General features: G+C 25.6%; 1 long non-coding RNA gene across 1 annotated transcript; it reads left to right on the top strand.

Moving 5' to 3' along the window:
- Window positions 1-26,789: 26,789 nt before the first annotated feature.
- On the top strand, window positions 26,790-33,429 carry LOC129958170 (uncharacterized). The gene is made up of 3 exons (XR_008783171.1): window positions 26,790-26,860; window positions 30,093-30,173; window positions 33,401-33,429. It is a non-coding gene; the product is annotated as an uncharacterized LOC129958170 (long non-coding RNA).
- Window positions 33,430-72,089: the final 38,660 nt, after the last annotated feature.

Below are 72,089 nucleotides of genomic sequence, written 5' to 3' on the forward strand. Positions count from 1 at the left end.
CCCAGGAACGATATTTGATTCCATTAACTAGAATATTAAATTGGACATTATGCCATTGATAGCTTAAAGAAATCTGATTGATTTTGCTCATTTGTCAACAAATTAATCTAATATTTTAAAAATCTTTTTAAATTTTGATTTATTAAGAATTTGAAATGTTTATATTCTTGCATGACAAACTTTATTTGTTACATTTTGCTTGACATTACACATAAAATAACTATTATAATTTATATATCACAAATCCACACATAACCTTTAATGTTATGATAGCATGATGTCTCTGATTTTATTGATTGGAGGCAAAGCTTTCTCTTAATATTGCAAAAGTCCATTGTTTTCCTAAATATTTAGAACCTTATCTTCCCTTATATTACATATTTCGCTATTTCTTTTGTTTTATATAATACCATGGAACATAAATTATTTACAAGAAAATTACATTGGACATTATGTTAAAAAGTTTAATTGGTCAATAAATCAGTGAATAATTCAATCTGTTTGCTCATTTGCAAACAGATTGACCTAATATTTAAGAAATTACTTTATTTTAGACATACTTATTAGTTTAAATATTTATATACATACACAATAAGTTTGATTCCTTCTTACATTTTGCTTTACATTCCATACCAATAGTGATTCACAGAATTCTTATGCCACAAATCCTACATAACCTTTCCTTTATTGTTCATTTGGTGTGAATTGATGTTTGAGTTTTAATTTCTGACAAATTCAGCTTTATTTCTTTGCAATATCAAGTGTTCTCTGTAGGTAGATTACATATTGATTTGAAATCGAGATAGAAAGTAATGTTCAACACAGAATATCATTTTCTAATTATTGTTTGAAATTGCGTACTGCCATTTTACTGACACAATTCAATCTTAATTGGATAAAAATTTAAGGAATTATTTCAAGTTATAATTATTTCATTTTATTTATAGTATGATGTGTCAGATTTTATTGATTAGAGCGCAAGCTTTCTCTTAATATTGCAAAAGTCATTTCTTTTCCTAAATATTTAGAATTTTATCTTCCCTTGTATTACATATTTCATTACTTTTTGTTTTATATAATACCATGGATTATAAATGATTTACAAGAATTTTTCATTCGACATTATCTCATAGATAGCATAAAAAGTTTGATTGTTAAATAAATTGGTAAATAATTCAATCTGTTTGCTCTTTTGCAAACAGAGTTAGCTAATATTTTAGAAATTAGTTTATTTTAGACATATTAATTAGTTTAAATATTTACTTACAAGCACAATAAAATTAATTCCTTCTTAAATTTTGCTTTACATTTCATACCAATAGTAATTTACATAATTCTTATGCCACAAATCCTACATAACCTTTCATTTATTCTTCATTTGTTCTCAAGTCATGTTTGAGTTTTAATTCCTCACACTTTCAGGTTTATTTCATTGCAAAATAGAGTGTTCACTATATGTAGATAACATATTCATTTGAAATTTATATACAAAGTGATGTAAAACACATTTTCATTACTAATTATTGATTCAAATTGTATACTGCCATTCTATTGACGCAATTGCTTCATAATTTTATGAGTGTTTAAGAAATTGTTTGAAATTTTGATTATTTTATTATACTTTTAGCATGATGTGTCTGATTTTATTCCTTGCAGGGACAGTGTTCTCTTAATTTTGGAAAAGTCCTTTTAATTTGCTAAATATTTAGAAAGTTATGTTTTCTTCTATAATGTATTTTACTATTTGTTATGTTTTTTGTGATAGCATGGGCCATAAATTATTGAGAAGAATATTACATTAGATATTATCTCATACATAGCTTAATGTTTGATTAGTTTTGCTCATTTGCTAGCAGATTGACCTAATATTTTAGAAATTATTTTACTTTTGACTTACTAATTAGTTGAAAAAATTATTTTCTTGCACAATAACTTTGATTTTATTTTCTTACATTTTTCTTTATATTCTATATCAATAGTGATTTTCATACATCTTTTATCATAAATACTGACAAAACCTTTCATCTATTGTTCATTTGCTGTCAGGTCTGGTTTGCATTTTAATTACTGCCAAATTCAGCTTCATTTCATTGCAATATAAAATGTTCTCTATGTATAGATTACATATTCATTTGAAACTGGGATACAAAGTGATGTCCACACAGTTTCATTTTCTAATTATTGATTCAAATTGCACACTGTCATTTTATCGACACAATTCCTTCATAATTGTATGAATATTTAAGGAATTATATCAAATTATGATGATTTCATTTTACTTATAGCATGATGTTCTGATTTTATTGTTTGGAGGCAAAGCTTTCCTCTAATATTGCAAAAGTCTTTTTGTATTGCTAAATATTTAGAAAATTATATTCCCTTCTATAATGTATTTTTCTATTTCTTATGTTTTATATGATACCGTAGATCATAAATGATTTACAAGAATATTATATTGGATATTATCTCTTTAATAGCTTAAACAATTTGATTGATTATGCTGATTTGCAAACAGATTGACCTAATATTTTAGCAATTAGTTTATTTTAGACATACTAATTAGTTTAAATAATTATTTACATGCACAATAAGTTTGATTCTATCTTATATTTTGCTTTACATTCCATACCAATAGTGATTTACATAATTCTTATGCGACAAATCCTACATAACCTTTCATTTATTCTTCATTTGTTGTCAAGTCATGTTTGAGTTTTTATTCCTCACACTCTCAGGTTTATTTCATTGAAAAATAAAGTGTTCTCTATATTTAGATTACATATTCATTTGAAACTGGGATACAAAGTGGTGTCCACACATTCTCATTTCCTAATTATTGATTCAAACTGCATACTGATGCTTTATTGACACAATTGCTTCATAATTGTATGAATATTTAAGGAAGTATTTCAAATTTTGATTATTTGTTTTTTCTTATAGCATGATGAGTCTGATGTTATGCCTTGGAGAAAGAGTGTTCTCTTAATATTATAAAAGTCCTTTTGTTTTGCTAAATATTTAGTAAGTTATCTTTTCTCATATAATGTATTTCACATTTTGTTATGTTTTTTATGATACCATGGACCATTAATGAATTACAAGAATATTACATTGGATACTATCTCATAGATATCTTTAAAAATTTCATTGGTTTTGTTCATTTGCAAACAGATTGTAATAATAATTTAGAAATTAGTTTATTTTTGAAATACTAATTACTTCAAAAATTTATTTTCTTGCACAATAACCTTGATTATTTCTTACATTTTTCTTTACAATACATATCACTAATGATTTGAATAACTCTTATACTACAAATCCTATATATCCTTTTATTTACTGTTCATATGATGTCAAGTGATGTTAGAGTTTTCATTTCTGACAAATTCAGCTTAATTTCATTGCATTATAAAGTGTTCTCTATATGTAGATTACATATTAATTTAAATTGGAATACAAAGTGATGTCCACACAGTTTCATTTTCTAATTATTGATTCAAATTGCATACTGCTATTTTATTCACAGACTCGCTTCACAATTCTATGAATATTTAAGGAATTATTTCAAATTATGATTATTTCATTTTACTTATAGCACAAAGTGGCTGATGTATTGCTTGGAGGCAATGCTTTCTCTTAATATTCCAAAAGTCTTTTTGTATTGCTAAATATTTAGAAAGTTATATTCCCTTCTATAATGTGTTTTATTATTTGTTTTGTTTTTTATGATACAATGGATCATAAATGATTTACAAGAATATTGTATTGGATATTATGTGTTTAATAGCTTAAACAATTTGATTGATTATGCCGATTTGCAAACGGATTAATCTAATATTTTAGCAATTACTTTATTTTAGACATACTAATTAGTTTAAATATTTATTTACATGCACAATAACTATGATTTTTTCTTACATTTTTCTTTATATTTTGTATCAGTAGTTATTTACATAAATCTTTTATCATAAATCCTTACATAACCTTTCATTTATTGTTCATTTGCTGTCAGGCCTTGTTTGAATTTTAATTCCTGTCAAATTCAGCTTCATTTCATTGCACTATAAAATGTTCTCTATATATAGATTACGTATTCATTTGAAACTGGGATACAAAGTGATGTCCACACAGTTTCATTTTCTAATCATTGATTCAAATTGCATACTGCTATTTTATTCACAGACTCGCTTCACAATTCTATGAATATTTAAGGAATTATTTCAAATTATGATTATTTCATAGCACAAAGTGGCTGATGTATTGCTTGGAGGCAATGCTTTCTCTTAATATTCCAAAAGTCTTTTTGTATTGCTAAATATTTAGAAAGTTATATTCCCTTCGATAATGCGTTTTATTATTGGTTTTGTTTTTTATGATACAATGGATCATAAATGATTTATAAGTATATTACATTGGACATTATCTTATAGATAGCTTTAATAGTTTGCTTGGTTTTCTTCATTTGAAAATAGATTGACCTAATAATTTAAAAATTAGTTTATTTTTGTACTACTAATTTGTTTAAAATTTTATTTTCTTGCACAATAACCATGATTCTTTGTTACATTTTTCTTTACATTTCATATCAATAGTGATTTACATAATTCTTATATTACAAATCCTACATAACCTTTCATTTTTTGTTCATTTGGTGTGAAGTGCTGTTTGAGTTTTAATTTCTGACAAATTCAGCTTTATATCTTTGCAATATCAAGTGTTCTCTATAGGTGGATTACATATTCATTTGAAATTGTGATAGAAAGTAATGTTCAACACACAATATCATTTTCTAATTATTGATACAAATTGCTTACTTCCATTTTACTGATACAATTCAATCTTAATTGCATAAAAATTTAAGGAATTATTTCAAGTTATAATTATTTCATTTTATTTATAGTATGATGTGTCAGATTTTATTGATTAGAGGCAAAGCTTTCTCTTAATATTGCAAAAGTCGTTTTCTTTTCCTTAATATTTAGAACTTTATCTTCCCTTGTATTACATATTTCATTACTTTTTATGTTTTATATAATACCATGGATTATAAATGATTTACAAGAATTTTTCATTCAACATTATCTCATAGATAGCATAAGAAGTTTGATTGGTAAATAAATTGATATATAATTCAATCTGTTTGCTCTTTTGCAAACAGAGTTACCTAATATTTTAGAAATTAGTTTATTTTAGACATATTAATTAGTTTAAATATTTACTTATAAGCACAATAAAATTAATTCCTTCTTAAATTTTGCTTTACATTTCATACCAATAGTAATATACATAATTCTTATGCCACAAATCCTACATAACCTTTCATTTATTCTTCATTTGTTCTAAAGTCATATTTGAGTTTTAATTCCTCACATTTTCAGGTTTATTTCATTGAAAATAAAGTGTTCCCTATATGTAGATAACATATTCATTTGAAATTTATATAAAAATTGATGTAAAACACACATTTTCAATTACTAATTATTGATTCAAATCGTATACTGCCATTCTATTGATGCAATTGCTTTTAAATTTTATGAGTATTTTAGAAATTGTTTGAAATTTTGATTATTTTATTATACTTTTAGCATGATGTGTCTGATTTTATTCCTTGCAGGGACAGTGTTCTCTTAATTTTGGAAAAGTCCTTTTAATTTGCTAAATATTTAGAAAGTTATGTTTTCTTCTATAATGTATTTTACTATTTGTTATGTTTTTTGTGATAGCATGGGCCATAAATTATGGAGAAGAATATTACATTAGATATTATCTCATACATAGCTTAATAAGTTTGATTAGTTTTGCTCATTTGCTAGCAGATTGACTTAATATTTTAGAAATTATTTTACTTTTGACTTACTAATTAGTAGAAAAAATTATTTTCTTGCACAATAACTTTGATTTTATTTTCTTACATTTTTCTTTATATTCTATATCAGTAGTGATTTTCATACATCTTTTATCATAAATACTGACAAAACCTTTCATCTATTGTTCATTTGCTGTCAGGTCTGGTTTGCATTTTAATTACGGCCAAATTCAGCTTCATTTCATTGCAATATAAAATGTTCTCTATATATAGATTACATATTCATTTGAAACTGGGATACAAAGTGATGTCCACACAGTTTCATTTTCTAATTATTGATTCAAATTGCACTCTGTCATTTTATCGACACAATTCCTTCATAATTGTATGAATATTTAAGGAATTATATCAAATTATGATGATTTCATTTTACTTATAGCACGATGTTCTGATTTTATTGTTTGGAGGCAAAGCTTTCCTCTAATATTGCAAAAGTCTTTTTGTATTGCTAAATATTTAGAAAATTATATTCCCTTCTATAATGTATTTTTCTATTTCTTATGTTTTATATGATACCGTAGATCATAAATGATTTACAAGAATATTATATTGGATATTATCTCTTTAATAGCTTAAACAATTTGATTGATTATGCTGATTTGCAAACAGATTGACCTAATATTTTAGCAATTAGTTTATTTTAGACATACTAATTAGTTTAAATAATTATTTACATGCACAATAAGTTTGATTCTATCTTATATTTTGCTTTACATTCCATACCAATAGTGATTTACATAATTCTTATGCGACAAATCCTACATAACCTTTCATTTATTCTTCATTTGTTGTCAAGTCATGTTTGAGTTTTTATTCCTCACACTTTCAGGTTTATTTCATTGAAAAATAAAGTGTTCTCTATATTTAGATTATATATTCATTTGAAACTGGGATACAAAGTGGTGTCCACACATTTTCATTTCCTAATTATTGATTGAAACTGCATACTGATGCTTTATTGACACAATTGCTTCATAATTGTATGAATATTTAAGGAAGTATTTCAAATTTTGATTATTTGTTTTTTCTTATAGCATGATGAGTCTGATGTTATGCCTTGGAGGAAGAGTGTTCTCTTAATATTATAAAAGTCCTTTTGTTTTGCTAAATATTTAGTAAGTTATCTTTTCTCATATAATGTATTTCACATTTTGTTATGTTTTTTATGATACCATGGACCATTAATGAATTACAAGAATATTACATTGGATACTATCTCATAGATATCTTTAAAAGTTTCATTGGTTTTGTTCATTTGCAAACAGATTGTCCTAATAATTTAGAAATTAGTTTATTTTTGAAATACTAATTACTTCAAAAATTTATTTTCTTGCACAATAACCTTGATTATTTCTTACATTTTTCTTTACAATACATATCACTAATGATTTGAATAACTCTTATACTACAAATCCTATATATCCTTTTATTTACTGTTCATATGATGTCAAGTGATGTTAGAGTTTTCATTTCTGACAAATTCAGCTTAATTTCATTGCATTATAAAGTGTTCTCTATATGTAGATTACATATTAATTTAAATTGGAATACAAAGTGATGTCCACACAGTTTCATTTTCTAATTATTGATTCAAATTGCATACTGCTATTTTATTCACAGACTCGCTTCACAATTCTATGAATATTTAAGGAATTATTTCAAATTATGATTATTTCATTTTACTTATAGCACAAAGTGGCTGATGTATTGCTTGGAGGCAATGCTTTCTCTTAATATTCCAAAAGTCTTTTTGTATTGCTAAATATTTAGAAAGTTATATTCCCTTCTATAATGTGTTTTATTATTTGTTTTGTTTTTTATGATACAATGGATCATAAATGATTTACAAGAATATTGTATTGGATATTATGTCTTTAATAGCTTAAACAATTTGATTGATTATGCCGATTTGCAAACGGATTAATCTAATATTTTAGCAATTACTTTATTTTAGACATACTAATTAGTTTAAATATTTATTTACATGCACAATAAGTTTGATTCCTTGTTACATTTTTCTTTACATTCCATATCAATAGTGATTTACATAATTCTTATACTACAAATCCTACATAACCTTTCATTTTTTGTTCATTTGGTGTGAAGTGCTGTTTGAGTTTTAATTTCTGACAAATTCAGCTTTATATCTTTGCAATATCAAGTGTTTTCTATAGGTGGATTACATATTCATTTGAAATTGTGATAGAAAGTAATGTTCAACACACAATATCATTTTCTAATTATTGATACAAATTGCTTACTTCCATTTTACTGATACAATTCAATCTTAATTGCATAAAAATTTAAGGAATTATTTCAAGTTATAATTATTTCATTTTATTTATAGTATGATGTGTCAGATTTTATTGATTAGAGGCAAAGCTTTCTCTAAATATTGCAAAAGTCGTTTTCTTTTATTTAATATTTAGAACTTTATCTTCCCTTGTATTACACATTTCATTACTTTTTATGTTTTATATAATACCATGGATTGTAAATGATTTACAAGAATTTTTCATTCGACATTATCTCATAGATAGCATAAGAAGTTTGATTGGTAAATAAATTGATATATAATTCAATCTGTTTGCTCTTTTGCAAACCGAGTTACCTAATATTTTAGAAATTAGTTTATTTTAGACATATTAATTAGTTTAAATATTTATTTACCTGCACAATAATATTGATTCCTTCTTGCATTTTGCTTTACATTTCATACCAATAGTAATATACATAATTCTTATGCCACAAATCCTACATAACCTTTCATTTATTCTTCATTTGTTCTAAAGTCATGTTTGAGTTTTAATTCCTCAAATTTTCAGGTTTATTTCATTGCAAAATAAAGTGTTCCCTATATGTAGATAACATATTCATTTGAAATTTATATAAAAATTGATGTAAAACACACATTTTCAATTACTAATTATTGATTCAAATCGTATACTGCCATTCTATTGATGCAATTGCTTTTAAATTTTATGAGTATTTTAGAAATTGTTTGAAATTTTGATTATTTTATTATACTTTTAGCATGATGTGTCTGATTTTATTCCTTGCAGGGACAGTGTTCTCTTAATTTTGGAAAAGTCCTTTTAATTTGCTAAATATTTAGAAAGTTATGTTTTCTTCTATAATGTATTTTACTATTTGTTATGTTTTTTGTGATAGCATGGGCCATAAATTATTGAGAAGAATATTACATTAGATATTATCTCATACATAGCTTAATAAGTTTGATTAGTTTTGCTCATTTGCAAGCAGATTGATCTAATATTTTAGAAATTATTTTACTTTTGACTCACTAATTAGTTGAAAAAATTATTTTCTTGCACAATAACTTTGATTTTATTTTCTTACATTTTTCTTTATATTCTATATCAGTAGTGATTTTCATACATCTTTTATCATAAATACTGACAAAACCTTTCATCTATTGTTCATTTGCTGTCAGGTCTGGTTTGCATTTTAATTACTGCCAAATTCAGCTTCATTTCATTGCAATATAAAATGTTCTCTATATATAGATTGCATATTCATTTGAAACTGGGATACAAAGTGATGTCCACACAGTTTCATTTTCTAATTATTGATTCAAATTGCACTCTGTCATTTTATCGACACAATTCCTTCATAATTGTATGAATATATAAGGAATTATATCAAATTATGATGATTTCATTTTACTTATAGCACGATGTTCTGATTTTATTGTTTGGAGGCAAAGCTTTCCTCTAATATTGCAAAAGTCTTTTTGTATTGCTAAATATTTAGAAAATTATATTCCCTTCTATAATGTATTTTTCTATTTCTTATGTTTTATATGATACCGTAGATCATAAATGATTTACAAGAATATTATATTGGATATTATCTCTTTAATAGCTTAAACAATTTGATTGATTATGCTGATTTGCAAACAGATTGACCTAATATTTTAGCAATTAGTTTATTTTAGACATACTAATTAGTTTAAATAATTATTTACATGCACAATAAGTTTGATTCTATCTTATATTTTGCTTTACATTCCATACCAATAGTGATTTACATAATTCTTATGCGACAAATCCTACATAACCTTTCATTTATTCTTCATTTGTTGTCAAGTCATGTTTGAGTTTTTATTCCTCACACTTTCAGGTTTATTTCATTGAAAAATAAAGTGTTCTCTATATTTAGATTACATATTCATTTGAAACTGGGATACAAAGTGGTGTCCACACATTTTCATTTCCTAATTATTGATTCAAACTGCATACTGATGCTTTATTGACACAATTGCTTCATAATTGTATGAATATTTAAGGAAGTATTTCAAATTTTGATTATTTGTTTTTTCTTATAGCATGATGAGTCTGATGTTATGCCTTGGAGGAAGAGTGTTCTCTTAATATTATAAAAGTCCTTTTGTTTTGCTAAATATTTAGTAAGTTATCTTTTCTCATATAATGTATTTCACATTTTGTTATGTTTTTTATGATACCATGGACCATTAATGAATTACAAGAATATTACATTGGATACTATCTCATAGATATCTTTAAAAGTTTCATTGGTTTTGTTCATTTGCAAACAGATTGTCCTAATAATTTAGAAATTAGTTTATTTTTGAAATACTAATTACTTCAAAAATTTATTTTCTTGCACAATAACCTTGATTATTTCTTACATTTTTCTTTACAATACATATCACTAATGATTTGAATAACTCTTATACTACAAATCCTATATATCCTTTTATTTACTGTTCATATGATGTCAAGTGATGTTAGAGTTTTCATTTCTGACAAATTCAGCTTAATTTCATTGCATTATAAAGTGTTCTCTATATGTAGATTACATATTAATTTAAATTGGAATACAAAGTGATGTCCACACAGTTTCATTTTCTAATTATTGATTCAAATTGCATACTGCTATTTTATTCACAGACTCGCTTCACAATTCTATGAATATTTAAGGAATTATTTCAAATTATGATTATTTCATTTTACTTATAGCACAAAGTGGCTGATGTATTGCTTGGAGGCAATGCTTTCTCTTAATATTCCAAAAGTCTTTTTGTATTGCTAAATATTTAGAAAGTTATATTCCCTTCTATAATGTGTTTTATTATTTGTTTTGTTTTTTATGATACAATGGATCATAAATGATTTACAAGAATATTGTATTGGATATTATGTCTTTAATAGCTTAAACAATTTGATTGATTATGCCGATTTGCAAACGGATTAATCTAATATTTTAGCAATTACTTTATTTTAGACATACTAATTAGTTTAAATATTTATTTACATGCACAATAAGTTTGATTCCTTGTTACGTTTTTCTTTACATTCCATATCAATAGTGATTTACATAATTCTTATACTACAAATCCTACATAACCTTTCATTTTTTGTTCATTTGGTGTGAAGTGCTGTTTGAGTTTTAATTTCTGACAAATTCAGCTTTATATCTTTGCAATATCAAGTGTTCTCTATAGGTGGATTACATATTCATTTGAAATTGTGATAGAAAGTAATGTTCAACACACAATATCATTTTCTAATTATTGATACAAATTGCTTACTTCCATTTTACTGATACAATTCAATCTTAATTGCATAAAAATTTAAGGAATTATTTCAAGTTATAATTATTTCATTTTATTTATAGTATGATGTGTCAGATTTTATTGATTAGAGGCAAAGCTTTCTCTTAATATTGCAAAAGTCGTTTTCTTTTCCTTAATATTTAGAACTTTATCTTCCCTTGTATTACATATTTCATTACTTTTTATGTTTTATATAATACCATGGATTATAAATGATTTACAAGAATTTTTCATTCAACATTATCTCATAGATAGCATAAGAAGTTTGATTGGTAAATAAATTGATATATAATTCAATCTGTTTGCTCTTTTGCAAACAGAGTTACCTAATATTTTAGAAATTAGTTTATTTTAGACATATTAATTAGTTTAAATATTTACTTATAAGCACAAAAAAATTAATTCCTTCTTACATTTTTACTTTACATTTCATACCAATAGTAATATACATAATTCTTATGCCACAAATCCTACATAACCTTTCATTTATTCTTCATTTGTTCTAAAGTCATATTTGAGTTTTAATTCCTCACATTTTCAGGTTTATTTCATTGAAAATAAAGTGTTCCCTATATGTAGATAACATATTCATTTGAAATTTATATAAAAATTGATGTAAAACACACATTTTCAATTACTAATTATTGATTCAAATCGTATACTGCCATTCTATTGATGCAATTGCTTTTAAATTTTATGAGTATTTTAGAAATTGTTTGAAATTTTGATTATTTTATTATACTTTTAGCATGATGTGTCTGATTTTATTCCTTGCAGGGACAGTGTTCTCTTAATTTTGGAAAAGTCCTTTTAATTTGCTAAATATTTAGAAAGTTATGTTTTCTTCTATAATGTATTTTACTATTTGTTATGTTTTTTGTGATAGCATGGGCCATAAATTATGGAGAAGAATATTACATTAGATATTATCTCATACATAGCTTAATAAGTTTGATTAGTTTTGCTCATTTGCTAGCAGATTGACTTAATATTTTAGAAATTATTTTACTTTTGACTTACTAATTAGTAGAAAAAATTATTTTCTTGCACAATAACTTTGATTTTATTTTCTTACATTTTTCTTTATATTCTATATCAGTAGTGATTTTCATACATCTTTTATCATAAATACTGACAAAACCTTTCATCTATTGTTCATTTGCTGTCAGGTCTGGTTTGCATTTTAATTACGGCCAAATTCAGCTTCATTTCATTGCAATATAAAATGTTCTCTATATATAGATTACATATTCATTTGAAACTGGGATACAAAGTGATGTCCACACAGTTTCATTTTCTAATTATTGATTCAAATTGCACTCTGTCATTTTATCGACACAATTCCTTCATAATTGTATGAATATTTAAGGAATTATATCAAATTATGATGATTTCATTTTACTTATAGCACGATGTTCTGATTTTATTGTTTGGAGGCAAAGCTTTCCTCTAATATTGCAAAAGTCTTTTTGTATTGCTAAATATTTAGAAAATTATATTCCCTTCTATAATGTATTTTTCTATTTCTTATGTTTTATATGATACCGTAGATCATAAATGATTTACAAGAATATTATATTGGATATTATCTCTTTAATAGCTTAAACAATTTGATTGATTATGCTGATTTGCAAACAGATTGACCTAATATTTTAGCAATTAGTTTATTTTAGACATACTAATTAGTTTAAATAATTATTTACATGCACAATAAGTTTGATTCTATCTTATATTTTGCTTTACATTCCATACCAATAGTGATTTACATAATTCTTATGCGACAAATCCTACATAACCTTTCATTTATTCTTCATTTGTTGTCAAGTCATGTTTGAGTTTTTATTCCTCACACTTTCAGGTTTATTTCATTGAAAAATAAAGTGTTCTCTATATTTAGATTATATATTCATTTGAAACTGGGATACAAAGTGGTGTCCACACATTTTCATTTCCTAATTATTGATTCAAACTGCATACTGATGCTTTATTGACACAATTGCTTCATAATTGTATGAATATTTAAGGAAGTATTTCAAATTTTGATTATTTGTTTTTTCTTATAGCATGATGAGTCTGATGTTATGCCTTGGAGGAAGAGTGTTCTCTTAATATTATAAAAGTCCTTTTGTTTTGCTAAATATTTAGTAAGTTATCTTTTCTCATATAATGTATTTCACATTTTGTTATGTTTTTTATGATACCATGGACCATTAATGAATTACAAGAATATTACATTGGATACTATCTCATAGATATCTTTAAAAGTTTCATTGGTTTTGTTCATTTGCAAACAGATTGTCCTAATAATTTAGAAATTAGTTTATTTTTGAAATACTAATTACTTCAAAAATTTATTTTCTTGCACAATAACCTTGATTATTTCTTACATTTTTCTTTACAATACATATCACTAATGATTTGAATAACTCTTATACTACAAATCCTATATATCCTTTTATTTACTGTTCATATGATGTCAAGTGATGTTAGAGTTTTCATTTCTGACAAATTCAGCTTAATTTCATTGCATTATAAAGTGTTCTCTATATGTAGATTACATATTAATTTAAATTGGAATACAAAGTGATGTCCACACAGTTTCATTTTCTAATTATTGATTCAAATTGCATACTGCTATTTTATTCACAGACTCGCTTCACAATTCTATGAATATTTAAGGAATTATTTCAAATTATGATTATTTCATTTTACTTATAGCACAAAGTGGCTGATGTATTGCTTGGAGGCAATGCTTTCTCTTAATATTCCAAAAGTCTTTTTGTATTGCTAAATATTTAGAAAGTTATATTCCCTTCTATAATGTGTTTTATTATTTGTTTTGTTTTTTATGATACAATGGATCATAAATGATTTACAAGAATATTGTATTGGATATTATGTCTTTAATAGCTTAAACAATTTGATTGATTATGCCGATTTGCAAACGGATTAATCTAATATTTTAGCAATTACTTTATTTTAGACATACTAATTAGTTTAAATATTTATTTACATGCACAATAAGTTTGATTCCTTGTTACATTTTTCTTTACATTCCATATCAATAGTGATTTACATAATTCTTATACTACAAATCCTACATAACCTTTCATTTTTTGTTCATTTGGTGTGAAGTGCTGTTTGAGTTTTAATTTCTGACAAATTCAGCTTTATATCTTTGCAATATCAAGTGTTTTCTATAGGTGGATTACATATTCATTTGAAATTGTGATAGAAAGTAATGTTCAACACACAATATCATTTTCTAATTATTGATACAAATTGCTTACTTCCATTTTACTGATACAATTCAATCTTAATTGCATAAAAATTTAAGGAATTATTTCAAGTTATAATTATTTCATTTTATTTATAGTATGATGTGTCAGATTTTATTGATTAGAGGCAAAGCTTTCTCTAAATATTGCAAAAGTCGTTTTCTTTTATTTAATATTTAGAACTTTATCTTCCCTTGTATTACACATTTCATTACTTTTTATGTTTTATATAATACCATGGATTGTAAATGATTTACAAGAATTTTTCATTCGACATTATCTCATAGATAGCATAAGAAGTTTGATTGGTAAATAAATTGATATATAATTCAATCTGTTTGCTCTTTTGCAAACCGAGTTACCTAATATTTTAGAAATTAGTTTATTTTAGACATATTAATTAGTTTAAATATTTATTTACCTGCACAATAATATTGATTCCTTCTTACATTTTGCTTTACATTTCATACCAATAGTAATATACATAATTCTTATGCCACAAATCCTACATAACCTTTCATTTATTCTTCATTTGTTCTAAAGTCATGTTTGAGTTTTAATTCCTCAAATTTTCAGGTTTATTTCATTGCAAAATAAAGTGTTCCCTATATGTAGATAACATATTCATTTGAAATTTATATAAAAATTGATGTAAAACACACATTTTCAATTACTAATTATTGATTCAAATCGTATACTGCCATTCTATTGATGCAATTGCTTTTAAATTTTATGAGTATTTTAGAAATTGTTTGAAATTTTGATTATTTTATTATACTTTTAGCATGATGTGTCTGATTTTATTCCTTGCAGGGACAGTGTTCTCTTAATTTTGGAAAAGTCCTTTTAATTTGCTAAATATTTAGAAAGTTATGTTTTCTTCTATAATGTATTTTACTATTTGTTATGTTTTTTGTGATAGCATGGGCCATAAATTATTGAGAAGAATATTACATTAGATATTATCTCATACATAGCTTAATAAGTTTGATTAGTTTTGCTCATTTGCAAGCAGATTGATCTAATATTTTAGAAATTATTTTACTTTTGACTCACTAATTAGTTGAAAAAATTATTTTCTTGCACAATAACTTTGATTTTATTTTCTTACATTTTTCTTTATATTCTATATCAGTAGTGATTTTCATACATCTTTTATCATAAATACTGACAAAACCTTTCATCTATTGTTCATTTGCTGTCAGGTCTGGTTTGCATTTTAATTACTGCCAAATTCAGCTTCATTTCATTGCAATATAAAATGTTCTCTATATATAGATTACATATTCATTTGAAACTGGGATACAAAGTGATGTCCACACAGTTTCATTTTCTAATTATTGATTCAAATTGCACTCTGTCATTTTATCGACACAATTCCTTCATAATTGTATGAATATATAAGGAATTATATCAAATTATGATGATTTCATTTTACTTATAGCACGATGTTCTGATTTTATTGTTTGGAGGCAAAGCTTTCCTCTAATATTGCAAAAGTCTTTTTGTATTGCTAAATATTTAGAAAATTATATTCCCTTCTATAATGTATTTTTCTATTTCTTATGTTTTATATGATACCGTAGATCATAAATGATTTACAAGAATATTATATTGGATATTATCTCTTTAATAGCTTAAACAATTTGATTGATTATGCTGATTTGCAAACAGATTGACCTAATATTTTAGCAATTAGTTTATTTTAGACATACTAATTAGTTTAAATAATTATTTACATGCACAATAAGTTTGATTCTATCTTATATTTTGCTTTACATTCCATACCAATAGTGATTTACATAATTCTTATGCGACAAATCCTACATAACCTTTCATTTATTCTTCATTTGTTGTCAAGTCATGTTTGAGTTTTTATTCCTCACACTTTCAGGTTTATTTCATTGAAAAATAAAGTGTTCTCTATATTTAGATTACATATTCATTTGAAACTGGGATACAAAGTGGTGTCCACACATTTTCATTTCCTAATTATTGATTCAAACTGCATACTGATGCTTTATTGACACAATTGCTTCATAATTGTATGAATATTTAAGGAAGTATTTCAAATTTTGATTATTTGTTTTTTCTTATAGCATGATGAGTCTGATGTTATGCCTTGGAGGAAGAGTGTTCTCTTAATATTATAAAAGTCCTTTTGTTTTGCTAAATATTTAGTAAGTTATCTTTTCTCATATAATGTATTTCACATTTTGTTATGTTTTTTATGATACCATGGACCATTAATGAATTACAAGAATATTACATTGGATACTATCTCATAGATATCTTTAAAAGTTTCATTGGTTTTGTTCATTTGCAAACAGATTGTCCTAATAATTTAGAAATTAGTTTATTTTTGAAATACTAATTACTTCAAAAATTTATTTTCTTGCACAATAACCTTGATTATTTCTTACATTTTTCTTTACAATACATATCACTAATGATTTGAATAACTCTTATACTACAAATCCTATATATCCTTTTATTTACTGTTCATATGATGTCAAGTGATGTTAGAGTTTTCATTTCTGACAAATTCAGCTTAATTTCATTGCATTATAAAGTGTTCTCTATATGTAGATTACATATTAATTTAAATTGGAATACAAAGTGATGTCCACACAGTTTCATTTTCTAATTATTGATTCAAATTGCATACTGCTATTTTATTCACAGACTCGCTTCACAATTCTATGAATATTTAAGGAATTATTTCAAATTATGATTATTTCATTTTACTTATAGCACAAAGTGGCTGATGTATTGCTTGGAGGCAATGCTTTCTCTTAATATTCCAAAAGTCTTTTTGTATTGCTAAATATTTAGAAAGTTATATTCCCTTCTATAATGTGTTTTATTATTTGTTTTGTTTTTTATGATACAATGGATCATAAATGATTTACAAGAATATTGTATTGGATATTATGTCTTTAATAGCTTAAACAATTTGATTGATTATGCCGATTTGCAAACGGATTAATCTAATATTTTAGCAATTACTTTATTTTAGACATACTAATTAGTTTAAATATTTATTTACATGCACAATAAGTTTGATTCCTTGTTACGTTTTTCTTTACATTCCATATCAATAGTGATTTACATAATTCTTATACTACAAATCCTACATAACCTTTCATTTTTTGTTCATTTGGTGTGAAGTGCTGTTTGAGTTTTAATTTCTGACAAATTCAGCTTTATATCTTTGCAATATCAAGTGTTCTCTATAGGTGGATTACATATTCATTTGAAATTGTGATAGAAAGTAATGTTCAACACACAATATCATTTTCTAATTATTGATACAAATTGCTTACTTCCATTTTACTGATACAATTCAATCTTAATTGCATAAAAATTTAAGGAATTATTTCAAGTTATAATTATTTCATTTTATTTATAGTATGATGTGTCAGATTTTATTGATTAGAGGCAAAGCTTTCTCTTAATATTGCAAAGTCGTTTTCTTTTCCTTAATATTTAGAACTTTATCTTCCCTTGTATTACATATTTCATTACTTTTTATGTTTTATATAATACCATGGATTATAAATGATTTACAAGAATTTTTCATTCAACATTATCTCATAGATAGCATAAGAAGTCTGATTGGTAAATAAATTGATATATAATTCAATCTGTTTGCTCTTTTGCAAACAGAGTTACCTAATATTTTAGAAATTAGTTTATTTTAGACATATTAATTAGTTTAAATATTTACTTATAAGCACAAAAAAATTAATTCCTTCTTACATTTTGCTTTACATTTCATACCAATAGTAATATACATAATTCTTATGCCACAAATCCTACATAACCTTTCATTTATTCTTCATTTGTTCTAAAGTCATGTTTGAGTTTTAATTCCTCACATTTTCAGGTTTATTTCATTGCAAAATAAAGTGTTCCCTATATGTAGATAACATATTCATTTGAAATTTATATAAAAAGTGATGTAAAACACACATTTTCAATTACTAATTATTGATTCAAATCGTATACTGCCATTCTATTGATGCAATTGCTTTTAAATTTTATGAGTATTTTAGAAATTGTTTGACATTTTGATTATTTTATTATACTTTTAGCATGATGTGTCTGATTTTATTCCTTGCAGGGACAGTGTTCTCTTAATTTTGGAAAAGTCCTTTTAATTTGCTAAATATTTAGAAAGTTATGTTTTCTTCTATAATGTATTTTACTATTTGTTATGTTTTTTGTGATAGCATGGGCCATAAATTATGGAGAAGAATATTACATTAGATATTATCTCATACATAGCTTAATAAGTTTGATTAGTTTTGCTCATTTGCTAGCAGATTGACTTAATATTTTAGAAATTATTTTACTTTTGACTTACTAATTAGTAGAAAAAATTATTTTCTTGCACAATAACTTTGATTTTATTTTCTTACATTTTTCTTTATATTCTATATCAGTAGTGATTTTCATACATCTTTTATCATAAATACTGACAAAACCTTTCATCTATTGTTCATTTGCTGTCAGGTCTGGTTTGCATTTTAATTACTGCCAAATTCAGCTTCATTTCATTGCAATATAAAATGTTCTCTATATATAGATTACATATTCATTTGAAACTGGGATACAAAGTGATGTCCACACAGTTTCATTTTCTAATTATTGATTCAAATTGCACTCTGTCATTTTATCGACACAATTCCTTCATAATTGTATGAATATTTAAGGAATTATATCAAATTATGATGATTTAATTTACTTATAGCACGATGTTCTGATTTTATTGTTTGGAGGCAAAGCTTTCCTCTAATATTGCAAAAGTCTTTTTGTATTGCTAAATATTTAGAAAATTATATTCCCTTCTATAATGTATTTTTCTATTTCTTATGTTTTATATGATACCGTAGATCATAAATGATTTACAAGAATATTATATCGGATATTATCTCTTTAATAGCTTAAACAATTTGATTGATTATGCTGATTTGCAAACAGATTGACCTAATATTTTAGCAATTAGTTTATTTTAGACATACTAATTAGTTTAAATAATTATTTACATGCACAATAAGTTTGATTCTATCTTATATTTTGCTTTACATTCCATACCAATAGTGATTTACATAATTCTTATGCGACAAATCCTACATAACCTTTCATTTATTCTTCATTTGTTGTCAAGTCATGTTTGAGTTTTTATTCCTCACACTTTCAGGTTTATTTCATTGAAAAATAAAGTGTTCTCTATATTTAGATTACATATTCATTTGAAACTGGGATACAAAGTGGTGTCCACACATTTTCATTTCCTAATTATTGATTCAAACTGCATACTGATGCTTTATTGACACAATTGCTTCATAATTGTATGAATATTTAAGGAAGTATTTCAAATTTTGATTATTTGTTTTTTCTTATAGCATGATGAGTCTGATGTTATGCCTTGGAGGAAGAGTGTTCTCTTAATATTATAAAAGTCCTTTTGTTTTGCTAAATATTTAGTAAGTTATCTTTTCTCATATAATGTATTTCACATTTTGTTATGTTTTTTTATGATACCATGGACCATTAATGAATTACAAGAATATTACATTCGATACTATCTCATAGATATCTTTAAAAGTTTCATTGGTTTTGTTCATTTGCAAACAGATTGTCCTAATAATTTAGAAATTAGTTTATTTTTGAAATACTAATTACTTCAAAAATTTATTTTCTTGCACAATAACCTTGATTATTTCTTACATTTTTCTTTACAATACATATCACTAATGATTTGAATAACTCTTATACTACAAATCCTATATATCCTTTTATTTACTGTTCATATGATGTCAAGTGATGTTAGAGTTTTCATTTCTGACAAATTCAGCTTAATTTCATTGCATTATAAAGTGTTCTCTATATGTAGATTACATATTAATTTAAATTGGAATACAAAGTGATGTCCACACAGTTTCATTTTCTAATTATTGATTCAAATTGCATACTGCTATTTTATTCACAGACTCGCTTCACAATTCTATGAATATTTAAGGAATTATTTCAAATTATGATTATTTCATTTTACTTATAGCACAAAGTGGCTGATGTATTGCTTGGAGGCAATGCTTTCTCTTAATATTCCAAAAGTCTTTTTGTATTGCTAAATATTTAGAAAGTTATATTCCCTTCTATAATGTGTTTTATTATTTGTTTTGTTTTTTATGATACAATGGATCATAAATGATTTACAAGAATATTGTATTGGATATTATGTCTTTAATAGCTTAAACAATTTGATTGATTATGCCGATTTGCAAACGGATTAATCTAATATTTTAGCAATTACTTTATTTAGACATACTAATTAGTTTAAATATTTATTTACATGCACAATAAGTTTGATTCCTTGTTACATTTTTCTTTACATTCCATATCAATAGTGATTTACATAATTCTTATACTACAAATCCTACATAACCTTTCATTTTTTGTTCATTTGGTGTGAAGTGCTGTTTGAGTTTTAATTTCTGACAAATTCAGCTTTATATCTTTGCAATATCAAGTGTTCTCTATAGGTGGATTACATATTCATTTGAAATTGTGATAGAAAGTAATGTTCAACACACAATATCATTTTCTAATTATTGATACAAATTGCTTACTTCCATTTTACTGATACAATTCAATCTTAATTGCATAAAAATTTAAGGAATTATTTCAAGTTATAATTATTTCATTTTATTTATAGTATGATGTGTCAGATTTTATTGATTAGAGGCAAAGCTTTCTCTTAATATTGCAAAAGTCGTTTTCTTTTCCTTAATATTTAGAACTTTATCTTCCCTTGTATTACATATTTCATTACTTTTTATGTTTTATATAATACCATGGATTATAAATGATTTACAAGAATTTTTCATTCAACATTATCTCATAGATAGCATAAGAAGTTTGATTGGTAAATAAATTGATATATAATTCAATCTGTTTGCTCTTTTGCAAACAGAGTTACCTAATATTTTAGAAATTAGTTTATTTTAGACATATTAATTAGTTTAAATATTTATTTACCTGCACAATAATATTGATTCCTTCTTACATTTTGCTTTACATTTCATACCAATAGTAATATACATAATTCTTATGCCACAAATCCTACATAACCTTTCATTTATTCTTCATTTGTTCTAAAGTCATGTTTGAGTTTTAATTCCTCACATTTTCAGGTTTATTTCATTGCAAAATAAAGTGTTCCCTATATGTAGATAACATATTCATTTGAAATTTATATAAAAAGTGATGTAAAACACACATTTTCAATTACTAATTATTGATTCAAATCGTATACTGCCATTCTATTGATGCAATTGCTTTTAAATTTTATGAGTATTTTAGAAATTGTTTGAAATTTTGATTATTTTATTATACTTTTAGCATGATGTGTCTGATTTTATTCCTTGCAGGGACAGTGTTCTCTTAATTTTGGAAAAGTCCTTTTAATTTGCTAAATATTTAGAAAGTTATGTTTTCTTCTATAATGTATTTTACTATTTGTTATGTTTTTTGTGATAGCATGGGCCATAAATTATTGAGAAGAATATTACATTAGATATTATCTCATACATAGCTTAATAAGTTTGATTAGTTTTGCTCATTTGCTAGCAGATTGACTTAATATTTTAGAAATTATTTTACTTTTGACTTACTAATTAGTAGAAAAAATTATTTTCTTGCACAATAACTTTGATTTTATTTTCTTACATTTTTCTTTATATTCTATATCAGTAGTGATTTTCATACATCTTTTATCATAAATACTGACAAAACCTTTCATCTATTGTTCATTTGCTGTCAGGTCTGGTTTGCATTTTAATTACTGCCAAATTCAGCTTCATTTCATTGCAATATAAAATGTTCTCTATATATAGATTACATATTCATTTGAAACTGGGATACAAAGTGATGTCCACACAGTTTCATTTTCTAATTATTGATTCAAATTGCACTCTGTCATTTTATCGACACAATTCCTTCATAATTGTATGAATATTTAAGGATTTATATCAAATTATGATGATTTAATTTACTTATAGCACGATGTTCTGATTTTATTGTTTGGAGGCAAAGCTTTCCTCTAATATTGCAAAAGTCTTTTTGTATTGCTAAATATTTAGAAAATTATATTCCCTTCTATAATGTATTTTTCTATTTCTTATGTTTTATATGATACCGTAGATCATAAATGATTTACAAGAATATTATATCGGATATTATCTCTTTAATAGCTTTAACAATTTGATTGATTATGCTGATTTGCAAACAGATTGACCTAATATTTTAGCAATTAGTTTATTTTAGACATACTAATTAGTTTAAATAATTATTTACATGCACAATAAGTTTGATTCTATCTTATATTTTGCTTTACATTCCATACCAATAGTGATTTACATAATTCTTATGCGACAAATCCTACATAACCTTTCATTTATTCTTCATTTGTTGTCAAGTCATGTTTGAGTTTTTATTCCTCACACTTTCAGGTTTATTTCATTGAAAAATAAAGTGTTCTCTATATTTAGATTACATATTCATTTGAAACTGGGATACAAAGTGTTGTCCACACATTTTCATTTCCTAATTATTGATTCAAACTGCATACTGATGCTTTATTGACACAATTGCTTCATAATTGTATGAATATTTAAGGAAGTATTTCAAATTTTGATTATTTGTTTTTTCTTATAGCATGATGAGTCTGATGTTATGCCTTGGAGGAAGAGTGTTCTCTTAATATTATAAAAGTCCTTTTGTTTTGCTAAATATTTAGTAAGTTATCTTTTCTCATATAATGTATTTCACATTTTGTTATGTTTTTTATGATACCATGGACCATTAATGAATTACAAGAATATTACATTCGATACTATCTCATAGATATCTTTAAAAGTTTCATTGGTTTTGTTCATTTGCAAACAGATTGTCCTAATAATTTAGAAATTAGTTTATTTTTGAAATACTAATTACTTCAAAAATTTATTTTCTTGCACAATAACCTTGATTATTTCTTACATTTTTCTTTACAATACATATCACTAATGATTTGAATAACTCTTATACTACAAATCCTATATATCCTTTTATTTACTGTTCATATGATGTCAAGTGATGTTAGAGTTTTCATTTCTGACAAATTCAGCTTAATTTCATTGCATTATAAAGTGTTCTCTATATGTAGATTACATATTAATTTAAATTGGAATACAAAGTGATGTCCACACAGTTTCATTTTCTAATTATTGATTCAAATTGCATACTGCTATTTTATTCACAGACTCGCTTCACAATTCTATGAATATTTAAGGAATTATTTCAAATTATGATTATTTCATTTTACTTATAGCACAAAGTGGCTGATGTATTGCTTGGAGGCAATGCTTTCTCTTAATATTCCAAAAGTCTTTTTGTATTGCTAAATATTTAGAAAGTTATATTCCCTTCTATAATGTGTTTTATTATTTGTTTTGTTTTTTATGATACAATGGATCATAAATGATTTACAAGAATATTGTATTGGATATTATGTCTTTAATAGCTTAAACAATTTGATTGATTATGCCGATTTGCAAACGGATTAATCTAATATTTTAGCAATTACTTTATTTAGACATACTAATTAGTTTAAATATTTATTTACATGCACAATAAGTTTGATTCCTTGTTACATTTTTCTTTACATTCCATATCAATAGTGATTTACATAATTCTTATACTACAAATCCTACATAACCTTTCATTTTTTGTTCATTTGGTGTGAAGTGCTGTTTGAGTTTTAATTTCTGACAAATTCAGCTTTATATCTTTGCAATATCAAGTGTTCTCTATAGGTGGATTACATATTCATTTGAAATTGTGATAGAAAGTAATGTTCAACACACAATATCATTTTCTAATTATTGATACAAATTGCTTACTTCCATTTTACTGATACAATTCAATCTTAATTGCATAAAAATTTAAGGAATTATTTCAAGTTATAATTATTTCATTTTATTTATAGTATGATGTGTCAGATTTTATTGATTAGAGGCAAAGCTTTCTCTTAATATTGCAAAAGTCGTTTTCTTTTCCTTAATATTTAGAACTTTATCTTCCCTTGTATTACATATTTCATTACTTTTTATGTTTTATATAATACCATGGATTATAAATGATTTACAAGAATTTTTCATTCAACATTATCTCATAGATAGCATAAGAAGTTTGATTGGTAAATAAATTGATATATAATTCAATCTGTTTGCTCTTTTGCAAACAGAGTTACCTAATATTTTAGAAATTAGTTTATTTTAGACATATTAATTAGTTTAAATATTTATTTACCTGCACAATAATATTGATTCCTTCTTACATTTTGCTTTACATTTCATACCAATAGTAATATACATAATTCTTATGCCACAAATCCTACATAACCTTTCATTTATTCTTCATTTGTTCTAAAGTCATGTTTGAGTTTTAATTCCTCACATTTTCAGGTTTATTTCATTGCAAAATAAAGTGTTCCCTATATGTAGATAACATATTCATTTGAAATTTATATAAAAAGTGATGTAAAACACACATTTTCAATTACTAATTATTGATTCAAATCGTATACTGCCATTCTATTGATGCAATTGCTTTTAAATTTTATGAGTATTTTAGAAATTGTTTGAAATTTTGATTATTTTATTATACTTTTAGCATGATGTGTCTGATTTTATTCCTTGCAGGGACAGTGTTCTCTTAATTTTGGAAAAGTCCTTTTAATTTGCTAAATATTTAGAAAGTTATGTTTTCTTCTATAATGTATTTTACTATTTGTTATGTTTTTTGTGATAGCATGGGCCATAAATTATTGAGAAGAATATTACATTAGATATTATCTCATACATAGCTTAATAAGTTTGATTAGTTTTGCTCATTTGCTAGCAGATTGACTTAATATTTTAGAAATTATTTTACTTTTGACTTACTAATTAGTAGAAAAAATTATTTTCTTGCACAATAACTTTGATTTTATTTTCTTACATTTTTCTTTATATTCTATATCAGTAGTGATTTTCATACATCTTTTATCATAAATACTGACAAAACCTTTCATCTATTGTTCATTTGCTGTCAGGTCTGGTTTGCATTTTAATTACTGCCAAATTCAGCTTCATTTCATTGCAATATAAAATGTTCTCTATATATAGATTACATATTCATTTGAAACTGGGATACAAAGTGATGTCCACACAGTTTCATTTTCTAATTATTGATTCAAATTGCACTCTGTCATTTTATCGACACAATTCCTTCATAATTGTATGAATATTTAAGGATTTATATCAAATTATGATGATTTAATTTACTTATAGCACGATGTTCTGATTTTATTGTTTGGAGGCAAAGCTTTCCTCTAATATTGCAAAAGTCTTTTTGTATTGCTAAATATTTAGAAAATTATATTCCCTTCTATAATGTATTTTTCTATTTCTTATGTTTTATATGATACCGTAGATCATAAATGATTTACAAGAATATTATATCGGATATTATCTCTTTAATAGCTTTAACAATTTGATTGATTATGCTGATTTGCAAACAGATTGACCTAATATTTTAGCAATTAGTTTATTTTAGACATACTAATTAGTTTAAATAATTATTTACATGCACAATAAGTTTGATTCTATCTTATATTTTGCTTTACATTCCATACCAATAGTGATTTACATAATTCTTATGCGACAAATCCTACATAACCTTTCATTTATTCTTCATTTGTTATCAAGTCATGTTTGAGTTTTTATTCCTCACACTTTCAGGTTTATTTCATTGAAAAATAAAGTGTTCTCTATATTTAGATTACATATTCATTTGAAACTGGGATACAAAGTGTTGTCCACACATTTTCATTTCCTAATTATTGATTCAAACTGCATACTGATGCTTTATTGACACAATTGCTTCATAATTGTATGAATATTTAAGGAAGTATTTCAAATTTTGATTATTTGTTTTTTCTTATAGCATGATGAGTCTGATGTTATGCCTTGGAGGAAGAGTGTTCTCTTAATATTATAAAAGTCCTTTTGTTTTGCTAAATATTTAGTAAGTTATCTTTTCTCATATAATGTATTTCACATTTTGTTATGTTTTTTATGATACCATGGACCATTAATGAATTACAAGAATATTACATTGGATACTATCTCATAGATATCTTTAAAAGTTTCATTGGTTTTGTTCATTTGCAAACAGATTGTCCTAATAATTTAGAAATTAGTTTATTTTTGAAATACTAATTACTTCAAAAATTTATTTTCTTGCACAATAACCTTGATTATTTCTTACATTTTTCTTTACAATACATATCACTAATGATTTGAATAACTCTTATACTACAAATCCTATATATCCTTTTATTTACTGTTCATATGATGTCAAGTGATGTTAGAGTTTTCATTTCTGACAAATTCAGCTTAATTTCATTGCATTATAAAGTGTTCTCTATATGTAGATTACATATTAATTTAAATTGGAATACAAAGTGATGTCCACACAGTTTCATTTTCTAATTATTGATTCAAATTGCATACTGCTATTTTATTCACAGACTCGCTTCACAATTCTATGAATATTTAAGGAATTATTTCAAATTATGATTATTTCATTTTACTTATAGCACAAAGTGGCTGATGTATTGCTTGGAGGCAATGCTTTCTCTTAATATTCCAAAAGTCTTTTTGTATTGCTAAATATTTAGAAAGTTATATTCCCTTCTATAATGTGTTTTATTATTTGTTTTGTTTTTTATGATACAATGGATCATAAATGATTTACAAGAATATTGTATTGGATATTATGTCTTTAATAGCTTAAACAATTTGATTGATTATGCCGATTTGCAAACGGATTAATCTAATATTTTAGCAATTACTTTATTTTAGACATACTAATTAGTTTAAATATTTATTTACATGCACAATAAGTTTGATTCCTTGTTACGTTTTTCTTTACATTCCATATCAATAGTGATTTACATAATTCTTATACTACAAATCCTACATAACCTTTCATTTTTTGTTCATTTGGTGTGAAGTGCTGTTTGAGTTTTAATTTCTGACAAATTCAGCTTTATATCTTTGCAATATCAAGTGTTCTCTATAGGTGGATTACATATTCATTTGAAATTGTGATAGAAAGTAATGTTCAACACACAATATCATTTTCTAATTATTGATACAAATTGCTTACTTCCATTTTACTGATACAATTCAATCTTAATTGCATAAAAATTTAAGGAATTATTTCAAGTTATAATTATTTCATTTTATTTATAGTATGATGTGTCAGATTTTATTGATTAGAGGCAAAGCTTTCTCTTAATATTGCAAAAGTCGTTTTCTTTTCCTTAATATTTAGAACTTTATCTTCCCTTGTATTACATATTTCATTACTTTTTATGTTTTATATAATACCATGGATTATAAATGATTTACAAGAATTTTTCATTCAACATTATCTCATAGATAGCATAAGAAGTTTGATTGGTAAATAAATTGATATATAATTCAATCTGTTTGCTCTTTTGCAAACAGAGTTACCTAATATTTTAGAAATTAGTTTATTTTAGACATATTAATTAGTTTAAATATTTATTTACCTGCACAATAATATTGATTCCTTCTTACATTTTGCTTTACATTTCATACCAATAGTAATATACATAATTCTTATGCCACAAATCCTACATAACCTTTCATTTATTCTTCATTTGTTCTAAAGTCATGTTTGAGTTTTAATTCCTCACATTTTCAGGTTTATTTCATTGCAAAATAAAGTGTTCCCTATATGTAGATAACATATTCATTTGAAATTTATATAAAAAGTGATGTAAAACACACATTTTCAATTACTAATTATTGATTCAAATCGTATACTGCCATTCTATTGATGCAATTGCTTTTAAATTTTATGAGTATTTTAGAAATTGTTTGAAATTTTGATTATTTTATTATACTTTTAGCATGATGTGTCTGATTTTATTCCTTGCAGGGACAGTGTTCTCTTAATTTTGGAAAAGTCCTTTTAATTTGCTAAATATTTAGAAAGTTATGTTTTCTTCTATAATGTATTTTACTATTTGTTATGTTTTTTGTGATAGCATGGGCCATAAATTATTGAGAAGAATATTACATTAGATATTATCTCATACATAGCTTAATAAGTTTGATTAGTTTTGCTCATTTGCTAGCAGATTGACTTAATATTTTAGAAATTATTTTACTTTTGACTTACTAATTAGTAGAAAAAATTATTTTCTTGCACAATAACTTTGATTTTATTTTCTTACATTTTTCTTTATATTCTATATCAGTAGTGATTTTCATACATCTTTTATCATAAATACTGACAAAACCTTTCATCTATTGTTCATTTGCTGTCAGGTCTGGTTTGCATTTTAATTACTGCCAAATTCAGCTTCATTTCATTGCAATATAAAATGTTCTCTATATATAGATTACATATTCATTTGAAACTGGGATACAAAGTGATGTCCACACAGTTTCATTTTCTAATTATTGATTCAAATTGCACTCTGTCATTTTATCGACACAATTCCTTCATAATTGTATGAATATTTAAGGATTTATATCAAATTATGATGATTTAATTTACTTATAGCACGATGTTCTGATTTTATTGTTTGGAGGCAAAGCTTTCCTCTAATATTGCAAAAGTCTTTTTGTATTGCTAAATATTTAGAAAATTATATTCCCTTCTATAATGTATTTTTCTATTTCTTATGTTTTATATGATACCGTAGATCATAAATGATTTACAAGAATATTATATCGGATATTATCTCTTTAATAGCTTTAACAATTTGATTGATTATGCTGATTTGCAAACAGATTGACCTAATATTTTAGCAATTAGTTTATTTTAGACATACTAATTAGTTTAAATAATTATTTACATGCACAATAAGTTTGATTCTATCTTATATTTTGCTTTACATTCCATACCAATAGTGATTTACATAATTCTTATGCGACAAATCCTACATAACCTTTCATTTATTCTTCATTTGTTGTCAAGTCATGTTTGAGTTTTTATTCCTCACACTTTCAGGTTTATTTCATTGAAAAATAAAGTGTTCTCTATATTTAGATTACATATTCATTTGAAACTGGGATACAAAGTGTTGTCCACACATTTTCATTTCCTAATTATTGATTCAAACTGCATACTGATGCTTTATTGACACAATTGCTTCATAATTGTATGAATATTTAAGGAAGTATTTCAAATTTTGATTATTTGTTTTTTCTTATAGCATGATGAGTCTGATGTTATGCCTTGGAGGAAGAGTGTTCTCTTAATATTATAAAAGTCCTTTTGTTTTGCTAAATATTTAGTAAGTTATCTTTTCTCATATAATGTATTTCACATTTTGTTATGTTTTTTATGATACCATGGACCATTAATGAATTACAAGAATATTACATTCGATACTATCTCATAGATATCTTTAAAAGTTTCATTGGTTTTGTTCATTTGCAAACAGATTGTCCTAATAATTTAGAAATTAGTTTATTTTTGAAATACTAATTACTTCAAAAATTTATTTTCTTGCACAATAACCTTGATTATTTCTTACATTTTTCTTTACAATACATATCACTAATGATTTGAATAACTCTTATACTACAAATCCTATATATCCTTTTATTTACTGTTCATATGATGTCAAGTGATGTTAGAGTTTTCATTTCTGACAAATTCAGCTTAATTTCATTGCATTATAAAGTGTTCTCTATATGTAGATTACATATTAATTTAAATTGGAATACAAAGTGATGTCCACACAGTTTCATTTTCTAATTATTGATTCAAATTGCATACTGCTATTTTATTCACAGACTCGCTTCACAATTCTATGAATATTTAAGGAATTATTTCAAATTATGATTATTTCATTTTACTTATAGCACAAAGTGGCTGATGTATTGCTTGGAGGCAATGCTTTCTCTTAATATTCCAAAAGTCTTTTTGTATTGCTAAATATTTAGAAAGTTATATTCCCTTCTATAATGTGTTTTATTATTTGTTTTGTTTTTTATGATACAATGGATCATAAATGATTTACAAGAATATTGTATTGGATATTATGTCTTTAATAGCTTAAACAATTTGATTGATTATGCCGATTTGCAAACGGATTAATCTAATATTTTAGCAATTACTTTATTTTAGACATACTAATTAGTTTAAATATTTATTTACATGCACAATAAGTTTGATTCCTTGTTACGTTTTTCTTTACATTCCATATCAATAGTGATTTACATAATTCTTATACTACAAATCCTACATAACCTTTCATTTTTTGTTCATTTGGTGTGAAGTGCTGTTTGAGTTTTAATTTCTGACAAATTCAGCTTTATATCTTTGCAATATCAAGTGTTCTCTATAGGTGGATTACATATTCATTTGAAATTGTGATAGAAAGTAATGTTCAACACACAATATCATTTTCTAATTATTGATACAAATTGCTTACTTCCATTTTACTGATACAATTCAATCTTAATTGCATAAAAATTTAAGGAATTATTTCAAGTTATAATTATTTCATTTTATTTATAGTATGATGTGTCAGATTTTATTGATTAGAGGCAAAGCTTTCTCTTAATATTGCAAAAGTCGTTTTCTTTTCCTTAATATTTAGAACTTTATCTTCCCTTGTATTACATATTTCATTACTTTTTATGTTTTATATAATACCATGGATTATAAATGATTTACAAGAATTTTTCATTCAACATTATCTCATAGATAGCATAAGAAGTTTGATTGGTAAATAAATTGATATATAATTCAATCTGTTTGCTCTTTTGCAAACAGAGTTACCTAATATTTTAGAAATTAGTTTATTTTAGACATATTAATTAGTTTAAATATTTACTTATAAGCACAATAAAATTAATTCCTTCTTAAATTTTGCTTTACATTTCATACCAATAGTAATATACATAATTCTTATGCCACAAATCCTACATAACCTTTCATTTATTCTTCATTTGTTCTAAAGTCATGTTTGAGTTTTAATTCCTCACATTTTCAGGTTTATTTCATTGCAAAATAAAGTGTTCCCTATATGTAGATAACATATTCATTTGAAATTTATATAAAAAGTGATGTAAAACACACATTTTCAATTACTAATTATTGATTCAAATCGTATACTGCCATTCTATTGACACAATTGCTTTTAAATTTTATGAGTATTTTAGAAATTGTTTGAAATTTTGATTATTTTATTATACTTTTAGCATGATGTGTCTAATTTTATTCCTTGCAGGGACAGTGTTCTCTTAATTTTGGAAAAGACCTTTTAATTTGCTAAACATTTAGAAAGTTATATTTTCTTCTATAATGTATTTTACTATTTGTTATGTTTTTTGTGATAGCATGGACCATAAATTGTTGACAAGAATATTACATTAGACATTATCTCATACATGGTTTAATAAGTTTGATTAGTTTTGCTCATTTGCAAGCAGATTGATCTAATATTTTGGAAAATAGTTTACTTTTGACATACTAATTATTTTAAAAAATTATTTTCTTGCACAATAACTATGATTTTTTCTTACATTTTTCTTTATATTTTGTATCAATAGTTATTTACATAAATCTTTTATCATAAATCCTTACATAACCTGTCATTTATTGTTCATTTGCTGTCAGGCCTTGTTTGAATTTTAATTCCTGTCAAATTCAGCTTCATTTCATTGCACTATAAAATGTTCTCTATATATAGATTACGTATTCATTTGAAACAGGGATACAAAGTGATGTCCACACAGTTTCATTTTCTAATTATTGATTCAAATTGCACTCTGTCATTTTATCGACACAATTCCTTCATAATTGTATGAATATTTAAGGAATTATATCAAATTATGATGATTTCATTTTACTTATAGCACGATGTTCTGATTTTATTGTTTGGAGGCAAAGCTTTCCTCTAATATTGCAAAAGTCTTTTTGTATTGCTAAATATTTAGAAAATTATATTCCCTTCTATAATGTATTTTTCTATTTCTTATGTTTTATATGATACCGTAGATCATAAATGATTTACAAGAATATTATATTGATATTATCTCTTTAATAGCTTAAACAATTTGATTGATTATGCTGATTTGCAAACAGATTGACCTAATATTTTAGCAATTAGTTTATTTTAGACATACTAATTAGTTTAAATAATTATTTACATGCACAATAAGTTTGATTCTATCATATTTTGCTTTACATTCCATACCAATAGTGATTTACATAATTCTTATGCGACAAATCCTACATAACCTTTCATTTATTCTTCATTTGTTGTCAAGTCATGTTTGAGTTTTTATTCCTCACACTTTCAGGTTTATTTCATTGAAAAATAAAGTGTTCTCTATATTTAGATTACATATTCATTTGAAACTGGGATACAAAGTGGTGTCCACACATTTTCATTTCCTAATTATTGATTCAAACTGCATACTGATGCTTTATTGACACAATTGCTTCATAATTGTATGAATATTTAAGGAAGTATTTCAAATTTTGATTATTTGTTTTTTCTTATAGCATGATGAGTCTGATGTTATGCCTTGGAGGAAGAGTGTTCTCTTAATATTATAAAAGTCCTTTTGTTTTGCTAAATATTTAGTAAGTTATCTTTTCTCATATAATGTATTTCACATTTTGTTATGTTTTTTATGATACCATGGACCATTAATGAATTACAAGAATATTACATTGGATACTATCTCATAGATATCTTTAAAAGTTTCATTGGTTTTGTTCATTTGCAAACAGATTGTCCTAATAATTTAGAAATTAGTTTATTTTTGAAATACTAATTACTTCAAAAATTTATTTTCTTGCACAATAACCTTGATTATTTCTTACATTTTTCTTTACAATACATATCACTAATGATTTGAATAACTCTTATACTACAAATCCTATATATCCTTTTATTAACTGTTCATATGATGTCAAGTGATGTTAGAGTTTTCATTTCTGACAAATTCAGCTTAATTTCATTGCATTATAAAGTGTTCTCTATATGTAGATTACATATTAATTTAAATTGGAATACAAAGTGATGTCCACACAGTTTCATTTTCTAATTATTGATTCAAATTGCATACTGCTATTTTATTCACAGACTCGCTTCACAATTCTATGAATATTTAAGGAATTATTTCAAATTATGATTATTTCATTTTACTTATAGCACAAAGTGGCTGATGTATTGCTTGGAGGCAATGCTTTCTCTTAATATTCCAAAAGTCTTTTTGTATTGCTAAATATTTAGAAAGTTATATTCCCTTCTATAATGTGTTTTATTATTTGTTTTGTTTTTTATGATACAATGGATCATAAATGATTTACAAGAATATTGTATTGGATATTATGTCTTTAATAGCTTAAACAATTTGATTGATTATGCCGATTTGCAAACGGATTAATCTAATATTTTAGCAATTACTTTATTTTAGACCTACTAATTAGTTTAAATATTTATTTACATGCACAATAAGTTTGATTCCTTGTTACATTTTTCTTTACATTCCATATCAATAGTGATTTACATAATTCTTATACTACAAATCCTACATAACCTTTCATTTTTTGTTCATTTGGTGTGAAGTGCTGTTTGAGTTTTAATTTCTGACAAATTCAGCTTTATGTCTTTGCAATATCAAGTGTTCTCTATAGGTGGATTACATATTCATTTGAAATTGTGATAGAAAGTAATGTTCAACACACAATATCATTTTCTAATTATTGATACTCATTGCTTACTTCCATTTTACTGATACAATTCAATCTTAATTGCATAAAAATTTAAGGAATTATTTCAAGTTATAATTATTTCATTTTATTTATAGTATGATGTGTCAGATTTTATTGATTAGAGGCAAAGCTTTCTCTTAATATTGCAAAAGTCGTTTTCTTTTCCTTAATATTTAGAACTTTATCTTCCCTTGTATTACATATTTCATTACTTTTTATGTTTTATATAATACCATGGATTATAAATGATTTACAAGAATTTTTCATTCGACATTATCTCATAGATAGCATAAGAAGTTTGATTGGTAAATAAATTGATATATAATTCAATCTGTTTGATCTTTTGCAAGCAGAGTTACCTAATATTTTAGAAATTAGTTTATTTTAGACATATTAATTAGTTTAAATATTTACTTACAAGCACAATAAAATTAATTCCTTCTTAAATTTTGCTTTACATTTCATACCAATAGTAATATACATATTTCTTATGCCACAAATCCTACATAACCTTTCATTTATTCTTCATTTGTTCTAAAGTCATGTTTGAGTTTTAATTCCTCACATTTTCAGGTTTATTTCATTGCAAAATAAAGTGTTCCCTATATGTAGATAACATATTCATTTGAAATTTATATAAAAAGTGATGTAAAACACACATTTTCAATTACTAATTATTGATTCAAATCGTATACTGCCATTCTATTGACGCAATTGCTTTTAAATTTTATGAGTTTTTAGAAATTGTTTGAAATTTTGATTATTTTATTATACTTTTAGCATGATGTGTCTGATTTTATTCCTTGCAGGGACAGTGTTCTCTTAATTTTGGAAAAGACCTTTTAATTTGCTAAATATTTAGAAAGTTATGTTTTCTTCTATAATGTATTTTACTATTTGTTATGTTTTTTGTGATAGCATGGGCCATAAATTGTTGACAAGAATATTACATTAGACATTATCTCATACATGGTTTAATAAGTTTGATTAGTTTTGCTCATTTGCAAGCAGATTGATCTAATATTTTAGAAAATAGTTTACTTTTGACATACTAATTATTTTAAAAAATTATTTTCTTGCACAATAACTATGATTTTTTCTTACATTTTTCTTTATATTTTGTATCAATAGTTATTTACATAAATCTTTTATCATAAATCCTTACATAACCTGTCATTTATTGTTCATTTGCTGTCAGGCCTTGTTTGAATTTTAATTCCTGTCAAATTCAGCTTCATTTCATTGCACTATAAAATGTTCTCTATATATAGATTACGTATTCATTTGAAACTGGGATACAAAATGATGTCCACACAGTTTCATTTTCTAATTATTGATTCAAATTGCATATTGTCATTTTATTGACACAATTCCTTCATAATTGTATGAATATTTAAGGAATTATATCAAATTATGATGATTTCTTTTTACTTATAGCACGATGTTCTGATTTTATTGTTTGGAGGCAAAACTTTCTTCTAATACTGCAAAAGTCTTTTTGTATTGCTAAATATTTAGAAAATTTTATTCCCTTCTATAATGTTTTTCTCTATTTCTTATGTTTTATATGATACCATAGATCATAAATGATTTACAAGAATATTATATTGGATATTATCTCTTTAATAGCTTAAAGAATTTGATTGTTTGTGCTGATTGCAAACAGATTGACCTAATATTTTAGCAATTAGTTTATTTTAGACATACTAATTAGTTTAAATAATTATTTACATGTAGAATAAGTTTGATTCCTTCTTACATTTTGCTTTACATTCCATACCAATAGTGATTTACATAATTCTTATGCAACAAATCCTATATAACCTTTCATTTATTCTTTATTTGTTGTCAAGTCATGTTTGAGTTTTAATTCCTCACACTTTCAGGTTTATTTCATTGCAAAATAAAGTGTTCCCTATATGTAGATTACATATTCATTTGAAATTGGTATACAAGATCATGTAAAACACACATTTTCATTACTAATTATTGATTCAAATTGCATACTGCCATTTTATTTACACAATTGTTTCATAATTGTTTTAATATTTAAGGAATTATTTCAAATTTTGATTATTTCATTTTACTTTTAGCACGATGTGTTTGATTGTATTCCTTGGAAGGAAAGTGTTCTGTTAATAGTGACAAAGGTCTTTAGTTTTGCTAAATATTTAGTAAGTTATCTTTTCTCATATAATGTATTTCACTGTTTTTTATGATACCATGGACCAATATTAAATTACAAGAATATTACATTGGACCTTATTTCTTAGATATATTTAAAAGTTTCATTGGTTTTGTTCATGTGCAAACAGATTGACATAATAATTTAGAAATTTGTTTATTTTTGAAATACTAATCACTTCAAAAATTTATTTTCTTGCAGAGTAACCTTGATTTTTTTCTTACATTTTTCTTTACAATACATATCATGAGGGATTTGCATAATATTTATATCACAAATCCTATATAACTTTTTATTTACTGTTTATTTGGTGTCAAGTGATGTTTGAGTTTTAATTTCTGACAAATTCAGCTTAATTTCATTCAATATAGTGTGTTCTCCATAGTTAGATTACATATTCATTTGAAATTGAGATAGAGAGTTGTGTTCAACACACAGTTTCATTTTCTTTTTATTGATTCAAATTGCGTACTGCTATTTGATTGACACAATTGGTTCATAATTGTTTGAATATTTAAGGAATTGTTTCAAATTTTGATTATTTCAATTTACTTTTAGCATGATGTGTCTAATTTTATTCATTGGAGGGACAGTATTCTCTTAATATTGGAAAAATCCTTTTGTTTTGCTAAATATTTAGAAAGTTGTCTTTTCATTCATAATTTATTTCACTATTGGTTATGTTTTTTATGATAGCATGGACCATAAATTATTTACAAGAATATTACATTAGACGTTATCTCATAGATAGCGTAATAAATTTGATTGGTTTTCCTCATTTGCAAAGAGATTGACCTTATATTTCAGAAATTAGTTTATTTTTGACATACTAATTACTTAAAAAATTTATTTTCTTACACAATAACTGATTTTTTCTGACATTTTTCTTTATATTCTGTGTCAATAGTGATTTACATAATTCTTTTATTATACATCTTTACATAACCAATTACTTATTGTTCGTTTGATCTCAGTTTATGTTTGAATTTGAATTCCTGACAAATTTAACTTTATTTCATTGCAATGTAAAGTGTTCTCTCTCTATATATATTACATATTAATTTGAAACTGGGATACAAAGTGATGTCCAACAGTTTCATTTTCTAATTATTGATTGAAATTCCATACTGCCATTTTATCGACACAATAGCTTCATAATTGTATGAGTATTTAATGAATTATTTCAAATTATGATTATTTAATTTTACTTATAGCACGATATTCTGATTTTATTGTTTGGAGGCAAAGCTTTCCACTAATATTGCAGAGGTCTTTTTGTATTGTTAAATATTTAGAAAATTATATTCCCTTCTATAATCTATTTCTCTATTTGCTATGTTTTATATGATACCATAGATCATAAATGATTTACAAGAATATTGTATTGGATATTATGTCTTTAATAGCTTAAACAATTTGATTGATTATGCCGATTTGCAAACGGATTAATCTAATATTTTAGCAATTACTTTATTTTAGACATACTAATTAGTTTAAATATTTATTTACATGCACAATAAGTTTGATTCCTTGTTACATTTTTCTTTACATTCCATATCAATAGTGATTTACATAATTCTTATACTACAAATCCTACATAACCTTTCATTTTTTGTTCATTTGGTGTGAAGTGCTGTTTGAGTTTTAATTTCTGACAAATTCAGCTTTATGTCTTTGCCATATCAAGTGTTCTCTATAGGTGGATTACATATTCATTTGAAATTGTGATAGAAAGTAATGTTCAACACACAATATCATTTTCTAATTATTGATACAAATTGCTTACTTCCATTTTACTGATACAATTCAATCTTAATTGCATAAAAATTTAAGGAATTATTTCAAGTTATAATTATTTCATTTTATTTATAGTATGATGTGTCAGATTTTATTGATTAGAGGCAAAGCTTTCTCTTAATATTGCAAAAGTCGTTTTCTTTTCCTTAATATTTAGAACTTTATCTTCCCTTGTATTACATATTTCATTACTTTTTATGTTTTATATAATACCATGGATTATAAATGATTTACAAGAATTTTTCATTCGACATTATCTCATAGATAGCATAAGAAGTTTGATTGGTAAATAAATTGATATATAATTCAATCTGTTTGCTCTTTTGCAAACAGAGTTACCTAATTTTTTAGAAATTAGTTTATTTTAGACATATTAATTAGTTTAAATATTTATTTACCTGCACAATAATATTGATTCCTTCTTACATTTTGCTTTACATTTCATACCAATAGTAATATACATAATTCTTATGCCACAAATCCTACATAACCTTTCATTTATTCTTCATTTGTTCTAAAGTCATGTTTGAGTTTTAATTCCTCAAATTTTCAGGTTTATTTCATTGCAAAATAAAGTGTTCCCTATATGTAGATAACATATTCATTTGAAATTTATATAAAAAGTGATGTAAAACACACATTTTCAATTACTAATTATTGATTCAAATCGTATACTGCCATTCTATTGATGCAATTGCTTTTAAATTTTATGAGTATTTTAGAAATTGTTTGAAATTTTGATTATTTTATTATACTTTAAGCATGATGTGTCTGATTTTATTCCTTGCAGGGACAGTGTTCTCTTAATTTTGGAAAAGACCTTTTAATTTGCTAAATATTTAGAAAGTTATATTTTCTTCTATAATGTATTTTACTATTTGTTATGTTTTTTGTGATAGCATGGGCCATAAATTATTGACAAGAATATTACATTAGACATTAACTCATACATGGTTTAATAAGTTTGATTAGTTTTGCTCATTTGCAAGCAGATTGATCTAATATTTTAGAAAATAGTTTACTTTTGACATACTAATTATTTTAAAAAATTATTTTCTTGCACAATAACTATGATTTTTTCTTACATTTTTCTTTATATTTTGTATCAAAAGTTATTTACATAAATCTTTTATCATAAATTTTTACATAACCTGTCATTTATTGTTCATTTGCTGTCAGGCCTTGTTTGAATTTTAATTCCTGTCAAATTCAGCTTCATTTCATTGCACTATAAAATGTTCTCTATATATAGATTACGTATTCATTTGAAACTGGGATACAAAATGATGTCCACACAGTTTCATTTTCTAATTATTGATTCAAATTGCATATTGTCATTTTATTGACACAATTCCTTCATAATTGTATGAATATTTAAGGAATTATATCAAATTATGATGATTTCTTTTTACTTATAGCACGATGTTCTGATTTTATTGTTTGGAGGCAAAGCTTTCTTGTAATACTGCAAAAGTCTTTTTGTATTGCTAAATATTTAGAAAATTTTATTCCCTTCTATAATGTTTTTCTCTATTTCTTATGTTTTATATGATACCATAGATCATAAATGATTTACAAGAATATTATATTGGATATTATCTCTTTAATAGCTTAAAGAATTTGATTGTTTGTGCTGATTGCAAACAGATTGACCTAATATTTTAGCAATTAGTTTATTTTAGACATACTAATTAGTTTAAATAATTATTTACATGTAGAATAAGTTTGATTCCTTCTTACATTTTGCTTTACATTCCATACCAATAGTGATTTACATAATTCTTATGCAACAAATCCTATATAACCTTTCATTTATTCTTTATTTGTTGTCAAGTCATGTTTGAGTTTTAATTCCTCACACTTTCAGGTTTATTTCATTGCAAAATAAAGTGTTCCCTATATGTAGATTACATATTCATTTGAAATTGGTATACAAGATCATGTAAAACACACATTTTCATTACTAATTATTGATTCCAATTGCATACTGCCATTTTATTTACACAATTGTTTCATAATTGTTTTAATATTTAAGGAATTATTTCAAATTTTGATTATTTCATTTTACTTTTAGCACGATGTGTTTGATTGTATTCCTTGGAAGTAAAGTGTTCTGTTAATAGTGATAAAGGTCTTTAGTTTTGCTAAATATTTAGTAAGTTATCTTTTCTCATATAATGTATTTCACTGTTTTTTATGATACCATGGACCAATATTAAATTACAAGAATATTACATTGGACCTTATTTCTTAGATATATTTAAAAGTTTCATTGGTTTTGTTCATGTGCAAACAGATTGACATAATAATTTAGAAATTTGTTTATTTTTGAAATACTAATCACTTCAAAAATTTATTTTCTTGCAGAGTAACCTTGATTTTTTTCTTACATTTTTCTTTACAATACATATCATGAGGGATTTGCATAATATTTATATCACAAATCCTATATAACTTTTTATTTACTGTTCATTTGGTGTCAAGTGATGTTTGAGTTTTAATTTCTGACAAATTCAGCTTAATTTCATTCAATATAGTGTGTTCTCCATAGTTAGATTACATATTCATTTGAAATTGAGATAGAGAGTTGTGTTCAACACACAGTTTCATTTTCTTTTTATTGATTCAAATTGCGTACTGCTATTTGATTGACACAATTGGTTCATAATTGTTTGAATATTTAAGGAATTGTTTCAAATTTTGATTATTTCATTTTACTTTTAGCATGATGTGTCTAATTTTATTCATTGGAGGGACAGTATTCTCTTAATATTGGAAAAATCCTTTTGTTTTGCTAAATATTTAGAAAGTTGTCTTTTCATCCATAATTTATTTCACTATTGGTTATGTTTTTTATGATAGCATGGACCATAAATTATTTACAAGAATATTACATTAGACGTTATCTCATAGATAGTGTAATAAATTTGATTGGTTTTCCTCATTTGCAAAGAGATTGACCTTATATTTCAGAAATTAGTTTATTTTTGACATACTAATTACTTCAAAAATTTATTTTCTTACACAATAACTGATTTTTTCTGACATTTTTCTTTATATTCTGTGTCAATAGTGATTTACATAATTCTTTTATTATACATCTTTACATAACCAATTACTTATTGTTCGTTTGATCTTAGTTTATGTTTGAATTTGAATTCCTGACAAATTTAACTTTATTTCATTGCAATGTAAAGTGTTCTCTCTCTATATATATTACATATTAATTTGAAACTGGGATACAAAGTGATGTCCAACAGTTTCATTTTCTAATTATTGATTGAAATTCCATACTGCCATTTTATCGACACAATAGCTTCATAATTGTATGAGTATTTAATGAATTATTTCAAATTATGATTATTTAATTTTACTTATAGCACGATGTTCTGATTTTATTGTTTGGAGGCAAAGCTTTCCACTAATATTGCAGAGGTCTTTTTGTATTGTTAAATATTTAGAAAATTATATTCCCTTCTATAATCTATTTCTCTATTTGTTATGTTTTATATGATACCATAGATCATAAATGATTTACAAGAATATTGTATTGGATATTATGTCTTTAATAGCTTAAACAATTTGATTGATTATGCCGATTTGCAAACGGATTAATCTAATATTTTAGCAATTACTTTATTTTAGACATACTAATTAGTTTAAATATTTATTTACATGCACAATAAGTTTGATTCCTTGTTACATTTTTCTTTACATTCCATATCAATAGTGATTTACATAATTCTTATACTACAAATCCTACATAACCTTTCATTTTTTGTTCATTTGGTGTGAAGTGCTGTTTGAGTTTTAATTTCTGACAAATTCAGCTTTATGTCTTTGCCATATCAAGTGTTCTCTATAGGTGGATTACATATTCATTTGAAATTGTGATAGAAAGTAATGTTCAACACACAATATCATTTTCTAATTATTGATACAAATTGCTTACTTCCATTTTACTGATACAATTCAATCTTAATTGCATAAAAATTTAAGGAATTATTTCAAGTTATAATTATTTCATTTTATTTATAGTATGATGTGTCAGATTTTATTGATTAGAGGCAAAGCTTTCTCTTAATATTGCAAAAGTCGTTTTCTTTTCCTTAATATTTAGAACTTTATCTTCCCTTGTATTACATATTTCATTACTTTTTATGTTTTATATAATACCATGGATTATAAATGATTTACAAGAATTTTTCATTCGACATTATCTCATAGATAGCATAAGAAGTTTGATTGGTAAATAAATTGATATATAATTCAATCTGTTTGCTCTTTTGCAAACAGAGTTACCTAATTTTTTAGAAATTAGTTTATTTTAGACATATTAATTAGTTTAAATATTTATTTACCTGCACAATAATATTGATTCCTTCTTACATTTTGCTTTACATTTCATACCAATAGTAATATACATAATTCTTATGCCACAAATCCTACATAACCTTTCATTTATTCTTCATTTGTTCTAAAGTCATGTTTGAGTTTTAATTCCTCACATTTTCAGGTTTATTTCATTGCAAAATAAAGTGTTCCCTATATGTAGATAACATATTCATTTGAAATTTATATAAAAAGTGATGTAAAACACACATTTTCAATTACTAATTATTGATTCAAATCGTATACTGCCATTCTATTGACGCAATTGCTTTTAAATTTTATGAGTATTTTAGAAATTGTTTGAAATTTTGATTATTTTATTATACTTTTAGCATGATGTGTCTGATTTTATTCCTTGCAGGGACAGTGTTCTCTTAATTTTGGAAAAGACCTTTTAATTTGCTAAATATTTAGAAAGTTATATTTTCTTCTATAATGTATTTTACTATTTGTTATGTTTTTTGTGATAGCATGGGCCATAAATTATTGACAAGAATATTACATTAGACATTAACTCATACATGGTTTAATAAGTTTGATTAGTTTTGCTCATTTGCAAGCAGATTGATCTAATATTTTAGAAAATAGTTTACTTTTGACATACTAATTATTTTAAAAAATTATTTTCTTGCACAATAACTATGATTTTTTCTTACATTTTTCTTTATATTTTGTATCAAAAGTTATTTACATAAATCTTTTATCATAAATTTTTACATAACCTGTCATTTATTGTTCATTTGCTGTCAGGCCTTGTTTGAATTTTAATTCCTGTCAAATTCAGCTTCATTTCATTGCACTATAAAATGTTCTCTATATATAGATTACGTATTCATTTGAAACTGGGATACAAAATGATGTCCACACAGTTTCATTTTCTAATTATTGATTCAAATTGCATATTGTCATTTTATTGACACAATTCCTTCATAATTGTATGAATATTTAAGGAATTATATCAAATTATGATGATTTCTTTTTACTTATAGCACGATGTTCTGATTTTATTGTTTGGAGGCAAAGCTTTCTTGTAATACTGCAAAAGTCTTTTTGTATTGCTAAATATTTAGAAAATTTTATTCCCTTCTATAATGTTTTTCTCTATTTCTTATGTTTTATATGATACCATAGATCATAAATGATTTACAAGAATATTATATTGGATATTATCTCTTTAATAGCTTAAAGAATTTGATTGTTTGTGCTGATTGCAAACAGATTGACCTAATATTTTAGCAATTAGTTTATTTTAGACATACTAATTAGTTTAAATAATTATTTACATGTAGAATAAGTTTGATTCCTTCTTACATTTTGCTTTACATTCCATACCAATAGTGATTTACATAATTCTTATGCAACAAATCCTATATAACCTTTCATTTATTCTTTATTTGTTGTCAAGTCATGTTTGAGTTTTAATTCCTCACACTTTCAGGTTTATTTCATTGCAAAATAAAGTGTTCCCTATATGTAGATTACATATTCATTTGAAATTGGTATACAAGATCATGTAAAACACACATTTTCATTACTATTTATTGATTCCAATTGCATACTGCCATTTTATTTACACAATTGTTTCATAATTGTTTTAATATTTAAGGAATTATTTCAAATTTTGATTATTTCATTTTACTTTTAGCACGATGTGTTTGATTGTATTCCTTGGAAGTAAAGTGTTCTGTTAATAGTGATAAAGGTCTTTAGTTTTGCTAAATATTTAGTAAGTTATCTTTTCTCATATAATGTATTTCACTGTTTTTTATGATACCATGGACCAATATTAAATTACAAGAATATTACATTGGACCTTATTTCTTAGATATATTTAAAAGTTTCATTGGTTTTGTTCATGTGCAAACAGATTGACATAATAATTTAGAAATTTGTTTATTTTTGAAATACTAATCACTTCAAAAATTTATTTTCTTGCACAGTAACCTTGATTTTTTTCTTACATTTTTCTTTACAATACATATCATGAGGGATTTGCATAATATTTATATCACAAATCCTATATAACTTTTTATTTACTGTTCATTTGGTGTCAAGTGATGTTTGAGTTTTAATTTCTGACAAATTCAGCTTAATTTCATTCAATATAGTGTGTTCTCCATAGTTAGATTACATATTCATTTGAAATTGAGATAGAGAGTTGTGTTCAACACACAGTTTCATTTTCTTTTTATTGATTCAAATTGCGTACTGCTATTTGATTGACACAATTGGTTCATAATTGTTTGAATATTTAAGGAATTGTTTCAAATTTTGATTATTTCATTTTACTTTTAGCATGATGTGTCTAATTTTATTCATTGGAGGGACAGTATTCTCTTAATATTGGAAAAATCCTTTTGTTTTGCTAAATATTTAGAAAGTTGTCTTTTCATCCATAATTTATTTCACTATTGGTTATGTTTTTTATGATAGCATGGACCATAAATTATTTACAAGAATATTACATTAGACGTTATCTCATAGATAGCGTAATAAATTTGATTGGTTTTCCTCATTTGCAAAGAGATTGACCTTATATTTCAGAAATTAGTTTATTTTTGACATACTAATTACTTCAAAAATTTATTTTCTTACACAATAACTGATTTTTTCTGACATTTTTCTTTATATTCTGTGTCAATAGTGATTTACATAATTCTTTTATTATACATCTTTACATAACCAATTACTTATTGTTCGTTTGATCTTAGTTTATGTTTGAATTTGAATTCCTGACAAATTTAACTTTATTTCATTGCAATGTAAAGTGTTCTCTCTCTATATATATTACATATTAATTTGAAACTGGGATACAAAGTGATGTCCAACAGTTTCATTTTCTAATTATTGATTGAAATTCCATACTGCCATTTTATCGACACAATAGCTTCATAATTGTATGAGTATTTAATGAATTATTTCAAATTATGATTATTTAATTTTACTTATAGCACGATGTTCTGATTTTATTGTTTGGAGGCAAAGCTTTCCACTAATATTGCAGAGGTCTTTTTGTATTGTTAAATATTTAGAAAATTATATTCCCTTCTATAATCTATTTCTCTATTTGTTATGTTTTATATGATACCATAGATCATAAATGATTTACAAGAATATTGTATTGGATATTATGTCTTTAATAGCTTAAACAATTTGATTGATTATGCCGATTTGCAAACAGATTAATCTAATATTTTAGCAATTACTTTATTTTAGACATACTAATTAGTTTAAATATTTATTTACATGCACAATAAGTTTGATTCCTTGTTACATTTTTCTTTACATTCTATATCAATAGTGATTTACATAATTCTTATACTACAAATCCTACATAACCTTTCATTTTTTGTTCATTTGGTGTGAAGTGCTGTTTGAGTTTTAATTTCTGACAAATTCAGCTTTATGTCTTTGCCATATCAAGTGTTCTCTATAGGTGGATTACATATTCATTTGAAATTGTGATAGAAAGTAATGTTCAACACACAATATCATTTTCTAATTATTGATACAAATTGCTTACTTCCATTTTACTGATACAATTCAATCTTAATTGCATAAAAATTTAAGGAATTATTTCAAGTTATAATTATTTCATTTTATTTATAGTATGATGTGTCAGATTTTATTGATTAGAGGCAAAGCTTTCTCTTAATATTGCAAAAGTCGTTTTCTTTTCCTTAATATTTAGAACTTTATCTTCCCTTGTATTACATATTTCATTACTTTTTATGTTTTATATAATACCATGGATTATAAATGATTTACAAGAATTTTTCATTCGACATTATCTCATAGATAGCATAAGAAGTTTGATTGGTAAATAAATTGATATATAATTCAATCTGTTTGCTCTTTTGCAAACAGAGTTACCTAATTTTTTAGAAATTAGTTTATTTTAGACATATTAATTAGTTTAAATATTTATTTACCTGCACAATAATATTGATTCCTTCTTACATTTTGCTTTACATTTCATACCAATAGTAATATACATAATTCTTATGCCACAAATCCTACATAACCTTTCATTTATTCTTCATTTGTTCTAAAGTCATGTTTGAGTTTTAATTCCTCACATTTTCAGGTTTATTTCATTGCAAAATAAAGTGTTCCCTATATGTAGATAACATATTCATTTGAAATTTATATAAAAAGTGATGTAAAACACACATTTTCAATTACTAATTATTGATTCAAATCGTATACTGCCATTCTATTGACGCAATTGCTTTTAAATTTTATGAGTATTTTAGAAATTGTTTGAAATTTTGATTATTTTATTATACTTTTAGCATGATGTGTCTGATTTTATTCCTTGCAGGGACAGTGTTCTCTTAATTTTGGAAAAGACCTTTTAATTTGCTAAATATTTAGAAAGTTATATTTTCTTCTATAATGTATTTTACTATTTGTTATGTTTTTTGTGATAGCATGGGCCATAAATTATTGACAAGAATATTACATTAGACATTAACTCATACATGGTTTAATAAGTTTGATTAGTTTTGCTCATTTGCAAGCAGATTGATCTAATATTTTAGAAAATAGTTTACTTTTGACATACTAATTATTTTAAAAAATTATTTTCTTGCACAATAACTATGATTTTTTCTTACATTTTTCTTTATATTTTGTATCAAAAGTTATTTACATAAATCTTTTATCATAAATTTTTACATAACCTGTCATTTATTGTTCATTTGCTGTCAGGCCTTGTTTGAATTTTAATTCCTGTCAAATTCAGCTTCATTTCATTGCACTATAAAATGTTCTCTATATATAGATTACGTATTCATTTGAAACTGGGATACAAAATGATGTCCACACAGTTTCATTTTCTAATTATTGATTCAAATTGCATATTGTCATTTTATTGACACAATTCCTTCATAATTGTATGAATATTTAAGGAATTATATCAAATTATGATGATTTCTTTTTACTTATAGCACGATGTTCTGATTTTATTGTTTGGAGGCAAAGCTTTCTTGTAATACTGCAAAAGTCTTTTTGTATTGCTAAATATTTAGAAAATTTTATTCCCTTCTATAATGTTTTTCTCTATTTCTTATGTTTTATATGATACCATAGATCATAAATGATTTACAAGAATATTATATTGGATATTATCTCTTTAATAGCTTAAAGAATTTGATTGTTTGTGCTGATTGCAAACAGATTGACCTAATATTTTAGCAATTAGTTTATTTTAGACATACTAATTAGTTTAAATAATTATTTACATGTAGAATAAGTTTGATTCCTTCTTACATTTTGCTTTACATTCCATACCAATAGTGATTTACATAATTCTTATGCAACAAATCCTATATAACCTTTCATTTATTCTTTATTTGTTGTCAAGTCATGTTTGAGTTTTAATTCCTCACACTTTCAGGTTTATTTCATTGCAAAATAAAGTGTTCCCTATATGTAGATTACATATTCATTTGAAATTGGTATACAAGATCATGTAAAACACACATTTTCATTACTAATTATTGATTCCAATTGCATACTGCCATTTTATTTACACAATTGTTTCATAATTGTTTTAATATTTAAGGAATTATTTCAAATTTTGATTATTTCATTTTACTTTTAGCACGATGTGTTTGATTGTATTCCTTGGAAGTAAAGTGTTCTGTTAATAGTGATAAAGGTCTTTAGTTTTGCTAAATATTTAGTAAGTTATCTTTTCTCATATAATGTATTTCACTGTTTTTTATGATACCATGGACCAATATTAAATTACAAGAATATTACATTGGACCTTATTTCTTAGATATATTTAAAAGTTTCATTGGTTTTGTTCATGTGCAAACAGATTGACATAATAATTTAGAAATTTGTTTATTTTTGAAATACTAATCACTTCAAAAATTTATTTTCTTGCAGAGTAACCTTGATTTTTTTCTTACATTTTTCTTTACAATACATATCATGAGGGATTTGCATAATATTTATATCACAAATCCTATATAACTTTTTATTTACTGTTCATTTGGTGTCAAGTGATGTTTGAGTTTTAATTTCTGACAAATTCAGCTTAATTTCATTCAATATAGTGTGTTCTCCATAGTTAGATTACATATTCATTTGAAATTGAGATAGAGAGTTGTGTTCAACACACAGTTTCATTTTCTTTTTATTGATTCAAATTGCGTACTGCTATTTGATTGACACAATTGGTTCATAATTGTTTGAATATTTAAGGAATTGTTTCAAATTTTGATTATTTCATTTTACTTTTAGCATGATGTGTCTAATTTTATTCATTGGAGGGACAGTATTCTCTTAATATTGGAAAAATCCTTTTGTTTTGCTAAATATTTAGAAAGTTGTCTTTTCATCCATAATTTATTTCACTATTGGTTATGTTTTTTATGATAGCATGGACCATAAATTATTTACAAGAATATTACATTAGACGTTATCTCATAGATAGCGTAATAAATTTGATTGGTTTTCCTCATTTGCAAAGAGATTGACCTTATATTTCAGAAATTAGTTTATTTTTGACATACTAATTACTTCAAAAATTTATTTTCTTACACAATAACTGATTTTTTCTGACATTTTTCTTTATATTCTGTGTCAATAGTGATTTACATAATTCTTTTATTATACATCTTTACATAACCAATTACTTATTGTTCGTTTGATCTCAGTTTATGTTTGAATTTGAATTCCTGACAAATTTAACTTTATTTCATTGCAATGTAAAGTGTTCTCTCTCTATATATATTACATATTAATTTGAAACTGGGATACAAAGTGATGTCCAACAGTTTCATTTTCTAATTATTGATTGAAATTCCATACTGCCATTTTATCGACACAATAGCTTCATAATTGTATGAGTATTTAATGAATTATTTCAAATTATGATTATTTAATTTTACTTATAGCACGATGTTCTGATTTTATTGTTTGGAGGCAAAGCTTTCCACTAATATTGCAGAGGTCTTTTTGTATTGTTAAATATTTAGAAAATTATATTCCCTTCTATAATCTATTTCTCTATTTGTTATGTTTTATATGATACCATAGATCATAAATGATTTACAAGAATATTGTATTGGATATTATGTCTTTAATAGCTTAAACAATTTGATTGATTATGCCGATTTGCAAACGGATTAATCTAATATTTTAGCAATTACTTTATTTTAGACATACTAATTAGTTTAAATATTTATTTACATGCACAATAAGTTTGATTCCTTGTTACATTTTTCTTTACATTCCATATCAATAGTGATTTACATAATTCTTATACTACAAATCCTACATAACCTTTCATTTTTTGTTCATTTGGTGTGAAGTGCTGTTTGAGTTTTAATTTCTGACAAATTCAGCTTTATGTCTTTGCCATATCAAGTGTTCTCTATAGGTGGATTACATATTCATTTGAAATTGTGATAGAAAGTAATATTCAACACACAATATCATTTTCTAATTATTGATACAAATTGCTTACTTCCATTTTACTGATACAATTCAATCTTAATTGCATAAAAATTTAAGGAATTATTTCAAGTTATAATTATTTCATTTTATTTATAGTATGATGTGTCAGATTTTATTAATTAGAGGCAAAGCTTTCTCTTAATATTGCAAAAGTCGTTTTCTTTTCCTTAATATTTAGAACTTTATCTTCCCTTGTATTACATATTTCATTACTTTTTATGTTTTGTATAATACCATGGATTATAAATGATTTACAAGAATTTTTCTTTCGACATTATCTCATAGATAGCATAAAAAGTTTGATTGGTAAATTATTCAATCTGTTTGCTCATTTGCAAACAGAGTGACCTAATGTTTTAGAAATTAGTTTATTTTAGACGTACTAATTAGTTTTAATATATATTTACATGCACAATGAGTTCCTTCTTAAATTTTGCTTTACATTCTTTTCCAATTCTGATTTACATAACTCTTATGCCAGAAATCCTACATAACCTTTAATTTATTCTTCATTTTTTGTCAAGTCATGTTTGAGTTTTAATTCCTCACACTTTCAGGTTTATTTCATTTTAATATAAAGTGTTCTCTGTATGTAGATTACATATTCATTTGATATTTTTATACAAATTATGACCACACATTTTCATTTTCTAATCATTGTGTCAAATTGCATACTGCCGTTTTATTGACACATTTGCTTCATAATTGTGTGAAAATTTAAGGAATTATTTCAAATTATAATTATTTTATTTTACTTATAGCATGATGTGTCTTATTTTATTCCTTTTTAGGGTAAGCGTTCTCTTAATATTACTAAAGTCCTTTTGTTTTGTTAAACATTTAAAAAGTTGCCTTCCTTTCTATAATATATTGCACTATTTGTTATTTTTTCTATGATACCATGGATCATAGATGATTTACAAGAATATTTTATTGGACATTATCTCATTAATAACTTAAACAATTTGATTGTTTTTACTCATATGGAAACAAATAGACCCAATATTTTAGAAATTAGTATATTTGTGACATACTAATTAATTTAAATATTTATTTTCTTGCATAATAACCTTGATTATTTCTTACATTTTTCTTTACATTCCATATCATTAGTTATTTACATAATTCTTATGCCACATATCCTTACATAACCTTTCATTTTTTTGTTCATTTGGTGTCAAGTCACGTTTGAATTTTAATTCCTGACATATTCAGCTTTATTTCATTGCAATGCAACGTGTTATCTATATGTAGATTACATATTTATTTGAAATTGACATTCTTATTGATGTTCAATACACAGTTTCATTTTCTAATTACTGATTCAAATTGCATACTGCCTTTTTATTGACACAATTACTTCATAATTTTATGAATATTTAAGGAATTATGATTTTATTGCTTGGAGGCAAAACTTTTTCGTAATATTGCAAAAGTCTTTTTGTATTGCTAAATATTTAGATAGTTTTCTCCCCTTCTATATTTTTTTTCATAATTTATTGTTTTATGTGATACCATGTATTATAAATAATTTACAAGAATATTCTAATTGACATTATCTCATTAATAGCTTAAATAATTTAATTGGTTTTTCTCATTTGGGAAACAGATGATCTTATATTTTAGTAATTAGTTTAGTTTTAACTTACTAATAATTTTAAATATCTATTTTCTTGCACAATGATTTTGATTCTTTCTTGTATTTTGATTTACATTCCACATTAATAGTGATTTACTTACTTCTTTTATCACAAATCCTTTCATAATTTATTTTTAATGGCAGTTTTTGCAATTTTTTTTTCCTTTGTAAATACTTTAAAAATTATATTCATATATTTACCATTTCTGTTTATGGACATCAGGATTAATATATGATGCTTTACCCTGATGAATATACGAAAATAAACATAATGCTAATATGTTTGCATTAATAAGGTCTGCATATTTTTTGTCTTGGTGATTTTAAAGATCTTTTCTGTAATAACACAATTAAATTGATTTTTTATGTGTTCCTATGCCAAAGATAACAAATAATTAGACGAATTTGAAATTTTTCTTAATATCATTCCAATCCTGTTTTATACTCTGAAACTGTTTAAATTTCTTTTTTGTTTGATTTTACAGACATGATTTATATTTTAATGAATTGTCTTTTTTCATTTTGCTTCATTGATTACCAGTTAGTACAGAAATGTTTACTTCATACTAACTTTCATTCAAGATTTATGTCTACCTAAAATCTCTTCAAATCAATATGTTTGCCTTCATTGCTCTTTCTGATTACTTTTAGTGCTAAGTTTTGAAAAATATTCATAAAAAATTTTTAAAAATTACAATTCAAAATTCATTAAAATTAGATTTGTTTTAATTTATCATGATTTTTATGCATGTTGTTTCATAAGAGTTACTAAAAATATTTTATGCTCATGACAGTTCTACATAATTTCAAAATTAATATGTATCAGTATCAAGCTAAAATATTCATTGGGCATTTTGTGGCTGGTCATGTTTATTTGTTATTTGAAATTTTGCTCATCTTAATTTGAATGAAATATTAATTATATTTTCTGTCAATCCTATGTAAGGCTAATCTGTATGAGTTTTTCCTATCTTTGTATTAATCTTTCTCATAGCTTTATATCACAGAAAGTATGTTTCATTGTTCAAATATGGAAAGCATTATTTGTGCATGTTTATTGTTTAATCCATTTTATATCGTGAAGAATCAGATTGGTTTTATTGCTGGGCAAAATGTTTTCAATAAGATTATTTCTTTTAGTTTAACTAATTCTTTTAAAAAAATAATTTTCTTGAATAAAAGATAGCTTTATTTTTTAAGTATGGTTAGATTCCTAAGTTTAGGAATGATTTCCTTGTCTTTTAAATTGTAGTTTCTCTCTAGTCCTGTCCATTTTTCTATCCTTGATTTTTCTTATGTTGTAACCTTGATTGTAGTTTACTGTTATTTAATTGACATGACTGATCCTCGGGATTCTGCTTCATTCATTCTTTTTTTTTTTTTATTTCATTGAATTCTGTTTAATTTAATCGAAATTTCCTTAAGTTTAATTTAATCTCTTGAGCAAATGTAGGATATGATGCTTTTTTTTTTTTTGTCATACCACCCAGTATTTGAATGTTTCTTTTACTATCTTGATTTGGGATTTTTTTTTAAATCTTTAGAATGTAATATTCTGTTTCAGTCTTGTCCTTAGATTTCTTACCTTTTAAATGTTCAATGTACTTGAATTTTCTAACGGGTATAAAAAAAAATTTCTAAAGCTGCATGATTGCCTGTTTTCTTTTATAGTTAATTATAATTCCTATATTTTAAGAAGACTGGACACGCTTCAGTTTCATAATTTAATTTTTTAAATGTATTTTGTTAAGTACTTGAAAATATTTCATGCTTATGTTACTCATAAACATTTTTTGAATCAAATGTATTTTACTGTGAAATATAACATAAATGATATATGTTATTAAATATGATCTTTTTTCTCTAAATCTCTTTTCTTCATTTATATTAATGCAATATAAATCTGTCTTACTGTGAGGCATGCAAATAGTTTTATTCAATTTACAAAAAATTTAATTTAGAAATAGAATTTTTTTGGATTTTATCATATATATTTGTTTGTGGGTTCTTTTAATTATGTTTTATGCTCAGATGTTGTTTTTCCCCCCTTTTTTTAAAGTTACTGTAGAAGCTATTTTCACATTGTTTCTGATTATATACAGGTTTCAAGAATAATATGCTGTACGTAACTAAGAAAATAAAATGATAATAATATTTCTTTTTTCACATTCATAAGGTCTGTATATTTTTTTATTAGTTATTTTGATTATTTATTTTCTTTAATAACCAAATTATGTTAATTTTTAAATATTTTCTAGGGCCAAAGATAAGAAATAATTGCCTGAATTTTAGATTGGACTTCTTGTCATTTCTTTTAAAATTTCTTCATTCTATACTCTGAAACATTACAATTTTCATTTCAGTGTCTTTTTTCTGTTATGGTTTATTTTTTAATGTATAATCTCGTTCCAAACTATTATGTTTAATATAACATTTATTCCATTTTAAAACAGTAACCAAAAGCTCGTGAGAATACAAAATACTAAGTTTATGCCGTAATTATTTCACACGTAAAAAATTCTATGGATGTCAAATTTTGATAATTTATTTTTCTGCATTTTTTTATTATTAAATTAAGGATATTTTGTAAAATTTCCTTTTTTTTTTTTTTTTTACCCTTCCTTTTTTTCCCCTGCATGTGTTTATTTCTTTGTTTGAAAATTCAGAAATTAAATTAAATTTTGACGTTTTCCCTTAATATACTAACAAAAATATTACAGTTCAAAAATGGTTTTTACATAATCTTAAAATTCTAAAAATTATCTTTTCAATTATACTTTTTTTATGTGTGAATTTTTAATGAATATAAATGCAATATAAATTTTGTCTTACTCAGAAGCATGTGAATATTTAATTTGAATTTATAATAAAATTAATGCATTTTAACATCTTTATATATCTATATAATTTTCAGCCTTCAGTTTAATTGTTATAATAGTCCTTGGTGCACAAAAGTGGATTTTCCTTCATTAGAAATAGTGGTTTACAGAGAATGGCTATCTGATAACCTGTACAGAAGAAAGAAGTAAACTCTAAAGGTTTTTTTTTTTTTTTTTTTTTCAAAGGTTGGATGTTGCAATGTCGCTTTTAAGTGGCAGGTAAGATATCTTATCTTCCTATTCAGTATTTTTTAATTTTTTGTGAATTATTTGGTATTAATAAATATTCTGAGCAAGATCATCTGTCCATAAAAATGCTCATAAAACATTTGCGTAACGACACTGCTTAGGTGTGGCATGGCCCTGTATGAGTTAATAAAAATTAGGATTCAGTTGCATTTATTCTTGAGCACCTATTTATATTTTCATCTCATGATGTGACGAAAAAGTTGCGATTTCGAAACTGTAGTAATACTGCCATTTAAGAAGAAACCAATCAGGGAAAGGCAACATTGTTTGGCGGCTGGCGGCATAAAAAAACTCGAAGAGAAAATGAGAAGGCGTCAGCGACTTTCCTGTCAAACTGAAAAGAGTGAAGTGGCGTGGAGGAAGGGGTGGAAGAAACGCCAATCAGGTTGAGAGATTGTGAATCGATTAAAAGAGGCGACATGGAAATGTTAGCCCTAGAATTATTAGAAAAATGTGCAGCATCACAGGGATTATTGATATTCTGAATCAAGTAAAGCGTTAAATTCCGCCCAATAGAGGGACACAGATGATGGCCCTCTCAAATTTTAACCAGAGGCAGCGGCAGAGGTTCGCCGACGGGGAAGGAAAGAATAATTTCTCAAATTTTGTTTAAAAATAACTCATAATAATTAATTTTATATTGAATGAAAGAAAATTTAGTATTATTTACCTTTTTTTTCAATTCAGTCACTGATCTTTTTTTTTCATTGTTAAAAATTTTCAAAGATATTAGAAGAGGGGAAAAAAAAAAAAAAATTTTTTTTTTTTTTTAATGGTCATTGAAAGTGTGTTTAAGCTTATTATTTTATGGGACTTATGTTTTAATCGCATTGATATCTAATTGTAGAAAATATATAGTTATATTGCATTCTAAATAGTAGTATATATTTAGAAACACAGGTTGCCACTCTAAATTCCCTAAATTTGTTGCGGTAGGATCATGGAAATATTTAATCGAAGTTTGATGGTTTTTAACTACTGTGAGTTTGGTTCGAATTTTACACAGTTCTTAATATTCTAAAGTTTAACAGTTCTTAAGTTTTCCTGGTTAGTTAATTTTCTTCAAAGTTAACAATGCTTCTACAATATATAATTATATGAAAAGAATTATTGCTAATCGACAAAAGAAAAAACATGGAAAAAATGTTTGTTTGTTCTTATATACCCTTAAAATCAGAAAGAAAGAAAGAAAATCATTTATCTTTGACATTTTAGAGCTTCCTTCTTTTCGAACTAGAATATTTGATGAAATAATTTACCATGGATTTTTCCTTTTCTTCACTGCCATTTCTAAAACCGGAGCTACGTGATTTTGTTGCTCTAATTCGGGATGCTTCACATTCGTGTGCCTTTTAGCGTAATCAATATCAAAGCATTCTTGGAAAAGAATGTATTCTACCAACTTTGTATCGATCCCGCTAAAATAACATGTCGTGTTAAATGAGCAAATGCATGTTCTTAATATGGGTGTTATACGTAATGAATTTAGAAACAATACTCAAAACGTTTACCAAAAAAAAAAAAACTTTTCAGAAATCCAAAATAATTTTTTTTAAAAACTTTTTTTTTTTTTTTTTTTTTTTTTTACCATTTTTGTTTTTTGTTTTTTTGGCGCCTAGAGTAATTTTAAATAAGGCTTTCAATAATGCGTTTCTGTCCGAGGCGAATAAGCTAAGCTTTCTAGCGCGAACAAAAATTTACTATAATTCTTACGCGAGCAATTTTGATTGCGGTAAGGATACAATGATGTTATTGTTTCTTAAGAAGGCTGGTAAAAATATTTTGTAAATATATGTAGAAACTTACTTTTTTTATGTAATGCTTATTAAAGTATGAAAAATATACGTATTAAACTTTTAATTCCCCATGTTAAGTCTAAATTTGTTTTTTGTGGGGGGGGGGGGCTTTTTTTTCAAAAACAATTAAAACCTGAATTGAAACCCTTATCTTCATTTTCGGGCACGTATTCTTATCGTTAAGTACTATTTTAATTCGAAACTGTTGCAAACTAATATTCCTCCCCCCCCCCAAAATGAGTAACTGCTTACATTGGTTTTTCTTAACCCTTTCGCATATAATGGCGAATCTAACTCGTACATCGAGTTATTATATTTTTAATTTTATATTTTGCATTTAAGTGAAAGTATTAAGTAATTTAAAATACAAAAATAATTTAAAACGCATCAATATCTCATGTATTCTTACATTCTTCTAAAAACTAAAATAATAATAATTGTCCCAAACAGGAAGTGTATCTAACTTGGAAGTAAAGTAAGTACATATGTCAAAGGGTTAATACAATATATGAATACTCTATGAATAACTATTTTTATCATCGTTTTATCAAGACACTTTTATCCAAAGGCTATTAAAATATAGAAAAACTTAAAATTAAAGAGTTTTTGCCATGAAGAACAATTGAAAGAAAATAATGAAGACAAAAAGATGTGTGTGTGTGTTTCCTGATTGCGTAGTTATAATAATAAAAGTACAACCTTTAAAATTTATGTACTAATTTATTTAACAAGTTTAGCGGCTATATGATAAGCTCTGTTAGTGTAGCTAAATATATTACCTGATTATCATATATATTTATTTTTTATCCTTAATTGCAATCGGTTATTTTCATTAGTGAAATAATTGCAGCTTAATAATTTAGATTGAAAAAACAAACAAATATTTTACTGCTAAATAAACTTAATTTACAATTATATATTTTTCTTCTTGCGCTGATTTATATTGAATTCCCATAATTTAGTTGCATCAAAGTAACTCTTTTTAGCATACGTATTGTATGAGTGTCGGGATAACAGTATTTTAAAATAAAACAGTATTTTAATAAATATATTTTAACTGGATTTTAGTCAGACAATTCTCATAGTGAAATAAGCGAAATAAACTTACAAATGCCTTATCGAGGAAGTAATAATTTGATGAATACAATGGCGATTATTTTCCGAACCTTTTACATGTCTAATATAATATATTAATTTCCCTAATAATTCCATTGACAAGTAATCAGATTAGTAGATGCAAACTTTCTTTTTTCATAAACCATGATAACATCTTAGCCGAGAGACAAAGAACAGTTAGCAAAATTGCGACGTCTTATTGACATACCAGTTTGTTAATTATTCTGCTAAATATAGTGGAAATTATAAGTTGAATGAACGACATTTGAATCAGACGTCAAAAAATCTGCGGCCTTAACATCGTCGACATCCGACCAAATATTATCAGCAAAATGCGACATCTTTTTGACTTGCCACCTTATCGATTATTTTGCCAAATGTAGTCAAACCACTTAAACCGTTAGTTGGGTATTTCGCTTGTTTAAAGTGTATTAACTTTAAGGGGCCTTTTAAATCATCTTCTTCGTTAATGCCCAGTTCTCTATAACCGTCCTGAAGTGGTGAAAACTTTTGCCGACGAATCTCTCAATCTCTTGCCCGTGGGGGAGGGGGTGTTATCGTCGATTATAAATGTATGTATAATAGAAGAAAATACGGATGACTTTATAGTTATTAAGGCTTTATTTTGTGCAACGAGTTACAGCATTTGAATGTACAAGATCATAATTGTTATAGGTGTCGCTCTTGCATGCCATGATGTAACATTCCGCCCGGCGTTGAAATATCCAAGATTTCAAAACACATTTGATTATACATTTAGCTTACATTTGCTTAAACCAAATAAATAAATTATTCAGATGAAATATTTACAAGTGAACATCAAAATTGCAAAATATATACAAATTGTATACTAAACATGATATAAATACAACAAGTAAGTACATAGAATATATGCAACTATCTTTCTTAACTAATTTAATTTTCAAAGTTATCCTTTATTGGTAAGAGACAAATTTTTGAAATAGGGCATGTAAAAATAGCTGTGTTAGTTTTTAATTTAACAATTCTTACTCTGCCCCCATTTCCATAAATTATCTCTAAAATTCTAGCCATTGCCCATTTGCAAGGAAGCAAATCATTTTCCTTTAACAATAATAAACATCCGATCTTAACGTTATTATTATTTTTTTAATTGCCATTTATTTCTTTGCTGTAAGTGATTCAAATAGTTGATTTTCCAGCGTTTCCAAATTGTATGAACGCATTTGATAGTATATTGCCAACGCGATAACCTATTGTCAGAAATGTGCACAATGTCTTGTTCTGGTATTGAAGTAATCTAAGTCCAATGATAAAGTGTCCAGGAGTTAAAACTTCATATTCATTAATATTATCTGATAATGGAATTAAGGGACGTGAATTAAGTATACCTTCAATCTGAATTACTATTGTTTCAAATTCTTCAATAATTATTTTACTGTTAGCTAAATTTCTATAAAGATGGTGTTTAAATGATTTTACTTATGCCTCCCATAAACCTCCGAAATTGGGAAAACGAGGGGGAATAAATTTCCATTGGACTGATTCTGTGGATAAGTAATTGGCTAAAGTCTCATTAGTCTGACAAACTAGTTTTTTTAAGCGATTTTATTCTGAAGCTGCACCCTTGAAATTAGATGCATTATCTGACATAAATGTTGCAATCTGGCCTCTACGGGCGCAGAGTCTCTTTAAAGATGCAATGAAAGCTTCAGTTGTCAAATCTGTTACCGTTTCTAGGTCAATAGCTTTAGTTGACAAACATACAAAAATCGCTACATATACCTTTGAATATATTCCCTTTCTTTGGTTTTTAAACTTTATTTGAAAAGGGCCACAAAAATCTACCCCAGAATTGAAAAATGGAGAACTCTCTGAAGGTAAATTTCCCATTAACTGCTCTAACGCCCTAGCCTTTGCCTAAAACATCTAATACAATCATGGACAATTTTCCTTGCAATACCTTTACCATTTAAGGGCCAGTATTGTAATCTAATTTGATGTATCAAACCTTGTGCATCAATATGTAGACATTTTTTATGTACATGCTCAAAAAGTAACTTAGTGAATGTATGCTTGCTGGGTAAAATTATTTGATGTTTAGATTCAAATGGCAAGTCAGAATTTTTAAGTCTACCGCCAACTCTAAATAATCCTTTTTCATCTAAGAATGGATCTAAAGATCTTAACTTACTTGCTTATGAAATATTTTTACCTTTATTTAGTGTATCTATTTCTGATTTAAATTCACTCAACTGTGCTACACTAGCTAGCAAAATAAAAATTTGCCCACCCTCCCACCCAAAAAAAGTTGTCATTTCTCATGGTATTTGCTTGTACTGTGCTGCTGCTAAATACGATCATGGTATTCTATCAGAACTGCAAGTCGTTTTCGCCTTTCTTCTAGATTTTCTCTTCTATGTTTGCTTTATTTCTATATAAAACGAATCATGATTAATGTTTTTTGGCTTTATCTCATCCTTCATGGTGCAATTCTCTGTCGCATTAATCTTTATTTCCTTGCAGTGGAATCTTCTCTATACATAACGTTCATGGATACTCAAATTTAAGCATATCATTAAAATCAGAGGGAAATAGATATTGATCTGCTAACAGAAAAGAAAATGCATTGCCAGTTACAAATTTGTAAAAAAAAAAAAAAAAAAGTGCGGAATAAAAGAATAGAAAGAATTTCCTGTGAGGCCAGAATATGTTGAAAATTGCAGACCTCAGTTCATATATCTTTGCATCAATGCAGCATAAGAATGTAAATAAATTGCAAATTTTACAGCCCCATAATTAACATTCATTCTTGCACAATAATAAATCAACACTGCCTGAATTGTTGGATGCATAATTGATATATGTTTCATATTACATACATAATTTTAGCATACATAATTTTCTTCTATTTAATTCTGTAAATTAATATTTTAATATTCTGCTTCAGAATTTTTCCCTCCATTATTTCATATCCCTTAATCTAAGTGCTAAAAGCTCTGAGCAGTCAAAATTCTCTTATCAATTCATTGATTTCCTCTTTTTTGAATTTTTTTGTGCTGTCAAGTGTATATTAGTACTTACTTTATTAAATATAGAGTTCTGTTAAACTTCATCTGACAAAGGAATATTATTAATATTACTATATGTTTTTGAAAATAATTATGTTAATCATTCCAAATTCCTTGGATTGCATGGAAAGCTTTTATTTTCAACAGGTATAGCACATATGAAAAGCAGAAGCACATTGAATAGCAAAACTTTTAAATACAAACTTCACACAGGAAAGAGAAACCTCTGATAAGAATTCGTAATGAATAGATATAGAAAATACTGATAAAAGAACCAGTAGCTATGTTTAATATAATATTTTAATTCTGAAACTAAATGATGTAATGAGCAATTACATATTTTAATGAACATCAGGCAATGGTGTAGAAACTAGATTGGGTATATCTTTACTGCATGTAAAGTTTTTTTTTTTTTTTTTTTTCCAAATCAGAAAATTTCAGCTAACTTTTGCTGTGATGAATAGGGTCTTTTACAATGACGTGACAAAAATATTAATCATCCAGATAATTAAGGATTCAACAACAACAACAACAAAATTACAAACTTTCAAAAGACAGACATCAAAACCTACAATAATTAAAATCATCAGCATATGTTAGGAGCAGCAGGCGGCTTAAATGTTAAGAATATGTATTATTTCTAATCTTATTGTTTATTTGCTGAAAACAGGGCAAGTTTTAGGATCTGCAAGCTCAAAGGGCCCTAAAAAATGTTTTATTGTTAAGCAAAGGTTTGAAAATATTCTTTCTCCCTTTTTCCAAGACTTAATTTGGATGGGAATTGAAGATTTCCATATTATCCGGGATTGAAAAAATTTATCAATGGTAAGCGTTTAAAACTTTTATCTGAAGAGTTTTATTTACTGACTTACGTTATATTTTCAGAATCAATAATAGAAAATAATAATTTTAATTCCACTGCTTGTTTTCACTTTTTTTTTTTTTTTTTGCTCGGAATACTAAGAAAATTTACGAATCATCTAGTTTTAGAATTGGAAATTACTATTAGTTAAGGAATCTGTAAGCTTATCATTTGTATTTTAGATGTATGTTGTTTCATGAAACTAAGTGCTTACATTATTATACTATAGTAATATATTAAGTGTTTTTTCATTGTGTTCTAATTTTGTCTTTGTCTGTTGTAATTAGAAGTACGAGATTATCAGAAAATGGAGTCCTTGCCTTACTGTCTTACATAAATTATTTTATTTTTTTCTTAGAACATCGTAGTTCTTCAAAAATAAAAAATCCTTACTGGCTTTTTTTTTAAAAATGCTTTTACGGAATCTGTTTAGCTTAGATTTAATAATTATTTGAAATACTTACTTTCTGGCACAGTAAGGTTGATTCTTTCTTACATTTAGCTTGATATTCCATATTAATAATAATTTTCATAATTCTTTTATCACAAATCCACACTTAACCTTTCATTCATTATTCATTTTGTGTCATGTCATGTTTGTTTTTGAATTCCACAGAAAGTCAGGTTTATTTCATTCAAATATAATGTGTTCTCTCAACGTATGTTACTTATTTATTTGAACATAGATTAAAAACTCATGTTCAACACATTTTTTCATTTTCTAGTTATTGATTAAAATTGCATACTGCCATTTGTTACATAGTTGCATGCATATTTAAGGAAAATATTTGCAAATTTTGTTTATTACACATTATTTAAGCACGATGAGTATGATTTTATTGCTTGGAGGCAAAATTTTCTATTAGCATTGCAAATGTGTTTCTTTTTATTGTGTTTTCCTAAAATTTAGAATGTTATTTTCTTTACTTTAATATATTTGACTATTTGTTATGTTTTGAATGATACTAGAATCATAAGTGTTTTACTTTAATATTAAATATAATCCTATATCATTGTTACTATATAATCTGATTGTGTTTGCTCATTGTCAACAAGATTCAGCTAATATTTTAAAATTCTTATTTAATAGCTATTTGAAATACTTACTTTCTGGCACATTAAGGTTGGTTCTTTCTTACATTTTGCTTGATATTCCAATTCAATAATAATTTACATAATTCTTATATCACAAACTTTCATTTATTGTGCTTTTTGTGTTGTGTCATGCTTGGTTTTGAATTCCACAGAAAGTCAGGTTTATTTCATTTCAAAATAATATATTCTCTCGATTACAAATTCGATTGAACTTGGAAATAAAACTCATGTTAAAAACACATTTTCATTTTCTAGTTATTGATGTAAATTACATACTGCCATTTTATTCTTAGAATTGTTACAAAGTTGCATGAATATTTAAGAAAAATATATGCAATTTTTTTTTATTACACATTATTTATAACATGATGAGTCTGACTTTATTGCTTGGAAGGTAAATTTTCTATTGGCATTGCAAATGTGGATCTTTTAATTGTGTTTTCCTAAAAATTTAGAATGTAATCTTCTTTTCTTTAATGTATTTGACTTTTTTATGTTTTGTATGATAATAGAATCATAAATGTTTTACTTTGATATTAAATTGGACTCTATATCATTGATACCATAAACAGTCTGATCTTGTTTGCTCATTGTCAAAGAGATTGAGCTAGTATTTTAAGTATCTGTTTAGCTTTTATTTCATAACTATATCAAATATTTACTTTCTTGCACTGTAAAATGTTTTTTTTTTTTTTTTTTTTTTTTTTTACATTTTGCTTGATATTCCATATTTATAATAATTTACATAATTCTTATATCAAAAACCTCGCATAACCTTTCATTTATTATTCATTTTATCATACATTCATTTGTTACATTGCTAATTTTAGGCAAATATTCGAAAAAAAATTTAAAGTAGCAATATAAAACTCACAGAATTAAATTTATTCCTTAATTATTTGTTTTCTGATAATGGATGTTATGTGATCTATTTCAAATTTTCAGAATTTTCTTTTATGCATGTGACAGTTCTAAATGGTTTCAAAATAATAAATCTTAGTAACAGGCCAAAGCATTCATTGGGCATTTTGTGGCTAGTCATGTTTATTTGTTATTTAAATTTAGGTGCATATTAATTTGAATGCAATATAAATTTTATTTCTTAAGAACCATATATAAGGTGCACTGAATGAATTTTTCCTGCCTTTGAAGTAATTTTTGTACTGCCTTTATATTACACAAAGTATGTTTAATTGTTGGAATACTGAAAACATGATTTGTAATTTATTATTTCATTCATTTAATGTAGTGAAAAATCAGATTTGTTTTTTCCTGGGTAAAAGTTTCTCATTATATGATGAAGATTTATTTCTTTTTTGTTTAACTAATTATTTTGAAAAGATTATTTTCTTGAATAACAAGATGGTTTAATTTCTTAGATTCCAAAGTTTAGAAATGATTTCCTTTTGTTCTAAATTGTAGTTTCGCTCTAGACTTCTCATTTTTGTCTTGAATTTTCTTATTTTGCAACCTTGATTGGAGTTTATTCTTATTTCATTGACTTGACTGATCCCCGTGCTTCTGTTTTATTCATTCTTTTTTTTTTCAGTGAATTCTGTTTAATTTAACAGGAATTTCCTGAAGGTTAATTTGGAGAAAGAATATGGTGCAATTTTTTAATTTTCATTTCATGCCACTTGGTGTTTAAATTTTTCTTTTACTGTGTTGATTTGGGATCTATTTTTTTAAATTTTTCGAATGGAATACTATGCTTCAGTTTTGTCCTTAGATATATTACCTTCTAAGTGTTCCATGCACTTAAATTTTCTAACTGATATAAAAAAAATTCTAAAGCTGCAAGGTTATCTTTTATTATTTATAGTTGACTATATTTCCTATATTTTAAGAAGATTGGTCATATTTAAGTTTCATAATTTAATTTTTTGTAGTGTATTTTATTATGCATTGGAAAATATTTCATGTTAGTGTTTCTGCTAAAAAAAAATTTGAATCGTATGCGTTTTACTCTGAACATATAAATGATAAATGTTATTAAATATGATTTTTTTCCTCTAAATATCTTTTTTCTGCATATATATTAATGCAATGTAAATCTGTTTACATTGCATTATCTGCATTACAAAGCATTAGTTTACAAATGAGTTACAAATAGTTTGCATTAGTTTACAAATCTGTAAGGCATGCAAATAATTTATTTGAATTGAGAAAAATGTTAACTTCAGGATGGAATTTTCGTCTGCTAGTCATATATATTTCAAAGTTTTATGTGTGTGTTTAATTGTGATATATGCACAAACTATTTTTGTTTCTTCTTCTTTAGAGTTATTGTAGAAACTATTTTCACAAAGTTGCTTATTCTATATATGCTTCGAGAATAATGTACTGTACTTAACCAAAAAGAAAAAAAAGAAAAGAATCATAATGTTTCTCTGGTCATATTCATAAGGTTTGTATATTTTTTTCTTAATTTTTTTTATGGTTTCTTTCCTTTAACAACAAAAATATGTTAATTTTTAAAAGTTTTCTAGGGCCAAAGATAAGAAATAATTGCCTGAATTTTAGGTTAGTCTTCTTGTCATTTCAATAGCTTTTTTCTGGTATCACTTATTTTTTAATGTGTTATCTCTTTCTGTTGTATTATGTTTATTCCAATATGAAAACAAATTTTAACCTTAGCGTAGGGAAAATATTCTGCTTAAGTAATCTTTTTATCGATTTACTTTGTTAATTTCTCCCATTTCTATTTAAAATTTGTATTTGACAGTATTCTTTATTCGAAATTTATCTCTGCATAACCGAATCGTTATTATTTATTATTCTTTCTGTCTATTTTTTTGTGTTCATTTTAGAGAATTTTTTTAACAGTAAGGAAAAGTTTGTAAGAATACAAAATACACAATTGTTGCCACAATTCTTCCGCATGTGATATAAAATTCCATTGGTATCAAATTGTGATAATTTATTTTTCTGTCTGTTTGGTTTTTAAACAAGTTGTTGTATAAAATTTCCTTTTTTTCCCCTGTGTGCGTTTTTGTTTGAGTTTCTGCATATTAGACTGTATATTCTAGAGGTACCAAACTTAGCAATTCAATAATTTTGACATTGGGTGTTTTTTGAAATTTCTATAAGAAATTAACCCGAAATTTGGCGTTTCTCTTCAGAAACTTACGAAAATATTACAATTCAAAAATGATTTTTACATAATCTTAAAATTCCAAAAATTATCTTTCCATTATACTTTGATGTATAAGTATTTTTCTATATTTAATGAATTTTTAAAAATATTGTGGGTATATTTTGCAACAAGAATACAAACATACATAAAAATTCTAAACAAATGTTAAAGGTATTGTTAACAATAATTAAGAAAAACATAAGGATTTTAGAAGAACACTAGAGTTATTGATCAAAGTCACTATTAAAGATGCAGGTATTTTTTGGTTTTATTTATAATACGAATTACCATAGGTATTAATAGAAAAAATTATGAAATGTGTAAAATAGTGAAATTAAAATTTTGTCCCTAACACAATTCCTTATTGGCAAGGCAAGTTTCAGGAAAGCAAATAATATATTTACTTATTTCTGGGGAAAATCTGTAAAAGATTTAAATTTATATTTAAAATATAGTTTAAACATGAAGAAAAATGCCAAATTTTACTATGTTATGTTTTATGTTGTGCATTATTAAAATGCTAAAAATAGAAATGTATCAATATTTTACAAATTTTATGGGAGTTGATAGAAAATTAGGGAAGTTCATTACACAGCTTCTGAATAGTATGAAAATTTTTATACTATAATATTATAAAAATTTGAAACTTAAAAATATTTTGCTGAAGTAGCTATTAAGATCAAATTACTTTAAATATTTAATTCAAAATTTTGTGACTATTAATCCCTGACAAACAGCTGGTTGCCAAAAGCAGTTTGTGATAAATGCTATTACAATCATCATCTTTTTATGATTGATTTTATTATTTTCCATTTTTATATAAATTTTGCCTTACTCAGAAGCATGTGAATAGTTAATTTGAATTTGTAAAACACTGAGTACATTTTTAACATCTTTTTAATATATAATTTCCAACCTGCAATTTAATTTTTTAATAGCCATCAGTGCACAAAGGTTGTTTTTCCTTCATTAAAAATACCAGTTTACAGAGAACAGCTATCTGATAACCTATACAGAGCAAATAAGTAAAACTTCAAAGTATTTTTTTTTTCAAAGGTTAGTTGTTGCTATGCCATCTTTAAGTGAAATGTAAGATCGTTTTTCCTCCCATTAAGCAGTTTTTAAAGTTTTCTGAATTATTTGACTTAAATAAATACTTTGAGCAAGATCAGTTCAATTTATGAAAAAAACTGGAAGTAGCTTTAGGTGAAGGCAATCAAAGTATCATAAAAAGTATGACAGTTATACATAAACATTTTGCAAAATTGTAGAATAAATGTTGCTTTTCTATTTAAGTTATATGTTTTTGAACAATTTAATTAGTTATTTCTCTACCATCTTTTATTAACATTTCGCAAATGATCTATTTGCTATATTAGGGTCGGTTATATAGCAGACAAATTATTTTCATATTTAAAAAAATTTTCATAAATAAAAATTTACCTGAGATCTATACTGGGTCAAGAGAGATTGACAAATCTTGGGATTATTTCTATTGAAAGTGTTATTTTACAAAAATTAGGTATGAATTTACTTATAAATCAGTTTGCAAAAACACAAAGTCTGCAAAGTTAAACTTCTCTGTAACTATTTTGTTTAAAATTATTTCAGTTTATTTGTTTATTATAAATATTTTATATGCTTTTTTAATTAAATAAATAATAACATAATTGAATTTATGTGAAACAATTTAAAGTATTAATATAATTTAAAGTTAATAAATAGCTATAATGAAATATTATTTACTTATCTACATAACGTATTTCTTTTTAGATGTATATTTTTCAAATCATTAACATATTACATATGTAAATTAATTTGTTTTTATTTATAAGATAATAGTGTAAAGCAGTATATTTGGTATTAGATATGATTAGTATATTATTTCGCTCCACTTGCTTTTTTTTTATTAGAAATATATGCATAATTTTTTCAATAATGTGTTTTATTATATGTTTTAACAAAGAACAAACTGTTTACATATTTAAAAATCAAATTTAAAACAATTTTTGAAAAAAATTTCATATTGTTATTATATTATTAAAACTTCCTTAAGTGTTAATAAGCCCTTTTGTCTGTCACTGCAGAAAAGCGCTTATAAGACATATGCGCGACGGGACTGCTTAAGTGTGGCACAGTCTTGTTTTGTGTTCGAAAATTCGGATTCAGTTGCATTTATTCTTTAGCGCCTACTTGCCTTTACAGCTCATGACGTCACGAAATAGCCGCGATTTCGAAACGGTAGCAATACCGACATTTAAGAAGAAACCATTCAGAGGAGCAACATTGTTTTAGAGCGCCATCTGTTGGCGATGTCAAAAACCTCGAGGCGAAAAGTGAAAGCGCCAGCCAGAAGAGCAGTTCTCCATGGAAACTGGAGAGGGAAGTGGGTGGAGGTAGGGGTTGAAGAATGACCAATCATGTTGAGTCGTTTGTAAATCGATTAAAAGGCAGGAGTAGAAGTTGATCTTTTTGCTTGTAGCTCCAAATTACATAAGCTCCAAAACTGTTTGCTTTGGGAGAAAATATCGATTTTGCTTCTTGTGCTCAAAATACTCGTATTCGTCAAAATCGAAGTTTTCCTCATCGATTCAAATGTAGATTAATTTTAATAGATGAGTAGATCGTTCGATTTCTGTCTTAAATATTAATCTATTTTCTTCAGTCGACGTTTATCAAATCATCTAATCATTACAATTAATTGCTAAATGATGATGGTGTTAAAGATAAATAAACAAAGTAAAGTAAGTGCATAAAAATTTGAAAACTTAACGAGCCGAGCAAAAAAAATTAGCCGAGAATTTTTTTAAATATATCAGGTGTAATTTTCAATACACAAATGTCTTTTTTTTTTTTTTTTTAATCTTTATACTACAGAAATTTTCCTAATTGTATGTACATCGATTTATTCTCCAAATCAATAATTAACTGAACAAACGTTTCGTTATTATACTTTAACTAATAAATAAAAGAGTGACTACACTCACAGATAACACAAATTTGGGACGCAATGAAAATGTTAATAATTGAATTATCAGAAGAATGTGCCCTCGTTACACGGATTACTGATATTCTACACTCATGTCCAAAATTAAGGTCACAAACATAAAATCTGAGAAAAATGAAAAACTATTCACTGTGTTGCCACGGAATTTGGCACAGGCACTTCTACAATGGAAGAAAGAACATAGACACATAACAACATGAAAAAGATTTTAATTGGGAATTAAGAAACAGGGTATATCAAAAAGTGTTACATTATGAATCAGAGATAAAGCATTTATCTCGGGAAAAACCTGTCTAATATGGAATGTGACTACCGTGCACTGCTATACAGGCTTCACAACGAGCTTTCATACTATTTATGAGGGTGTCAATAAATGCTTGGGGCAACAAAGCCCATTTTTTCAAAAGCGCGGCTTTTAACTCTTGGAGGGTATTAGGAGGGGGGTTGCGCTGTGCAATGGGTATTCCGAGACCATCCCCAAAATGTTCAATAGGATTGTGATCCGGAGACCTCGAAGGCCAGTCCATACGTCGAATATCCTCTTCCTCAAGAAAATCATCAACGATCTGGGCTCTGTGTGGACGCGCGTTATCGTCCATAAATATGAAGTCTCGGCCAAAAGCACCCCGGAACAACCTTACATAGGCTTTAAGGATCTCATCTCTATAGAGATGTGCATTGACAGTACCCGCATCGAAGACGTGCAGTGGTGTACGACTGCCCAACATTATGCCACCTTAGACAAGGATTCCTCTACCATCAAGTCTGTCGGTTTCTTTTATGTAGGAGGGATGATAGCGAGCTCCTCGATCTCTCCAGATGAAGATTCAACAAGTGTCACTCTGTGTGGTAAATCGCGACTCATCACTGAAAAGAACACGCCCCCATTCTTGCTGTGTTAGGCAACACAAGAACCGGGCTTTTCTGTTTGATGCAGTCAAAGGGGCACACTGAACTGGTCACCGGGCATAAAGGGCACTCTCTGCTAGACGTCTGTATACTGTTTGTCTGGAAATTCTTATTCCAGACGCAGCAGCAAGGTCAAGAGCAAGTTGAGGAGCCGTGTCAGCCTATGACGTCGTGCGCTTAATGCCAAATAGCGATCCTGTGCAGGCGTCTTTGTTCTGTGACGGCCTTGGCCGGCCTTCCTGGTTACAGTACCACTTGTTTGGAATTGATTCCACAACCTGGATACCACTTTCGGTACCACTTGTAATCATCGAGCCACCTCCGCTTAAGACTGCCCAGCTTCAAGCCTGCCAACGGCTCTCCATCTCAATGAATCGTCTAAAGGATTATGAGAACTCATTCTCACTGAAAACATGTTAATTTTTTTGTTTTAATTCAATATTCACAAAATTGCAGGCAAAAACCCCAGATGCCTAAACGGTCTAATTTCAGTAGTTCCTCAAAAACTAATGCTGAACAATATTTTTTTCCCAAAACAAAGGCTAATATCGTGTTGCTGGTCCTTCACAATATATAAAATATAATTTGTTTAAATTTTACTGGTAGCCATTTAGAATTACTTTGAAAAACATCTTTGTGACCTTAATTTTGGACATGAGTGTACATCAAGTACCGCATTAAATGACGCCCAACAGGTGGGTAAGATCTGTCCGATTGAGGGGCAATGATGAATGGCCCTATCAAATTTTATCCAAACTTTTATTTATTTATTTATTTGATGAATAATTCGTTGCGTGAACTTGATATAAAAATATTGTCAAAATCTGTAGGGAATTTATCTCTTCTATGTAGTGTACTATTTTGATTTTATATATTTTAGAAGAAATAATTATCCCACCAATGAAATAGGTAGCCTCAAATAACGTAATTCTTTTTCCTTAAATGGTGCTTTTTTAAATGCAGGCTCAAACAAACAAACAAAAAATACGACCGGACGGTCAAATTATAAATTTTTGAATTCAATTGCGATAATATATGTTATTTGTACGTACGTCTCAACAACTTTTGTTTAAGCAACGTTTAAATATTTTTACTATATTCATCATATGGGTTTCACATGTAAGAATAGCAGAGCATATGCGAATTATTTAAACATGAGGAATGTATTTAATTTTAATATTTATGAATAAATTATATAGTTTTGGGGCCCTTTATGTTTGGTATATATCATATTACAAAAAAAAATGTAATGTATTTTGTATTATTAAAGAAACATAACCAAAAGTGAGCAGATTTGTCATGTTTTATTGAAAAATATGATAAAACAGGAATTGTAGGTCCTAATGACATTTTTGCAGCGGAATTTTGCGTTTTCGATACATTTCTGTTTTTTTTTTTTTTTTTTTTTTTTTTTTCATGCTATGGGATGCAAATCTAATTTTCCAGATCTTTCACTATGCACCGCGAAGATCACGAAGCTTTGAAGCCTTTCTGTACATATATAATTTTTAACAATTCAAGATGTTCTGAGAGTCTTTTCGCCTGTACATGCTGACATTTGTAGAGTGCATGCAATTTCTATCAATCAACATGCAAATTCTTTTGTAAAATGTATCATTAGCTCTAGCAATGTACTCCTGCAACTTTAATAAGGTTTTCGGTTTAAATGCATCTTGCTGCCTTGCAAAAATATGACTCATATTCTCTAATTTTTTTATTATTATTATTATTATTATTGGGATGTGCTCCAATTGACCAAAAGCAAAGATATCTTCTCTTTTCAAAAATGTATGATACTGTGATACCAAGGCTTTTATTCCTAACTACGTCCAAGACAATTATTCATTCGTCTACAATATTCGTAATTGCTGTTGAAAAAAAAA

The sequence above is a fragment of the Argiope bruennichi genome, chromosome X1 (genome assembly GCF_947563725.1).
Source record: "Argiope bruennichi chromosome X1, qqArgBrue1.1, whole genome shotgun sequence".
Taxonomy (NCBI): Eukaryota; Metazoa; Arthropoda; class Arachnida; order Araneae; family Araneidae; genus Argiope; species Argiope bruennichi.